This window comes from Schistocerca cancellata, chromosome 7 (assembly GCF_023864275.1).
Source record: "Schistocerca cancellata isolate TAMUIC-IGC-003103 chromosome 7, iqSchCanc2.1, whole genome shotgun sequence".
Classification (NCBI taxonomy): domain Eukaryota; kingdom Metazoa; phylum Arthropoda; class Insecta; order Orthoptera; family Acrididae; genus Schistocerca; species Schistocerca cancellata.
Window position 1 is genome coordinate 149,576,389 of NC_064632.1, and position 72,089 is coordinate 149,648,477.

The following is a 72,089-nucleotide window of genomic DNA, read 5'->3' on the forward strand; positions in this document are numbered from 1 at the left end:
AGTATGAGAAAATAAAAGTTTTGGGAATCGAGCGACAAAGATTGGATTAACTTTTTATTGCATTCCAGGTCCATAGGATGGATTATCTTCTTCCTCTGCAAACTCCTCCTCCAGCTTCCTCTTGTTCCTCCTCCTGCTTACTCTTGCTTGTATTTCTAGACTCTTTACAACCCTGTCTGCAGCCCGAAGGCGTTCCTTGTCTAAAGCAGGCATCGCTCGTACCATGTTAGAACCTATCTTCATTCCCATATTTCTAAATACCTTGCACCTTACAATGTTGCCATCATTGAAAGTCGCAACAGCAACTTTACTTTTACTCATTATTATACTTCAACAAAACAGAGACTCTAGAAACAGAATTAATTACGAATATTTTCGAGATAACGACAGAGTAAATAAACATGAAACAATCGACAATCACACCAGCGATATATATTGAACCATCACAGATTAGCCACAACACATACTTTATCTCACATCACTAAAATGTACCTGATGAACACGGACGTTAATAATAACACCATTTGACAGCAGTTTAACAGTGCCACAGTGGGTCACGCCCATGTAGAACACATTTCAAAAAAAATTTAAAAATAGTTGTAGTCTTCGGAATTGAATAAATTATATATCTATTAAACGGTTACAGTCTGCAGATTCAGAAAACGCAAAAAAGTAAAAATTGAACTTTTCATGATTTTGAGCCTTTCCGGAGCCCCTTAATAAAAACAAGTCCTGGCTGTATATGAATTAGGTTCCTTTGAGAGTATGCTGATGCAATATCTCCATACTTAACAATGATATACAACCGGCCGCTTGATGAAAGATCCCTACCGAAAGACTGGAAAGTTGCACAGGTCACTCCAATATTCAAGAAGGGTAGCAGCAGTAATGCACTAAATTACAGGACCATATCTTTAGCGTCGATATACAACAGGATTTTGGAACGTATATTGTGTCCGAACACTATGAATTACCTCGAAGGGAAGGTCTATTGACACATAGTCAATATGGATTTAGAAAACTTCGTTATTGTTAAACACAACTAGTTCTTTATGCACACGAGGTGTTGAGTTCTATTGACAAGGAATATCACATTGATTCCTTAACTGTAGACATCCAAAAGGCTTCTGACACTTTGTCTCATAAGGGAATTGTAGTCAAATTGCTTGCTTTTGGAATATCGTCTGAGCTAAGTAACTGGATTCGTGATTTCCTGTGAGATAAGTTACAGTTAGTAGTAACTGACGTTAAGTCATCGATTAAAAACAGAACTGCTTTCTGGCGATCCCCACGGTGGTTGTCTAGGTTCTCTGCCGTTTCTTACGTATATAAACGATAATGAAGAAAATCTGAGAAGCTGTCTTAGGATGTTTGCAGATGATGCTGTCGTTTATCGTTCAGAAAAGTCATCGGAAGATCAAAATAAATTGCTAAATGATTTAGTGAGGGTATCTGTATGGTGCGAAAATTGGCAATTGATCCTAAATAATTAAAAAAATGTGAAGTCGTCCATGTGAGGACTGAAAGGAATGCGTTAAACTTCGATTGCACGATACATCCCTCAAATCTTAAGGTCGTAATTCAACTAAATGCCTAGGCATTACAGTTACGAACAACTTAAATTCATAAGAACATGTCGCAAATGTTGTGGAGAGGGCAAACAAAAGACTGCGTTTTATTGGCAGAATACTTAGAATGTTCAACAGATCTACTAAAGAGACTGCCTACACTATGCTTGTCCGTTCTCTTTTGGAATACTCCTGCACGGAGTGGGATCATTACTGGAGAGGATTAACGGAGTATATCGAGAAAATTCAAAGAATCGAGAAATAGGGGAGAGAGTGTCACTGACACGAGACAGGATTTGGAATGGACACCATTAAAAAAGTGGCGTTTTCCGTTGCGGCAGGACCTTCTCACGAAATATCAATGAAGAACTTTCTCCTCCGAATGCTAAATATTTCGTTGGCGCCGACCTGCATAGGGAGAAACAATCATCATAATAAAATGAAAGACATCAGTGCTCGGTCGGAAAGATACAGGTGTTCGTTTTTTCCCCGTGCTGTTCGAGCTTGGAATAATACTGAGTTATGGTGAAGGTGTTTATGCACCGAAGTGTGATTTGCAGAGTATCCACGTAGATGTAGATGTAAGTAATTTCATTAGGACAAATTTTTTTATAATCGCCACTCACTCAAGGATTGTGCCGTCGAAAAATTTAACGTCAAGATAAATATACCAAAATTTTACGGTATGGCGATTGGATAGATATTTGAAAAAAGTCAATCAAACTGCACCAAAATTCCTTACAAATGAAGCATAGATTCAAGTTAAAGAAGCAAGTTAAACAATAAGCAAATCTTCAACTTTCGTAGTCCTGTCTTCGACAGTTGCGTGTAATGTCACGGTATATTGATAATTTTTACTTATGGAGCGCCTGACAGCAACTGAATAAAACACTATTTTAGTGTCATACGCGTTTCGCCTTTATTTTCTGCAAGGCATCATCAAGTATGGCACTAAAATAGTGTTTTATTCAGTTGCTGTCAGACGGTCCATAAGCAAAAATTATCAATATACCGGAATAAGCAAATCTTTCATTTAGTTCCAAGAGCTGGCCAGAAGGGCCTCCACCAACTAATATGCTGTACATATATTAATAAACGACAGAAATTTATCACAAGAATTTAGATCAGCTTAATAAATCATAAGGTCTGATTTCATTTGCGCAGAGAACACTTACTTTAGAATTTTATGTATTGCACCCAATTCGGACTGAAGGCCCGAAAAAACAAACATTTAATAATTTTTAATAGAAACCAACACAGTATCTTTCCAATTATTTAAAAAACAACACGAATAAAATAACACAAAGCACTAAAGACTTTATGGTGGTATACGCCTTACAGTGCTCCTTCCAAATGGAAGGAGGCCCTCACGACTGTTCTCGTGGCAACAAAGCAAGCCACAGTATCATATAGACACGCCAAATCAGATTTACTCTGCAACATAAAGAACAGGTATGAATTAGTCGCCAAAAAATTTGACACTATTAAGCTGCTATAGTTATGAAAGGAAAGTAAATAATGTTACGCCAGATTATCTTGGTGGAATGCAACTTTAGCTCCTTAATAGTGACAGTTAGCTTTACTGACTGCATGACCATACAAGCGAAACTACTTTGAACCTCCATGACAGTATGTACTCGTGACATTAAAAAAAACGGGTTAATCAGGTTTATAAATTAAAACCAGTGTTTCTACAAAATGGTTCAAATGGCTCTAAGCACTGCGGGACTTAACATCTGAGGTCATCAGTCCCATGGACTTATAACTACTTAAACCTAACGAACCTAAGGACATCACACACATTAATTCCTGAGGCAGGATTCGAACCTACGACCGTAGAAGCAGCGCGGTAGTGTTTCTACAAATCTAAATACAGAAATGCATTTATCTGCAGCTTAGTGCAGCACGTAACAGACTCTGCAGTCTTAGTATTCGTAATCAGACAGTGACAACTGTAATTTTCATCAGAAATAGGATTTAATATACAGCAGTGAAGTTATAGCTTGAGTTTCTTGAAACACTTTCAGTATATACATGCCTTTCCTAAAGGAACACATCCACACTCTAAGAGAGACATTACTATGAGGGTTCGCGTCTGACACACCTGAGCCAAATGACACACTGCAAACAGTCAGACGTGAATAAGCAGTCACCGGTGCACTAACACCATTTAGCAGTCTTAGAGTTGCAGTACAAGCTCGAGATGCACACCGTTCGATTAACCTCAACGGCTACAGCTGCTACGATGGGGTCAGACACGGTGTACGTTTGTGGGCGACGTATCTGCATGTACCAGCACCGATCGCCCACGGACGCACGCCTCCCATCACGGCCACTGTTAAAACCCAGTGCCCCAGTGACAGACGGTTCCCTTGCGTCCTCTGTCCTAACAGCTGACCTCCAGGCTACACTGCGGCGAGCGCGCCCCACCTGCCTGTTCCACTTGACAGCACTATTCATCAGCGACTTCCCAACCCGGATGCGGCGACACAGCCCTCTCGCAGATAGCACCGCCACGCACTCAACCACGCGACTCTCCGCAGAAGTCCGCTCTCCGTAAGCGGCAAGTTGCTCCATAAAGAGCAAGTGTTAACCAATAACGAGCCGTCGAAGAAGGCTTAGCCGGAATCAGCGGTCACACAGTCGACGCAAACGATGTTCTACGGCTCCATCACATTATGTTCGCTTTTAACTTTCCAGTACGTAGCGATTACAAACATCGAATGTCACGGTGTTGTTCCTCAGGAAAAATTTAAATATCTTGACCGTTAGTGAAGCCTGGATCTGAGGAGTACCTGTTCCGCTGAGTACCAACGCAAGGAACACACACAAAGAAACTCAAAGACGTTAATGATTGGGTAAAAGTTTGGGCTAAAGAAGGAACGAAATGAGCTGTACCCTTTCAGGTAACCATCCTGGAATTTCCCTTAAACGGTTTACGGAACCATGGGAAAGCTAATGGATGAGTTCGAGGAGGATTCAAACCGTTGTCTTCTCGAATGTCAGTCTGGTGTCTTACCACAACATCACCTCCCAAAGTTCACTGAAAGTGTGTGTGGAGCCTCAAGCTGTCACCTCTGACAGCCGGCAACTGTAGACACATAATTAAAATGGAGCCTTTTCCATTTCTTATGCCTAGCGAGTCGTCCTATTGCTTCATAGTATTAAGCCACCTTAAATCTTGTGCGTGCGTCCCGCTGAAGTTCAGAGTTTGATTAAACAAGAGTACCGACTAGAATGCACTACCTGTGCAGATGTATTTATTTCAGTACTACTAATAAAGTAAATATATCATTATATGATGTGCCATATTATTAATTTCTGACGCAAGGAATTTTAAAAAATCGTAGTATTTACCTATTTATAAATTTAGGTTTGTAGTGAATTTTATGTGCGATGATACATAGTCAGGAGCGTGGAAGTATTCTTTTATTTTGCACGTAATAAAAATTCACTGCACTCGACGTGTCTATTCTGCTGCAAGTATTTTATGGTATTAACCAGAAGTACGGGAGCCTATGGACACTAAATTTCGTTGGTAGCCTTAGAGGAACTGTAGTAACAAGTGCTGGGAGGCTTCCTCTCTTGGTATATGGGCACTGAATCCTATCCTGAGCTGCATTTTATGGGACCCGTGAATCCGCTGAAATTCCCAAATATCACTCGCAGTGACTAGGATATATTGTTGAAGGTTTCGGTTCACCTTTCTTGTTGGTTGAGCGGTTGAAAGCTTAGTTGGTTGGATGGATTGGGTGGAGTGAAGATGGTAACGATCGCCACGACCTCTACACACTCAGTTTCATCTTCCTGACGCCATAACATTAGGTAACAGCTTCTTAAAATTTCCCATATAGCTGCAATACTTGACCATCCGGCATCATCTCCCGCATCTCTACTACACGATACTTTAACACACCATTAAAAATGTTAGCTGAAAGAACGTCACTCCTCAGTATACTGCTGAGAGACAACTGTGTGTAAGTGAGGTCAATCAGTGATCACAGAAGCTGGGAACACCTCTAGAACTTTCTGGTACCAACCAGTACTAATAATTTACTAATTCCTATGCAGTAGATCTACAGTGAACGAAACATTGCTGGGTAAAGTAAGGTCAAGGACCTATCTTGACAAAATATGGGGAGAAATCATTCCGATGCAACTGGTTTCCCTAAAAACGTACATGAAATTGCGTATGAAATTTTGTCTCAATCTCACTGAAAATGATTAGAAAGAAACTGAAAGAAGCGTGTGTACGCACAAAAACGTCGCTTTACGCTGCTCATGCATGGTTGTTTACATCTTTGGTCGGGTTTAGTGACATTTCTGAACATTCAAAGGGTGTGTGTCCGTGATACAATATCCACAGTCAGTATGTGTGTGTGTGTGTGTGTGCGCGTGTGATCTCCGTTCTTTCGCATATGTCCGGAAGAACAGACGCCATGTTTAGTCCAGCAGTCATTACGAGTTAAGACAAAAGATTTACAGGAATTATATGATTTCGAACCTACTAAGGAATTCCAACACATAGTGATGATAGCTTATTACAGAAACACGGTAAGTTAATTATAATTAATTTTTTTAGATCTGGTGATATCAAAATTATACCAAGAAGGCGTAATGTAGCATGTCGTGTAATTAATAATGTGTCTCAGAGTGAAAAAAAAAATGTTTGCATGTAGAACACAAGAAATTCAAATGATTATGGTCAAACTTTTAAAGTGTTGGACACTACAGTAGACTCTGAAAAATATTAGTTGAGGCAACATTAACAAAAGCGTCAGATCCCGCAAAATCAATCGAGAAAAGAAACGAGCGTAACAGATATAATTAAAGGTCCAAAACAGGATCTGTGAAACAAGAATATAAAAGGAAAAGATTGCCAGGAAAACAAATGAAGAATCGTGGAGTAACTTGGTAAGCAGATTTGGGCATGATGTCATCTATGGAAGTCAGTGCTTAGCTTAATACACTCCTGGAAATTGAAATAAGAACACCGTTAATTCATTGTCCCAGGAAGGCGAAACTTTATTGACACATTCCTGGGGTCAGATACATCACATGATCACACTGACAGAACCACAGGCACATAGACACAGGCAACAGAGCATGCACAATGTCGGCACTAGTACAGTGTATATCCACCTTTCGCAGCAATGCAGGCTGCTATTCTCCCATGGAGACGATCGTAGAGATGCTGGATGTAGTCCTGTGGAACGGCTTGCCATGCCATTTCCACCTGGCGCCTCAGTTGGACCAGCGTTCGTGCTGGACGTGCAGACCGCGTGAGACGACGCTTCATCCAGTCCCAAACATGCTCAATGGGGGACAGATCCGGAGATCTTGCTGGCCAGGGTAGTTGACTTACACCTTCTAGAGCACGTTGGGTGGCACGGGATACATGCGGACGTGCATTGTCCTGTTGGAACAGCAAGTTCCCTTGCCGGTCTAGGAATGGTAGAACGATGGGTTCTATGACGGTTTGGATGTACCGTGCACTATTCAGTGTCCCCTCGACGATCACCAGTGGTGTACGGCCAGTGTAGGAGATCGCTCCCCACACCATGATGCCGGGTGTTGGCCCTGTGTGCCTCGCTCGTATGCAGTCCTGATTGTGGCGCTCACCTGCACGGCGCCAAACACGCATACGACCATCATTGGCACCAAGGCAGAAGCGACTCTCATCGCTGAAGACGACACGTCTCCATTCGTCCCTCCATTCACGCCTGTCGCGACACCACTGGAGGCGGGCTGCACGATGTTGGGGCGTGAGCGGAAGACGGCCTAACGGTGTGCGGGACCGTAGCCCAGCTTCATGGAGACGGTTGCGAATGGTCCTCGCCGATACCCCAGGAGCAACAGTGTCCCTAATTTGCTGGGAAGTGGCGGTGCGGTCCCCTACGGCACTGCGTAGGATCCTACGGTCTTGGCGTGCATCCGTGCGTCGCTGCGGTCCGATCCCAGGTCGACGGGCACGTGCACCTTCCGCCGACCACTGGCGACAACATCGATGTACTGTGGAGACCTCACGCCCCACGTGTTGAGCAATTCGGCGGTACGTCCACCCGGCCTCCCGTATACCCACTATACGCCCTCGCTCAAAGTCCGTCAACTGCACATACGGTTCACGTCCACGCTGTCGCGGCATGCTACCAGTGTTAAAGACTGCGATGGAGCTCCGTATGCCACGGCAAACTGGCTGACACTGATGGCGGCGGTGCACAAATGCTGCGCAGCTAGCGCCATTCGACGGCCAACACCGCGGTTCCTGGTGTGTCCGCTGTGCCGTGCGTGTGATCATTGCTTGTACAGCCCTCTCGCAGTGTCAGGAGGAAGTATGGTGGGTCTGACACACCAGTGTCAATGTGTTCTTTTTTCCATTTCCAGGAGTGTAGATGGTAACGCATTAAAATAAAACTGAAAAAGAGACAACAAACGTAAACATAACTCTTGACACAATGTGCGTATTGATCCTGCCTGGAAATGGATTCAAGCAAACGATCAAAACTTAAGAATCGCTCGAACGAGGGTTTTGAAAAAAATTGTTCAAATGGCTCTGAGCACTATGTGACTTAACTTCTGAGGTCATCAGTCGCCTAGAACTTAGAACTAATTAAACCTAACTAACCTAAGGACATTACACACATCCATGCCCGAGGCAGGATTCTAACCTGCGACCGAAGCGGTCGCTCGGTTCCAGACTGTAGCGCCACTCAGGCTGGCGAGGGTTTTGAAAGATGTTTCTGAGTGAACTGAATTTCCTTAGAATTCTTCCACAAAACTGCAGCCAAACGACGTGTCGCGCTGTGTGATTCGATAAACTTACAACGGCAGGTGTTCTCAACAAAGTACTATTTTGGAATCGCACTTAATCGTACTCAAAACCCAACAGTTTGTGGAAAGAGGCACTCACACCGCGGCAGCTCAAAATCTACATAGACGCACCTCCTTTGTAGACGCACCTTCTTTGGTCAACACCGGGCACTTTCTGGGGGGTGACGCCGAAGGACGTAGGGCCGCGGTTCGTGTCCCGACCTCACCAGTGGAGTGCTGCTCTGACACTGCAGGCCCCCGCCCTGTGAAGGACAGTTGGACGGAAGGGCGGGGGGGGGGGGGTATGGTGGAGGAGCTATATAACGACAGCTGCGATGTAGCTGTCTTATTTCGCATTACGATTTTCAGGAAGTGTTGACCCTAAATGTAAAGGAAGTGGTGGGTTTGATAAATGTACTCATGCTCTGTAGCATCGACATAATCACATTCAATATAAGTCTGGTTTTGAGACCACAGATTTTAGAGAGGTTACTTCTTTTGAGGAGAGTAGCAAGCAGTGTGTGTTGGACAGTCTGGCTATGTACTTGGTTTTAAAAGGATGGAAGCTGTCCTGCCGCTTAGTGAAGGCAGCATTATTAAAATAAATTTTGTAATAACATATATTGAGGAAAAAGTTTGAGGACATGAGGTGGTATCAATGCAAGAATGACAAAGACAATTTTTAAGACAAACCAGCCTCTTTATATTGATAACTGAGTAATTTCGTATTGTTAGGACATTGAACATGGTTAGTGTTTATTTCATGGTGAAACACATGACTTGTCTGATGGTTGAAACAAGTTTCAAGGACAGCTGTACACAAGAGAGTTATTAAGAAATATGTTTGGTAACTTGTCTGGGGGTGACAATCTTATGAAAAGGTGTATTGTTGCTATGGATTAATGAAGCATAGCTATACTTGGAGTCTTTGCTCTAAGTTTAGTTAGGCTTAGTTAAGTTTCATTCTTTAATTTCATGACCACGTTTCCATACTTGCGTTGCGCATCGCGAGTTGTGTACTGATAAGCATCTTTAATGAAAGATTGGTATGATATCGTCTTGCATTGTACATAGCAAATACGGCCCATGAAATTTCGTGTCAGTCAGATCAATATTCCTAATTGTGGCAGGTTGCAGAGCAGATGGGCGTTCCGTGCGCACATTTATGCCAAACACTCGTCAGAGTGTTTTGGAGAAAACCAGTATCAGTTCTGAGGCTTAATATCAATAAAGGATTTCAGCAAAGTGCTGTCTTGTGAATTTTCGAGCAGTTTTACCTCGAAGTCAGATCAGTTAATTTTTATGTTCATTTACTCAGTAATTACAACAACAGTTGTGGTAGAGTGATTACTTAGAAGACTAAGATGAAGATTTGGTATATTCAGGGTCAACTTTTTAATCTGAGTTATTTGTTTTGCAGCCAGGTAGCAAATAAAAGTTTCACTGAAAACGGTTTGTTTCTCGCAGGCGAATTGTTTCACATACCGTCTAGTCTCGATGTTGCAGCGTGTAGCTTGAGCCCCACATATCTCCGTTCAAAATTAAATTTTCTTGTTGTTTGTTGTGTAAACTGAAATTTACATAATTCCATATCGAAATAAGTTTTCACATTTCTCAGATACCAACCTGACGCTTACTAACACGAGTTGAAGTATTACATTAAACTTTTCTGCTCCCAGCTGAATCAGTAATGAGAACCGCCTGTGGATGACAGCTCAACAGCCAAATACCCGACAGGCGTACAAAACGAACATACACCGCGACAACCTCAAATTAAAGATTTGCAGTAGTTCAAGAAACGCTTTAGAAAATTGTTACGAAATCAAACAGAGCCTGATCAGAGATCAAGGCCATCGGAAAAACAATGCGAGAAGAGTTTGAAAGTGTTGTTAATAAAAATTCTCTATTTAAACTAGACTGAACTGCTTGTGACTGCTTTAGTCTTTAATAAAACTTGCATCTGACTGCGTATTTAACTGAACTGAACTTCATTTGACGGAATGAAAATATTGTTGGAAAATTAATACTCAAAATATACATCTGACTGTATGAAGTTTTAGTGGTAAAAACAAGTGAAAGTCACCAACCTGCATCTGACTGCGTCTGTGGACTTAGCTCGTACACTCCTTCCCGTTTAGCCGATAATAGATCATATATTCAACTAAGCCGTAGTGCAATGGCATAAAATTGTCATTCTAGATAACTTTACTCATTTTGGCCCTGTTTGTTACTTAATAAAAATTCTGTCCCGATCTGAATAATTTGCCAACTGTGCAATGGCATATAGATTATTTTACTCTGATAAATGAAATTATTAGCTTTACTCATGGGAACTTTAATGTACCTTTTGGTTCAATGCAAGCACAGGATGTGGAGAACGACATAAGGTGTGAGACGAAAATCTAATTGCATCAACAAATATTTATTGTTGAAACTTTTAAGGCACATGTGAAAAACTAAAAAAGAATTTCTATAACATGGATTTACGAGAAAGTTTCACAAAACGCTTATTGCATCAACAATGGGATTTCTATCTAGCTTTTAGACATTATTTAACCAAATAAAACCTATTTTATTAATTATTCTTTCTAGTTTCCCCAGGTATGTGCCGAGTTTCGCTCAATATATAGCTTATTATGTGCGTAGCGCCAATTCTTACTTCGATGCTGTCACGACCCGGCTGCCTCCTGCAGGCATCTAGCTCCGACTCGAAACACGTCTGCTGTCTCTGCGCATCTCCTCACCACTACTCAAACTTTTACCGCGTGCAGCTAGCTCTGTTAGCTGTCAAAGATCTTACTACTCGAAAATGTACTACTCGTCCAACCTTGCGGTTGGGAACTATCGACATTTTTCACTGCCTCTATCCTGATCGAATCTCAGCACATACCTTTCAAGTTCAATGGACTCGAATGTGGATTTTAGCCAACGGATGAAGGAAATGTAATAAGACGTATTAGTCTTAAGTCAGCGAAAGGATGGAAATCATCTACTCAGTCGCTCAGTGACCACAATAGCACCTAAACGAAAGATGACTTGTGGCAAAAGTACTGAACTCATTCGGCCGAAATTGTTTCACAGATGAGTGCAATATGATTCCTTCTTTCAGATACTGTTCAAACTAGGAAACGCCAGATATTCAGGTAAACCGTCGTGGAATGGGAAATCGTTTAACCGAGCAAATGTAACTGATGAGATACATGAGGGATACTTTACCGATCGTGCTACAGAACTTTCTCCCGTTCTAGAAGCAGCTTATCATAGTTCTCTGAAGCACAGAGTCCTCCGAAGTGTTTGATGGAAGACACAGGTCTTTACCATTTACGGATATAATTTGTTATAGGCCTATATCACCGAACATCAGTCTGTTCAGGAGCTATGGCGGCTATTATAGGCTCTCATAATATGTGTAATCTGGGGAGCGAATTACTCGGCAGATATCAACATAGGTTCGTTAAACAGCAATCATCTCTTCGTTCATTACATCCAGTTGGCGTAAGATAAGAGTGCTGAGTTTGCTGTGTTAGAGACTGAGAAAACAATTAGTTCAGTCCCGCACTGTCAGATATTGAACAGAATACCAACATACTGGAAGTCATACTAACTTTGTCACCAAGTTCAAAATCCTATATACTGCTGGTAATGAGGCAAAAATCATCAGAAGAAACTTTAATTTTGGTTTGCCACCTTGTTCTGTAAATGAAGTGTGACATTATAACATAGCCATCCACGGTTAGACTGTCTGGACGCGTCCGTCGTAGAGGTTTAAAATTATTGACGATTATATAATTTTTTGGAACTGGATGCCACATTATTGAGGTAAAATTTGCTAAATACATTGTTTGGTGTGCAACAAAATCCATCCTTTGCTAATCACATTCTTATTAGTAGTTAGAGCCTACAGTAGTTAGAATATTATTTAGCTGGCAGTATTGGTGCTTGCTGTATCACTGTAGCTCGTGTAATGAAGATAGGTAAGTGACTTATGAAATGTATGGGTTATTGTTAGGATTTCTTCTAATTCAGGGCCATTATTTTGTGTTAACTATTTGCAGGCAGACTTCGTTGCGTTTGTATATTGTGGGTAATAAATGAATAGGTTTAGCTTGTCAGAGAAACTTCTGTAGTCCAGAAATGAAATGATGAAGACAAGCAAAGAGACTGTACTTCAGTTTTACTCAGTAGTTTCAGAATTAAGTAACAGAGCTTACACCTTCTCAGTTATTTCTGTGGAAGTAAAAATTTATTAAAGAAGTTTCAGCTATTTCATGGAGACAGACGAATTTGATGGTAATGTAACAGAACGTCAAATGAAGAACAATATCGGATCAAAATTGTTTTGGATTTCCTATATCCGCATAAAAAGCCGTAAGGTCCATGAGACTCTTGGCAGATGATGCTGTTGTATATAGGAAAACTGCAATCCAGAAAATTGTTGAAAGTTCCAGGTAGAGATAGAAGGCATCGTTGCTTTGTGCTCAGACTGGCGGTTAACTGTCAACATTAATGAACTAACATAAAGTACTGCTGATAAATAGGCGTTCACACCCAGTGTTGTTCTATTATAGTTTTCCTTCAGGCCTTTACCCCGTGGTCAGACTTACAGTACCATTCGCTTTCGCGGGTCCGATACGAGGTCACGCAAGTTAAGAAACCGCTAATTTTACGCTCGCTGATTGAAAGTTCGACGCAGTAAGATACCATCTGTAAGCAAACAGGCCAAAATGCAGTATAGAGAGGCTACAAATCGGCAGGCACGGCAGAGTTCCATCCTGTCGCAGTGTTAGTCCCCGACATCCACCGAAAGCAGCGCCTGGTATGATCAACTGTAGACAGCAGTAACCATGTGAGTAATAATTGTACTCAGCTAAGCTTGTAGACTAAAAAGGACTCACAAAACTTTCATGTCTGTACTTCTGAACTGTGGCTGATTATTCCCTTTTTAGGTTTGCATTTATCTGCTAGTCAGTTCCATTTTGACGTGTAACTGAACCTAAGGGTCCGCTTAGAGCAATAGAAACTGGCTTCTTCGGCAATTCGTGGTCAGAAGTTCGTTACTGTATGCACCCTATTCAGAATGGAGTGTTAGGCTGATGTGGTCGTGTATTCCAGTAATCAGTTAACAATAGTGAGAGGTTAAAAGCCTCGTCTATGTTTTACAAGTTCGTTAGGTGGGTCTTATGATTCAAGTGATAACCCAGTGTCTGTGCTCTTCGGCATGTCCATGTAAACACAAGAGGAGGCATTAAAATCAGACCGAAAACCAACCGACAGTCTCATTTACTTACTGAAACCGCTTCTACGTCTATGGCGTAATGAAATGGTGGTAATTACGGCCTCTTCATACAGCCAGGAAGGAAAACCGTGAAGGACTGGACTAGTGGGGATTTTACACATTTTAATCACTGGTAGAACACCAATTTACTTTACACAGTTTCAATCACACAGCAGCAAATAAGCCTTTCTAAATTAATTATGAGGTCAAAAGTGAAAACTTATTTAAAACTCTATGCCAATTTAAATAATTTATAGCAGAATTTGAAGTTAATTTTAACCCAAAAAAACCTTAATGTTCTACGAGGCAACGACTCGCCCTGTATAAGGCAGACGTAAATCTAAACAATACTGCCAGAGCGGATCAGAGCGACTTTAGTTATAAAACGGTGAGAGTAAAACATGGCAAACTTGACTAATTAAAAAATCTAAAACCGTACAATGAAAAGTAATTTAACACCAACAGCTAGACGAGGTAAATTTAAACACTGGAAGACATATCAGTTCAAAATTTAACACACATTTTTCTGTAGCACAAGAATAATTAAGTTACAACAGATTTAGGTGTATGGTGGGATCCCAATACACATTAAAATTTGCTTAAGGTGAAGGCCACAAGCTAACGGATAAAAATTCAGAATTATTCCAAGTATAAACTTAACAGGAACATCAAGTAGTGCGGCTGTGGTTGGAGGAAACAGTGCGAAAGACAGACAGCAGCAAGAGCTGAAGAGCGTACGCACTGCATATGACGTGAACAACCGGCTAAACAACCCGGCCAGACGCGAGTAAGTGGGGCCTCATCCCAGATAACACGTACCAGCAATGGAGAACAAGAGATTATTAACGACACTTTCCGGCAGCACAAATAATTTAAACTGGACAGAATTCCAACACACAGCCGAGCATGAAATAAATACTCTTAGGGTAGATATAATTAATCTGAAGTCTTATCAAAACCGTGACAACTGTCTCTAAGAAGTTAACCAAAGTGGTTAAGAAACCAGCTAGAAATGTCTTTTAAAATATAGTTTCAGCAACTAGATAATATCAGAAAAATTTCTCCTTCTGCCAAGCCATTAAAGCAGTCGTAAGGACACTCGTATGACATTCAAAACACATCAGTACACACATTAGTTCATAGCAGTTCGGAGAAATAGAATTCGTCTTGGAATAAGGTAAAATTTGTCTGAGCACCTTAAATAGTAGAGACGCACTTAAATAATTTCTTAGACAACGTCGGCCTTTGGCATTAGCTTCAAAGAGACCAGAACACAAAAGCAAATAATAAATCGGCCAATAAAACAGCAAAACGGATACACATTCCGACACGAACTATTGATTATCGTAGTAACTGGTAGTACTAAATATTACACTTTGCCATTGTGCCTTCAATTGAAAATTACACGACCAATCATTTACTTTAAGAATGAGAAGAATTAAGGTTGGTTGGTTTATTTGGGAGAGGGTACCAAACAGCGAGGTCATCTGTCCCATCGGGTTATGGGAGGATAGGGAAGCATGTCGGCCTTGCCTTTTCGAAGGAACTATTCCTACATTTGCCTGAAGCAATTTAGTGAAATCACGAAAAACCTAAGTCAGAATTTGAACCGTCGCTCTTCCATGAATCCAGTGTGCTAACCACTGCGCCGTTTCGCTCGCTAAGAACTAAGGGAATGCGGACAACAAAAGGTCATGCATTTACTGATGCAACATTCAAAATAAGCTTTCTTCTGGAACACGGCACTTAACACTGGCTGAAGGTTCACAAGCACCACGGATACGTAAGGTCAACATATAAAACAAATTATATTGAGATATCAGCCAATGAATCAGTTCAAAATGTCTACCAGATCTTGCAATCACATTGCCCTTCGAATAACTTGGAGATACGGGCATCCATACCCAACAAACAGAAGGAAGACAGATCAAAATGACAGTGAACACTGCCCTGACAGCTTGGCACCCTTCTGCTAAATCATAGCATAAATCACATTGGTACTCGATGACTTACACGGGTTAATAATACTCCAGTATTGGTCGCCCGCCAAAGGCTAACACCTAGGCGTAGGGACCCCACGGAAAGCTCGTTACATCTTCGTTCCTCAGCTGAAGCTCCCACCAAACTGTCCATCACACCCGGAGCCGTCACACCGGAGGGCGCTGCACTCCGCCCGCAACATGGTATTGAAAGATCATTGGAACTGTGATATCGATACACTGTGAGAACACCGCCACGATTCACCTGTATATCAGCGTGGTCCTGTACTGTCTCCAACCACGTAGACCTGAAAAATCTCAGCTCGATCCCGTTGCCGCCTCACCGCTGCACGTAATCACTCGATTACCCAAGAGCGATGGCTTCAAATCTCGCCTGACTTACAACCTGTGACTTTTAAAGTAGGTATGTTACGATCCATACGATCCATACCACGTCACGAAAGCTTGAGAGAAACCTCGGAAATTCGAAATGTGGCCGGATAGGGAATTTAACCACCGTCCCCTCTAATACTACTCGACTGCGTCACGACCTTTGTTCGGGGTTACCTAGAAAAACTGCAAGGAAATGTAACTCACCCCCGATAGCAGTACCCTACAAAACTATTGTTCAACGGATTGTGGACATGTCTGAAATCATTACCTAACAGTGTTAGTAAATAAGGTTGCAATGTCTTTCTCATGACATATTCCTTGAGTAAATTAGTGAGATTAGGGAGGATGCTCATCATATTACAGTTGACTAATAAATTACTGATGACGTGCAATCCAAGAACGGTCATGTAACATCTTACGTTTTTCCGCATATGCCTGGTGAAATTACCTTGACCAGAGAATCAAATAAATTTAAAGTTTTACCTACAACTGACATTTTTTTTCAGGTATCAGACGTGACTGGAACCGGTTAGGGAGGGAGATAACAGTGTTACCAGTAATACTAGTCGACACTCACCTGTGGGTTATATGCGGTCCACAGATACACGTTATTTATATGTCAGTCGAAGATAGCATCTTCTAAAACATAAGCGTTTAGGAAAATTGTGTAATGATGCCAAATTATGAATTGTAAACTGAATCTTCGACATCAATTTTGGAAACTATAAAAAACCTCTATTGGTTCTAAGATCGAGGAAACGTGGCGGCTGTTATTATCTTCGTTGTCTACCTCCCGCCCTGAGGGAAACGCTTAAAATAACATCTTTTGTTATTCACACGAATGTCAATGGTCTTGGTTTGAAAACCAGTCTCGCACATTGTATCTATCAGTAAATGGCACAAAATCAATAAGCTGCCCATCATACTATACGCAATACGCTTCATTTCTATTGTTTTCTAATCAGAACACTAAGAAAATAAAAAACAAAAACAAAAAAGATGTTACCATATAATTATTGAACCAAAAGTACAAAATTTTCTAGGTTATTGACATTCACAACTCGCTATGCATACAGGTACACGACAGATTCTATGAATTTCGATATATTTAAATTGCTGCATTTAAATGTGCATAAATTGCGATATCTTTTTGTAGATACAACATGGAAACGCTGTCAGGAGACAGCATTGATACGTGTGTAAAAGGAATTAGAATATGACATGTAACTCAGTGCTCCATGTTGTTATAAGGCAGACAATATGAATTGTCAATAAAAATTTAATGTAAACACCAATACCAGAATCATCCATGAAGCGGAAGTTATAAATAATTCACAGACAACTAATGACTTAGTAATAATCTATGCAGTGACGCCACACGATCAGAAGCTACTGCTCTGTGTTATACGATATGTGCTCCACTGCTTCCCTCTAAGTGTAGTTATGTACATGCCATCTGACGAAAATGTCAGAAACAGGAAGGTGGAATAATTTAAGCTAAATAAACAAAAATAATCTTATATAGTAAATGCCAGATTAACTAAGTTATTATTGATTAAGCAGATCAGACGTTATTTATTTTCATAGGTCGTTCTTAATTCAGTGAACTTATTACTACAACTAGAGGTTAAATAAAGGCTTGTCAAGTGAAACAGGTTGTAACCAAGGAGCAGAGGTGGTCAGAGGTGTTATTGACACAAACGCGAAATTATCTAAAACAAGAACTCCTAATGGAAAGCATTATCTAACTGTGACTCAGTTTACGTAAAATTCCTAAAGGATGCAGGAACTAAGAGGTAGTATCATCATCCGTAAAAACAGCTTAGCCGGAAGCTCTTAGAGCATCAACGCGCCAGTCGAGAGCACTGTACGTTTGGCGTGCATTACGCGAGTACCAATCTTCAGGATATTTTGTGCATCAACTTTCGGAAATTCAGATTTTGTTTCATAACTTTCTTAGTTTGTCTTTGGTTAATAGTTAAGTATTATATAGAGGACTTGAAAAACAGTAGATACAAAACCGTTAAGATCTCAGACATTCATGTTTGTGCGCCAATTGACCAGTAATATGAATATTGGCAAGAATTACTGCTCTCGACACCTACAACTGATGTCATCTTCATGGTTGGAGGCTGGCTATAGGCTGAGGCATTGCAAATTGCAGAAGAACCAAAGAAAGCAAAAATCAACGGGGATAGATTAGCAAAGTTTAAATTAAATAGAGTTTCAGAAATTAGTTAGAAGATATAAAAATATGTTCTTAAGCGAACAGTGCAAAGAAGAAGAAGATAGTAACAGAAAGGGGAAGACAAGGGATCTTAACAGGCGAAAATTGGAATGATGAAAGGCAGAAATGGGAAAGATCTAACAGAAGCACAGGATGTTACGGAAAGATGGGCAGAATATGTAAGAGATCTATATAAGAAACAAGTGCATACTGACAATGCTGACGATGATGAAGTTAATCTTATTTTAGATCTAGAGGCAGATATTTTGGAGAGTGAATTCAAATGGGCTCTCTAAAACATGGCTAAAACCAAAACTAGTGGACATGATGGAATTTCTGAAGAATTCTTTAAATTCATTGAAAAGAATGCAGTGAAAGTGCTGCATTCAATATGTCAGAAAATATGGAACACGCAATAGTGGCCAGAAGACTGGAAAAGAACAATATTCTTCCAGATCCCAGAGAAGGTAATTTCTAAATAATGCTCATATCTCCGAAGAATCTCACTCATCTCACACGCTAGCAAAGTCATACTGTAAATCTTACAAGACAGACTTCGTCAGTATCTAAAGAAGAACAAGCTGGATTTCGTAAAGGAAGATGAACCAGAGATCAAACTACCAACATTCGGTGGATTATGGAAAAGACAAGACAATTCCAGAAAGACGTGAACTTCTGCTATATTGACTATGCCAAAGGCTTTGACTCTGTCGATCACAATAGATTCTGGAAAGAACTAAATATTTGGGAGTACCAGATCACCTCATTCATCTCATACGAAGTTTATACTCTGACCAGGAAGCCCCAGCGAGATATATGGAACAACTAAATGGATCAAGATTCAGAAACTGATACGGCAACGGTGCATATTATCACCTTACTTATTCTGTCTGTATGCAGAGCACGTTATGAGGAATGTAGGAGTAGAAGTAGAAGAAACCGGGATTAAAGTAGCTTGGATAAATATAAACACCCATAGATATCCAGATGGCACTATACTGTTGGCAGATAGCGAAGAACAGTTAAAGGTGAAAGGAGAAAGTGAAAAACCTGTCTTAGGCTGAATGTTAAGAAAACGAAAATTGTGGCAACTACGCCTATCACTTCATGGCATATAGAAGGAGAAACAACGCAGGTAATGTCTACGTTCAATTATCTCGATTCCCAGATTTCTGCTGATGGTGCCTGCAGCCACGAAATCAGGAAAAGCTTGCTGCTTGATTGAAAGGCAATGTCAGACCCTTAGCATGTCTTAAGGAGTAGAGATATAACTTTAGCAACCAAGATCCGTTTCTTAAGGGCTATGATCTTCCTGCTTGTGATATATGGATGTGAGAACTGGACCATTAGGACTATTAGAAAGGTGTAACGGTGAAGATTAGACTATTTTAAATTTTGGTGTTGGAGGAAACTAGTTAGAAACCCATGGACTGCAAAGAGAACGAATAGGGCAATATTAGAGAAAATAAAACCAGAGTGCTCCCTGGATGGCCTGTTACTAAAATAAAAGCTGACCTACTTTAGAAACATTATGAGAAGACATTTTCATTCGAAAAAACACTAATGCCGGGAAAGATCGAAGGCACTAGGAGAAGAAGAGGTCAGAGGATGAGATGTATCGATGATATGAAAGAAGTAATGTATTCCACTCAGAAAAGCCTACAGGTTAAAGAGAAGGACAGAAGAAATTGGCGTGCTTTGGTTCATTGGGTCACGGAGAGTCAGAAGAGAATAAACGAATAGATAGAGAGAGAGTAACAGACAGACAGACACAGAGAAATGACCGCAGTTTATCTTGTAATACCATTACTAACTGCCCAAAAATCTTACATTTTATGCACTTCTTTGGATGTTTTACCAAATAATTAGGGGATTCAAAATAAAAAATATTAAAGGCACAAACATAGATTCTCAATATATTATATTTAGCGTCAGGAAGAAATGTTTTTAGTTTTTAGTTAATCTGGTATTATTCTTTACTCAGATAGGTATTACTTTTTTTAAAATTTCGGTTATAATTTCTGGAGGCTTATTTTCCAAGTATGTGCTTTATATTTTTTTGTATTTAACTGGAACCTCGTGGACACATTAAAAAAATGTGCCCTGCCGCGAACTAAACCTAGTACCTTCGCCTTTTCGCAGGTAAGTGTCCTGCCGAATGTGCTATAGAACCATGACTTGCGACCAGATATACAGTCTTACGGCTGCCAGTTTTCTCCTACCTTTCCAAACTCCACAAACATTCTCTTTTGCACGTTCGAGGAAAATACAAAGGCTAAAGTCACATGTAGTAGGGGTCAATGAAATGAAATGGAAAAATAAACCAGGATTTCTGATCATATGAATTAGGCTAATCTCAACAGCAGCAGAAAACGGTATAACGGGAGTAGGATTTGTTACGAATAGGAATGGAGGACAGAGAGTGCTACTGTGAGTAGTTCAGTGACAGGGTTATCCTTACCAGAACTGACAGCAAACCAACACCGACAACAGTAGTTCAGATATACATGCCGACGTCGCAAGCTGAAGATAAATGGATAGAGAAAGTATGTGAGGATATTGAAAGGGTAATACCGTAAATAAAAGGAGATAAAAATACAACAGTCATGGACGACTGGAATGCAGTCTTACGGGAGGCAGTAAAAGAAAAAATTACAGGAGAATATGGGCTTGGGACAAGGAATGGGAGGGGAGAAAGTCTAATTGAGTACTGTAATAAACGTCGGGTATTAAAATCAGACACTCGATTCAAGAATCACAAGAGGAGGAGGTGTACCTGGAAAAGGCTGGGTGATACGGGAATATTTCAGTTAGGTTGCATTATGATCAGACAAAGATTCCAAAATCAGATACTGGATTGTAAGGCGTACCCAGGAGCAGTGGGTGCAGAAGTGGTTTTATCAAGTAAAAACAGGTTAGGTAATGAACGTGAGATTAATTTTTCTCCTGATGGTAAACCAGATGAACAGGAAAAGTCACAGATCTTAAAAACTGTGTTCAGAGATTGGAAAAAAGACGATCTGCGTAGTGTTAGTTCTGTATTTACTGAGAGTGATTATAGTCAATACAGAAACTTGTCTCCAGTTCAGTGCTTCGAGTTATTTTGGAACGACGAAGTAATTGAATTTCTTCTCACTGAATCGACGACGTACGCTTTGTTCAAGAACTGCTCAGAGCCAAAAATAACACATGAAGAGATAAAAGGTTTTCTAGGAATTCTAATTCTTTCTGTCTATAATCCTTTACCTAGCAGAATATATTATTAGGATTCTGTATTGGACATGTTTGAAACAATTATGAGATTCATTCAGTCGTGTTACAACACAAAAATAGATGCTAATGATAGAATGTGGAAACTTCGTCCATTAATAAATATGCTAAGAAAAAAGTTTGCTCTCCACTTTCAGCCTGAGCAAGATTTGTCTTACGATGAGAGCATGATAAAGTATTTTGGCAGACATGGATGCAAACAGTTTCTGAAAGGTAAGCCCATTAGATTTGGGTACTAAGCGTGGTGTCTAAACACAACCATGGGTTATCTAGTGGACTTTCAGATATACCAAGGAGCTGATCCTCAGAGGAATGAAAACAATGAGAAAGCATTTGGAAAATGTGCTGCTCCTTCGATTCAAATGATCGAGTCTCTTCCTGAAAAGAACAAACATCTTCCCTACAGGTTTTATTTTAACAACCTGTTTTCCATCAGAAACATTGTTGATTTACCTGAAGCAACGAGGTTTTGGTGCAACTGGCACTATTCGTCTGCCTAAAGAGTGTCATCTCATACCTTCTAACACTTGTCCAAAAGGAATAAGAGAGGAGATTTTGATTACAAGAGCAGCAAGGAAAGTGGAATAATCGTTGCCAGATGGCTAGATAATTCTACAGTAACAATTGCTTCCACAAGGCATGGTATCAGTCCAGTCAGCACCACTGCCCGATACTCTAGACAAGAGAAGAAAAGAATACTTGTACCTCGACCTAATGTAATAGGAGAATACACCAAAAATATGGATGAAAATGTAGCGTTATATAGAGTGAGTGTCAGCGGAAAGAAATGGTGGTGGCCAATTTTTACATGGCTTCTAGATATCTCTATGTCTAATGGGTGGCTTATTCATAGAAAGACTGGTATAAATATGCTGCATTTCTGGCACTTCTGCACTTCTGGCGCTACATTGTGAAATGTTACCTGACTTTCAATGCTGTAATACCAAGACGTCCTGGACGCCCTGCAGGTAAGTAAAACGAAGGCAGTGTGCTGCATGATATTAGATTGATGAAACAAATCATCTGGTAGTCATGGTGCTACAGAAAAAAAGAAGACGCTGTGCGACAGAAAACTTCAAAGGAACCCCAAGAACAATCTGCTACCAATGTGATGTTGGTTTGTGCATAGAATGTTTTGTGTCATATCACAGAAAGTGAGTACTGTCGCCTGAATTTGTTGTAAATCAGATACAGTGTATTATTTTACTTGCTGTCATATATTCTGCCTAAAATGTATGTTATGCCTAACGTGACATATATGTTACGCCCTTTTTTGTTTCAGTTACTGATTATTTTTTTGTTTTAATTCTTGTATTGTTTTTCTTTCATAACAATAAACACATAAATATCTAATTTGTAGAAATCAGAAGAAAAAAATAATTCAGGCAGAAATGAGTTAAGTTCTCTAAGGCTACAGACACAACAATAAGGAGTAGCTCAGTAGGCGGTGCAGTTGAAGAGGAATGGGCATTTTTAAAAAGAGGAAGCATAGAATAAAGAAAGGAAACAAAGATTCAAAGACGGTAACCGCGAAGAAACCGTTGGTAACAGAAGAAATACTTCAGCTGTTGATGAAAGAAGGTACTACAAAAATGGTTAGGGAAAATCAGGAATACAGACATACAAGTCACTGAGGAATGAAATAAATAGGAAGTGCACGAAGATAAAAGGAAATGGCTGCATAAAAAATGAGAAGAAATCGGAAAAGAAACGATTGTCGGAAGGAGTGACTCAGCATACAGAGAAGTCAAAACAACATACAGTGAAATTAAGAGCAAGGGTAATAACATTAAGATTGCAATAGGAATTCTATGATAATTACAGAGGAGGGAGGGCATAGGTGGAAAGAGTACACTGAAGGCCTCTATGAGGGGGAAGATTTGTCTGATGTGCTAGAAGAAGAAACAAGAGTCGATCTGGAAGAGATGGGGGATCCAGTATTAGAATCAGAATTTAAGAGAGCTTTGCAGGACTTAAGAAAACATAAGGCAGAAAGTATGGATAACATCCCATGAGATTTCAGTGGAGGAAGTGCCAAGGAAAGGACTATTCACGTTGGTGTGTAGAATGTGTGAGTCCGACGAATGCCATCTGCCTTTCGGAAAAGTATCATCCACACAATTCCGAAGACTGCAAGTGCTGAAAGGTGTTAGAATTATCGCACATTCTGCTTAACAGTTCACGCATCCAAGTTGTTGACAGGAATGATATACAGAAGAATGGTAAGGAAAACTGGCGATGTACTAGATGACGAACAGTTTGGCTTTAGGAAAGGTGAAGGCTCCAGAGAGCCAACTCTGACTTTGCGGTTGATAACGGAAGCAAGACGGAAAAATATGAGACACGTTCATAAGATTTTTCAACCAGGAAAAAGGTTCGAAAATGAAAAATGGTGAAAGACCTTCAAAATTCTGAGACAAATGGAGTAAGCAATAGGAAGGGACGCGTAATTTACACTATGTAAAAGAGCCAATAGGTAATTATAAGAGTGGGCGATGAAGAACGAAATGCTCGGTTAAGACAGGGCTGTAGTCTTTCTCCCCTAATGTTCAATCTGAACATCGAAGAAGCAATGATGGAAATAAAAAAAAGGTTCAGGAATGGGATTAAAATTCAAGGTGAAATGATATAAATAGTACAATTCGCTGATGACATTGCCATCGTGAGTAAAAGTGAAGAAGAATTACATGATCTATTGAATGCAATAATTGGCTAATAGGTACAGAACATAGATTGAGAGAAAGACGAAAGTAATGAGAAGTGGCAGAAATGAGAACAGCGAGAATCTTAACATCACGACTGATGATCACGAATTAGATGAAGTAAGGAATTCTGGTATCTAGGCAGCAAAATAACCAGTGACGGACGAAGGAAGGAGGGCGTAGAAAGCAGCCTACCATTGGCCAAGAGAAGTATATTGGTATAAAATTTAGACCTTTATTTGAGGAAGATATTTCTGAGAATGTATGTCTGGAGCACAACATCATATAGTAGTGAAACAAGGACTGTTGGTGTGGTATCGATAGCTAGAATGCCAAGGTGCAGGTACAAGTGTTGAGATATAGTAAAACCTCATCTGCTCCTATTCGCTTCCTACATTCAGTCTACCTTTCAGTTTACAGGAGGAGACCCACGCTCCCCCTACCAGAGGGGATACAAAAATTGGAACACTGGAGCAGAAGAGAATCGAAGCGTTTGACATGTGGTGCTACAGATGAATGTTGAAAATTAGGTCGACTGATAAGCTAAGGAATGAGGTGGTTCTGTGCAGAATCGCAGAGGAAAGGAATATGTGCTAAACAATGACAAGGGGAAGGGCTAGGATGATAGGACATGTCTTAAGACATCAAAGAATAACTTCCATGGTACTAGAGGGAGCTGTAGGGGGCAAAACCTTTGGAGGGCGACAGAGACTGGAATGCATCCAGCAAATAATTGAGGACATAGGTTGTAAGTGCTACTCTGAGATGAGAGAAGATCGTGGAGGGCTGCATCAAACCAGTCATGAGACTGATGACTCAAAAAGAAAGAAAGAAAAAAAAACGTTCCAGGAAAACTTCTCTGAAGCTTGGGCGATATGAGAAAAGGTAGTGGTGAATGTAGTGCTGTGGAGTGAGTCGTGAATCTTGTTTGGATATCTCAGTTGGTAGAACAGTTGTCCGCGTTTGACGAAGTTTTCAAGACGAATTCTGATCAAGTAAAAGTTTTAATCAGACAGGAAGTTTCAGATCAGCGCAGACTCCGGTTTGAAGTGAAAATTCATTTCCGCATTTCATTTTTATGTGTTAATTATTTAAAATATCTTTATGTTAAGTGTAATTAATCTAATCTAGAGGAGAATAAATATACAACCGAACGATGTCGAAACTAGTTAAAAGAAACTCTTATCATGACGTCCAAGTTCTCTTTCAAGACCTTGCGCTGCCAAATCGTCAGCCCTTGACTATAAAGTGAATAAAGCGCAACAGACAACTACTCAGGGTCTGCACCTGCACTGCAGCACTAGAATTTGATAATGTCCTTATTTTCTGCAGGCATGAAAATAAACTTAAGGGATTTCTATCGCTTTCAAATACAGCATACACAACGTAGAGATTTGTCCTGCAGCTAGGTTTCCAGTGGTGGAAGGATTGGCCACTATCTTTGTAGATGACGTTTCCAGGTGACCCCGGCAATCTATGCTCTATTTTCTGTTTTCTCACGTGGAGAACGCTCTCTTGGAGGCTCCTTTCTTGTCGTACAGATGCACCCTCGGTGAAATGTGGCTGATCAAGAAAGGCGCTCTGGATGTCGCTCAATACTAGGCTCAATATCTATGATTGGTTTCCGGACACGGAAAAGTAAAGTAAAGTACTGCAGAGAGATGTAAATAATAGGCTCCTTGCCATGTATTTAGAGATTTTTCGTTATGGCCTAAGATTGAAGCAAGAACGTAGAACTGTAAATGTAGATTTACATGGATCTGTGGCCATAATGGCTGGTAGTCTAGTTCGATGGTGAAGCACAGTGTGTTTCAGTGTTTCCTTACCTGTATCTGAGGTTTCATCATTTTGCAACGTACGAGCTAAGACCCTGTGCCGTATTCAGAGTGCGAAATGCAGCCAGCCGGACCAGCATTTCACCGAACCGACAGCTTCCTCAGTAGAGACCCAGTTCTCCCGGCATTGACGAGCATTCAAGAAGTTTCGATGGTACTCATGTGTACGTTAGTGCCTTTGATTTTGCTGTACATAAACCCTCAAGCCAGGGTACGAATAATGGCCTACGATGTGTCGATGCTTTCTTCACATTGTATCAACGCAGTCATGTTACGAACCAACGACCGCTGCTGGACGGCCTTCACCATCTGGCCGTCTACACTCCACCGCCGTGTCCACGTGATCTGCTGCAAGACATCTTGCCTGCCGTCCGAGGCACGAACTGAGGGCCCCTCGGCTCTCAGCCTCAAAGGTCTCTAAGGCCAACAGACACTTAAGTATTCTGGTGTGTATTTGTGTATTTCAGAATCAAGAAAAACAAAATTAAATGTCATGTGACTGTGTTGCATTCGATAAAGCAGTATATGTCCAAATATCGGATAAAAAACCTTCGAGAAACACCACTAAAGAACAATACTATTCATAACGAACGAACGCACTGGTGACAACATACATCTACATAGAAACGGACCAGCAGAAATCCTCTACGACAAATAAAGGACTGCCATTCTTTATTAAATACATTCTAAAATTTTATTTTTGAGGGGGTCCACAGCCTCAACGAGTTTTGAGAATGAAAACATAGTACAACTAGGCACTATTTCTTTTATTACCTGTGCAATTGGCCAATTTCAACCGTAGGTCTTTTCAGTCACCTGTAATACGTTCAAAATTTGTGACATTACTTAATCCACCAGTTGTCTACAAGTTCTCGCATATAAATAAAACTTATAACCCATGTTACTTATAAATCTTATGCTTCCAGATTCGTTTCACATTCTGATACATCGCTGGTACATGTGGACTGATATAAATCGTACGTCTGTGCGTATGTGGCACGAAAACAACGGGCGTAATCATGTATAATGTTGTATTTTTTGTGCCAAATACGATGTGTACCACCTGTCCACATGCACCAGCGATGTGTTAAAATGTGAACTGAAGCTGGAAGTTTAAAACGTGTAAGTAACTTGGGTTATAAAGTGTACTTACATGCGAGAGCTTGTAGACAATTTCTGTATAGATCAATGACACCGTTTTTGAAAACGGCCCACGGTTGAAACTGACTTGTTGCATAGACAATAAAAATAATACAGCTGACTTGGAAAATGCTTTCATTATCGATACACTGTGCTGAAGCGATGCCACAGACTAATAACGGGTACGAGATCTATTCTCCAAACTAGGTGGCAGACATTGAAATTCGAAACTTCCGCACTCAGCGGAAATATAAAAGGATCAGGGATCCAGCAGTAGATAAAGCCAATATCGTCACTTCTGTAAAAGTTCTCTTTTAAAGGTAAAGGGCCTATTCAGAAGGGTAAATTTGGACGCCTAAAAGTCTCCACAATTAACAGCATCGTTCCAACTTAAGAGGATAATATGTACGGCATAAAACTGCGATACTGAGGCACGTATCACGAATAATCCTACACTAGACTCTGTTACTGGAATAAGAAAGACAGCGAATTATTTATATTCACACAAACTTCCGTATGCAATCTGCGCAAATATCTGTTCCTAGCACTCTATAGTTTGTTTTCTTATCGACGTTGTTCTCTTGTGTTTCGTGACCATAGACTGTCTAGATAAGCACTGATTATGTGACACCGTTATGACTTACTTCTTTGCCTAGCTCACACCCTCCGCTCTCCTCTCTCAACATACACTCAGAAGGAGGGCCAACATGAATTCATACAACTGAAAACTGTAGGGTCTCAAGTAGTCTCAAGGATGCCATTATCTAGCAGAGTATGTCAAATCAGTGATGACATTGATATACCTTCCTTAGAAATCTGCCTACTATTTTATTTTATTTATGATAGTCCAATTCACTGTCCTGCTCCCTCTTGAAGCATTTACAGTCGATGTCAGACACGTCAACGTCAATGAGGTGCTTCCTATTTCAATATTTCTGAACCATGTTTCAGATACAGTAGTTCGCTATATTCTTAGGCGATCACACGGGTAGCAATTACTTCGTCATTCCTAGCACCAATGGTCTGTTGCTGTTAAACCCTTTTATGTTGAAAGCTGTGTTATAACACAATTTAATTTGAGAATGAGCCGGGGTGCAGGAAGCATGCATACATGGGAAAGTTACCTCGGCTTAGAGTCCACGCAGAATAAGGTGGCCGATGCACAATGACCAGTATTCGTTCACATGGCTGGGAGAGTTTATTCGTTTGTCCTGAAGGGGACAGTGTTTGCAAACCTTTCGACCGGTCAGCGACGACAGAATCGAGGCGCACGTCCTACAATCTTTCTCAAACGATTTTATAGAAACTGTTCGGCAAAAGAATCCGTTTTTTCGTTACTTATAGCTTTATTATATCAGGTTCATGATGATGTGCCAGTCATTTTGCAGTGATCATAATTATGCAGGAGAATCTGCAGCGAATTGACGCATGGTGCAGGGAATGGCAATTGAATCTCAATGTAGATAAGTGTAATGTGCTGCGAATACATAGAAAGAAAGATCCATATCATTTAGCTACAATATAGTAGGTCAGCAACTGGAAGCAATTAATTCCATAATTATTGTGGAATTACGCATTAGGAGTGATTTAAAATGGAATGATCATATAAAGTTGATCGTCGGTAAAGCAGATGCCAGACTGAGATTCACTGGAAGAATTCTATGGAAATGCAATCCGAAAAATAACGGAAGTAGGTTACAGTACGCTTGTTCGCCCATTGCTTGAATACTGCTCATCAGTGTGGGATCCGTACCAGATAGGGTTGATAGAAGAGATAGAAAAGATCCAACGGAGAGCAGCGCGCTTCGTTACAGGATCATTTAGTAATCGCGAAAGCGTTACGGAGATGATAGATAAACTACAGTGGAAGATTCTGCAGGAGAGACGCGCAGTAGCTCGGTACGGGCTTTTGTTGAAGTTTCGTCAAGCAGTATATTGCTCCCTCTTACGTATATCTCGCGAAGAGACAATGAGGATAAAATCAGAGAGATTAGAGCCCACACAGAGGCATACCGACAATCCTTATTTCCACGAACAATACGAGACTGGAATAGAAGGGAGAACCGATAGAGGTACTTATGGTACACACCGTCAGGTGGCTTGCGGAGTATGGATGTAGATGTAGATGAGATGTATTGTGATTTTACATGAAGGTAACACACTGCGCGAAATTCGAAAATGTGTGCAGTGAAACATTGAGGTCGCTCTGATTTCACGTTTGCTGCAAATTACGTAATATGTCGCTGCACCCGTCACCAACCTCAAGATAACTGATACGATGTACAATACTCATTTGCGATTGCTTCGCGGCAGCGATAAAGAATGAACTATACACTAAATTTCTCATATTTCATAAACGGTTGGAGACAACGAAATGAGATTTTGGCAAATGATAACACATACAGACGAGAGTCTTTTATCATATGGTTTCTATGCAAAACTTCATTATCTACTGTGATAGTACACTAATTACAGATTTTTTCGAAGAAGGGATATAATTTTTAGGGGCCATCGACAACTGTTGAAAAGAGAAATGCCATGCGTATTAGAACAGCATGACATTACACGTTTATTTTCTACCGACGATATGCTTCTTTAATAAACTACTGACCTTATCTTTCCCACTCAATACAGTTCATAAATCACAGTTTCAAAATTCTCTGGCAGTTTCACCTGCGCAACTTGTTAGAGAGGCGACAATCTGCACACTCCTCTGCGTTTTGGCAAAAGAAGCAAATTTTAATATGGCAACAGGAGAAATGTGTGGGTTTTACACAAAATTCGCCACTCATGACGCTTCTCTGAGAGTTAAAAATGGCTAAAAGCCAAGAGAAAATAAATCGCTTCATTTCCAGTAGAATTCTTTTTAGATACTAATCAAAGCAAAGGTGAAAGATCTTGCTGAATTGTCACCACGCAAGTTTTGGCCTAGACCGGCTCCAGTTATTATTTGCAAAAAATATGAGCGTAGGCTTCAGTTCAGAGCACAACTTTCCCTCCAGCGCTCGGCGTTTCCACTACAGTGACTGCCTCAACCCCCCACCTCCTCTCAACTACCAATCTGACTACTGGCCGCGGTATTCTCCGTGGACTCCTCTATTGCCCGCGGGCAAAGTTTGTGACATGTTCTGGCACTACAATAGATGTGCACGACACTTGGCCGTTGTATTTACCAGAAGAAAGTAACATCGCAAAATAGTGGTAATTCTGATAGCAATTTTAATCCCATTCACTCGTACGACACACCTGTTGGTCCATTTGTTAACAGGTTCTTAAACGACATGTGACAGAACATGACCTTTCTACAGCATCAGAAAACAACAGAAAAATTAGTGAAATACCTTTCAGATCCAGCCAGTAAAATTTATCTGTGATACTGAATACAGGGCGAAGAAACGAATTAAAGTTAGTACCAAGGGCACAATTCGAACCCAGGTCTCCTACTAACTAGGCGGACACGCTCACCACTGCACCACGTTTGTTTCTGGGGGCAAAGTGGGCAGGCGTTATTTTACTAGGCCTGGCCACAATGTCTCCGTTGCCAAACAGGAAGAAATTTAAGTTATTCATTACTGACAAAAAATTAATCGGACTTTCCCATGACGCGTCTCTGTTGCTAAGACGAAAGTATACGTACTAATTAAGTGAAAAACGGAATCGAATTACGTAATGAAAAACTGCTGGAACTGAAAAGAACGAAAAAATCAGCACAGTAGATGCAAAACAAAGGTTTCTTAGCCCTTAACTTAGGTTTCGATATTTCGAAAAATTTCTTCTTCAGGAGGAATGGAATTTGTTACATTGGTACGTTACATGATGGTACATTGGTACATCACATGATGGTACATTAGATTACATGAAACCTAGCAGCTCTGCTGGAATTCGCACATGCCGCGTCGATATTCAGAGAACGCTGCTGCTCGACCTTCACGCCATGTCTTCTCGTAAAGTAATGTAGTTAGCTTTACTTATTCATTCATCTACGTGTGAATGTATCAAATTCATCTCCTGCCATGAATGATCGAGCTGTGGAGGGAGTAACAGAAGACGCTCCGCAAGAAGTTCGTAAAGTATTGGCTGTACTTATGATTCGAAAAGATTGAAGAACCAACAAAAGCATAACGTTACACGAGTCGGGACGTAGAATGTCAGAAGTTTGAACGTGATCAGATAAGGGATTGTAAAGCGTATCCAGGAGCAGTTATAGACTCAGATGACAGCGTAGAAGTGATGAAGAGCAAACTGAAGTTTATGAGAATAGTCAGGAAAAATCAGTACTCAAAGAAGTAGGATGTAGAAGTACTGATGAATGACGAGATACGCTGAAGTTATCTAAGGCTATAGATACAACAATAAGAAACAGCTCACTAGGCATTACAGCTGAAGAGGAGCGGACATTTTTAAGAAACGGAATAACAAAATTTGGAAGGATAAACGTAAGTACGAAGAAGTTAACTGCGGAAAAACCGTGGGTAACAGAAGAAATACTTCAGCTGATCGATGAAAGAAGGGAGTACAAAAACGTTCAGGGAAATTCAGGAATGTAGACATACAAGCCGCTGAGTAGTAAAGTAAATAGGAAGTTCGGACAAGATATGAGGAAATGGTTGCATAAAAAAATGCGAAGGAATCGAAAAAGAAACGACTGTAGGAAGGACTGACTCAGCATACAGAAAAGTCAAAACAACATTCAGTGAAATTAAAAGTTATGGAAATGCTAACGATAATTCCAGAGGAGAGAGCGGATAGGTGGGAAGTGTACAATGAAGGGCTCTATGAGGGGGAAGACATGACATGAAACATGAAGGAACAAGACAAAAGGGATCCTGCATTAGATTCAGAATTTAAAAGAGCTTTGGAAGACTAAAAAATTGGATAAGGCAGAAGGGATGGATAATATTCTATCAGAATATCTAAACTCATTACGGGAAATGGAAACAAAACGACTATTCGCGTTGGTGTGTGGAATGTATGACTGTGGCGATAAACCAAATTATCGCACTATCAGCTGAACAGCTTATGCATCTAAGTTGCTGACAAGAATAATATACAGGAGAGTGGAAAAGAAAATTGAGAATCTGTTAGATGACGAGTAATTTGGGTTTAGGAAAGGTGAAGGCACCAGAGTGACAGTTCTAAAGCTGCGTTGATAATGGAAACAAGGCTAAAGAAAAATCAAGACATTTTGTTTGCTGATGATACAAACATTGCAATAAGTAGCAAAACAAGTGTAGTCTTAGAAAGATCAGCTAATAAAATATTTGTGGATATTAATCACTGGTTTCTAGCCAATTCTTTGTCACTTAACATCGAAAAAACACACTACATGCAGTTAAGAACTTGTAAGGGGTGTCCCACGAGTATATGTCTGACATACGATGACAAGAAGATAGAAGAAGTAGACAGTATTAAATTCTTGGGATTACAGCTAGATAATAAATTCAACTTGGAGGAGCACACCACAGAACTTCTGAAGGGTCTTAACAAATCTCTGTTTGCAATGCGAATTTTGTCAGACGTAGGGGATATAATAATGAAAAAGCTGGCATACTATGCTTACTTTCATTCCATAATGTCATATGGGATTAGTTTTTGGGTTAATTCATCAAGCCAAGCTAAAGTTTTCCCTGCCCAAAAACGTGCAGTAAGAGTTATATGTGGTGTGAAATCGAGAACATCCTGCAGAAGCCTGTTTAGGGAACTAGGGATACTTACAACTGCTTCCCAATATATTTATTCGTTAATGAAATTTGTTATTAAAAATATATCACTTTTTCAAACCAACTGCTCAATTCATGGAATCAATACTAGAAATAAGAATAATCTTCACAAGGATTTAAAGTCACTTAGTATTGTACAAAAAGGTGTGAATTGTTCAGGAACACACATTTTCAATAACTTGCCAGCAGCCATAAAAAGCTTAACAACGAATGAAATTCAGTTTAAGAGAAGCCAAAGGTTTTATTGGTGGCCAACTCCTTCTTCCCATTGATGAATTCCTCAGTACAACCAACTGATTTGTGTTCTTTGTGAACGTGTGTGTGTGTGTGTGTGTGTGTGTGTGTGTGTGAATGTGTGTGAGTGTGTAAGTACAATCTAACTTCTGCACCGTTTCAGTGCAGTAATGCGCTCATTGTAAATAAGTATTATAGCAGTTGTATTACATGTTTATCACCTTATAAATAAATAAAAAAACTTTTTAATTTTAAATTCTGTGCATTAGTATTTGTAAAATCACTCTTTCATATAGTTTTCATTAAAAAATGACGATCATTCCACTTGGGACCTGTGGAATGGTATCTATCTGTTTTAGTTGTAAATGTTTGTCAGGTATTGTTGTTTTTCTGACATGTTCCACATCCTGGAGGACCTCCACACTACGGATCAGTTGGAATGAAAGTAAATCTAATCTAATCTAATCTAATCTAATAGGATATTTCGACGTGAAAGTATCGATCGACAATGTCAAACATTGGAATATGTTCGAAATTCTTAAAAAATAGGGGTAAGCTATAGGGAAAGATGGGTAATACATAATATGTACAAAGACCAAGATGGTGAAGTAAGAGTAGAACATGCAGAACGAAGTGCTCCGATTAAAAAGGATGTACCATAGGGATGTAATATTTCGCCCCTATTGTTCACTTTTTTCATCGAAGAAGCAATGACGTAAAGAAAAGAAAGGTTAAAGAGTGGAATTAATATTCAAGGTGAAAGTATATCAGTGATATGCTTCACTGATGATATTGCTACCCTTAGTGAATGTGAATAGGTCAGTACGCAGTACAGTTGAAGAGGAATTGACGTTTTTAAAAAGCGGAATAACAGAATTTGGAAATAAAAACATAGGTACAAAGAAGCTAACTGCGAAGAAACCAACGGAAATAGAAGAAATGCTTCAGCTGATCGGTGAAATACGAAGTACAAAAATGTTCAGGGAAATTCAGGAATACAGGCATACAAGTCGCTGAGGAATGAAATAAATAGGAAGCGCAGGGAAGATGCAAAGAAACCGAAAAAGAAACGATCTGACGAATGGAATGAACAGTCTAATGATTATAGAATATGGATTGAGAGGAAATCGAAGACTGGAGAAAGTAATGAGAAGTAGCAGAAATGACAACAGCAAGAAACAACATTAACACTGGTGATCACGAAGTAGATGAAGTTAAGGAATTCCCCTAGCCAGGCACGAAAATAGCCCACGACGGACGCTGCAAGGAGGAGTCTACTAGTATCAAATATAGACACTAAGTTTGTGGAATAAATTTCTGAGAAAGTATGTTTGGAGCACAGCATTTTACGGCAGTTAAACATGTACTGCTGGGAATCGGGAGCGTATGATAATCCAACTATTTGAGATGTAGTGTTACAGAAGAATGTTGAAAATTAGGTGGACTGATAACGTAAGGAATGAGGAGGTTCTGTGCAGAATCAGGGAGGAAAGGAATGTCTGGAAAATGCTGACAAGGATTAGGGAAGAGGTGACACGACATCTGTTAAGGCGTCAGGGTATAACTTCCATGGTACAAGAGGGAGCTGTAGAGCGTAAAAGATGTAAAGGTAGACAGGGATTATAATACACCCAGCAAATAACTGAGATCGTAGATTGTAAGTGCTCCTCTGACGTCAAGAGATTGGCACATGAGAATAATTCGTGACGGGCCGTATGAAATTCGTTAGAAGACCGATCATCCAAAAGCAAAGAAGGGATTCTTCACATTAGCACAATGATGATCACTTAAGGGGTTCCAAAACTCTATAAGGCGAAATTCACCACCTCCAAACACATAATGAGTCACAAGACCTCTGATTCACGTGATGGGGTTGTGTTTCGTCCTGGGGTAACAAACAGCGTCTGGGTAGTGGCGAGTGCGTGAATCGACTTAAGCTGGCGACACCTGTAAAAACAGAGCCAAAATTTGAGGTAGAAAATATCATATCTCTTCCACAGGCCTACAGTGTAGTCGGTGTTCGTCTGTATCTTGAACTTTGCAGTTTTCACATAAAGGCGAATTGGCAAGATGGATTCTATGGAGTGCGTATCAAGTAATTTGTGTTTTGTCCACCGTCACGTAGGAGATCGAACATGCATCTGGATCTAATGTTACCGCGTCCGTAGTGCGTCATACTACCTTCCAATGCTCGTTAGGACATGCCAGTTCAAAATTAGGCGACCAGCGGCAGAGTACGGTACGACAGATGTTACTGGCCGCAGGTAAGCCAGAGACAAGGAGAAAGTCCTGTAGATATCCATAGTCCAGATAAAATCTCCCAAACAGGAAAAACCACCCGTATCTCTAAGCGCCACCGTAGGGAGGGGGGGGGGGGGGGTCAAGGAGAGACGGTGACAGAACCTCCATCAGTTAGCCTTTGAGACAGGTCAGTCGTCGCCGCCAAAACATGAGGTACATAACAACATATAGAGACACTGCTCGAGCCCGGACTTCGACAAGGCCGAGTCCGCAGAGTCCCAGAGTAACCGTGGCGTGCGTCAAACCAGGATCTCTGGATTGGGTTCCTTCTCCGCATCAATGGGTAAAGTGTGAATTCCTTATGTCTCCTTGTGTGACGTGGCGTACGCCATCTTCTGTCGTCACCTCATGGATCGAAGTTCCGTGCCTGCGCTTTTGTTCCATGGGTATGTGGTACATGGAGAGCAATTCGTTTGCTTTTTCGACTGTTTGACGCAAACGAATGATCGTCCGTCCCAACTGCTGAAGCGTCGAGGTGTAAATCTTCGTTTTCGCTCGGTTGACAATCATGTGGTGGTCCGCCGATGGGGCCGTTCGAACACTCCCTGAGAGCAGCGTAGCGAAACTCCGTTGCACTCCATGCCTCAGATTCCCTACTAAACGTCTTCAAGGTGCGGCGAAGGCTTGACTTAGCATAGTCCGGCCACCACCGTAAAGCTGACGTGTACGCTTGTCACCGTCGTAGGCACAGTCTCCACGTCTAGCCCACCGCCGGCCGGGGTGGCCGAGAGGTTCTAGGCGCTACAGTCTGGAACCGCACGACGACTACGGTCGCAGGTTCGAATCCTGCATCGGGCATGGATGTGTGTGATGTCCTTAGGTTAGTTATGTTTAAGTAGTTCTAAGCTCTAGGGGGACTGATGACCCCAGACGTTAAGTCCCACAGTGGTCAGAGCCATTTGAACCATTTCTAGCCCACCGCTTCCAGGCATCCTCGTCAGGTCAGATGGGCTGCGGCTCCACCACACTCATTGTCATCCAAGCTTGATGTTACAGATTGGTCAGTAAATGCTGCTGGCCACGACTGGGGTGTCGTGGCTGCATCTATGATAGAGCGGGAGTTTTATGTCCTGTGAATTCTGCAAAGACGAATGTCTCGTTAAGTCCTTGAAACCCGATGTATATCTACACTTATACACCGGGTTACACACATAAGTGGCTACCAAGGCCAGCCCGCGAATCACAGCACCGAGTGTTGAGCATAGTGAAACCGCCCCTGATTGCCATTTCTAGCCTGCCTTGACATAATTTCGTTAATTCCTCGGCAAATAATAACGAACGTTCAAGTCTTTTGCTAGTACCAGACGGTGGGTAAATACGGACGAGGAGTGTCCTTTGGACCACAAGTGCCACGCTCCTGGAAACTTTTTTTGAGAAGAACTGCCCGGATCCGACGCATGAGATAGGCATTTCGTATATCGAGAGATGGCCAACAAGCCAAGAATGAATACCATTTCCAATAGGGCCAAGTCAGTGTTGGCAGCATGACGAGTGTCGCGTCACAATGAAAGCTTCGCGCGTGAGCAGGTGGTGGCGATGTCGATATCCGCGAAACAATATGTCGTTCGCCGTTTAAGGCATGGCAGTAGTTAGTGTGAGCAGCTACGGTAGGTTATGTCAGCCCAACACCATCCTGTCGTCTGCATTTCCCTGTCGTCAGTGGGAGATGGGGTGGTCACTGTTGTTGCTGTTGTGGTCTTCAGTCCTGAGCCTGGTTTGATGCAGCTCTCCGTAATAATCTATCCTGTGCAAGCTTATTCATCTCCCAGTAACTACTGCAACCTATATCCTTCTGAATCTGCTTAGTGTATTCATCTCTTGGTCTCCCTTTTCGATTTTTACCCTCCACGCTTCCCTCCAACACTAAATTGGTGATCGTTTGATGCCTCAGAACATGTCCTACCAACCGATCCCTTCTTCTAGTCAAGTTGTGCCACAAACTTCTCTTCTCCCCAATCCTATTCAGTACCTCCTCATTAGTTATGTGATCTACCCATCTAATCTTCAGCATTCTTCTGTAGCACCACATCTATAAAGCTTCTATTCTCTTCTTGTCCAAACTATTTATCGTCTATGTTTCACTTCCATACATGGCTACACTCCATACAAATATTTTCAGGAACGACTTCCTGACACTTAAAAGTCTATACTCGATGTTAACAAATTTCTCTTCTTCAGAAACGCCTTTCTTGCCATTGCCAGTCTACATTTTATATCCTCTCTACTTCGACCATCATCAGTTATTTTGCTCCCCAAGTAGCAAAACTCCTTTACTACTTTAAGTGTCTCATTTCCTAATCTAATTCCCTGAGCATCACCCGACTTAATTAGGCTACATTCCATTATCCTCGTTTTGCTTTTGTTGATGTTCATCTTATATCCTCCTTTCGAGACACTATCCATTCCGTTCAACTGTTCTTCCAAGTCCATTGCTGTCTCTAACAAAATTACAGTGTCATCGGCGAACCTAAAAGTGAGTGTAGCTCCCCGTTTATACAAGTGCTGTGTCCGCCCAAGAGTCGTCTTTCACGTCGTCAACCAACGAGTCACTGGAGAGATGCTGCCGAAGCATTGAAGTGGCTACAAAGAGTTTCTTGTCGTATTTCCTCGCGGCGCCCCTCCATCCCCGAATGGATGCACAGGAGTGGAAAACTCTATCGTCAAAGTTCCGAAAGGGAGAGCAGTGTCAGTCGACGCCTTCGTAGCTGGTGCGTTCACGATACAACCGAGGTTAGTATGATCGCGTGTATCGTGACTATCATCAGACGGCATTCGTCTGCTTGAGAGGTAAACGCTGTTTACGGACGCTTGTCTCCGTGTCGGAATGTGTGTGTGGAGATCCAACTCCTCTGCGCCTTCCGAGAGGAAGAGTTGGGCTGTCAGGATTCGTGGATCAACATCTATTCGCTCGTTGTGTTCGGAGCTATCTTCCTGCATTGGCTATACTATCGATTCCATCTATGGCGCGCGGGTGGTATTTGGCTTGTCAATAACGTGCCCGTCTGTCTTTGGTGGTAACCTATCCCGATCCCCACCTCCAGACGTTGTAGCTTTCGTCACTCGTGCATAAGTATCGGAGGAGGAACATGGTGTACCGCTTCGCCTGACAGCATGTGGATGATCCGACATTGCAAACAAAGGTAACAAAGGTGACTCTCCAGTCCACATCTTCAACATGTGCGCAGTCGTCCATCGTACATGATAACAGCACCGGTAATGTTTAAGTATGAAGGAGAATGCTTCGTGAATTGGAGAAGGACCTGCCATACCCCAATCAGTACGGCTTAAGAGCGGAGAAAACGGAAATGGGCGAGTATCTCAAAAGGTAGTTCTAAAACATGGAGGGTCCTCTTGCATAGGCCTGAATGCGGTAACAGTGCCGTTATGTCCATTTGAGCGCCTGAACTGGAGCTTGCCTGAAGCGCCAGTAGCAACCGTATTGCACGCTTTTTCGTTTATCATCTTAACGCTCACGATTCTGCCCGTGATCGAAAGGCGAATACCAATGATCTGTGAATCTAGATGTCGTTCTTTATACATGTAGATCATCATACTCGGAGTCGTAGATATTCGACTTGGGACATAATCTTAACAGTGTTATTAATACAAGAGTGCGCCATGTTGTCGCGCCCACAGGAGGTAAAGAAACTCGTGCACGCCACTATACAGGCGGGACGCTAAGCACGCGTATTCGTCGCTTCGTCGCCGATTAAAAAACTATTCACTAGCACTGTCGTTAGAACAGCTGTATGGATTACCCCTATACGTCTCTCTCCCCAATTCAAACTCCAATTTACATCTCAGCCCATCTTGACGATCCCTTTCTTAACTTACATCAGTACTACAGAGACTGAAACAGCATCTTACCACTGATTCATATCAGGACCTGCTCAGGCTTAGATAAAAACCTTAATTGATTGCTTCGTCTGTATTCATTATGCTCCTCCTGGTAACGCACTAAGTACTGACAATAGGCTACAATATGTCATCGGGTCATTGTCTAGATGGGGCACCTTCTGTTTGTAATCTAAACATCGTATGTCCCACATTCGAACCCAGCCACTACTTAAACTCTGAATAAAAATTATAAGCAATTAGGGCCAAATTCTTCTCTTGCAACGAATCACAATGGTTCTGTCAAGTGGCATGTCAAAGAGGGAGGGGTGTACAGAGGTTTGGGGTACCTTCTCGCTATTCACGTGGGAAAGTACTCCTAAAAACGGAAGAATCAGAATGGATCAACAGCATGTGAATGCAGAAGATGACGGAGTGCACTGTGTAAGTAGCCCGTTTGCATCTTGGCAGCACTATAGACTGCATTAACATCACTGGCAGCGCTCTGGGTCCTCGCTAAGAGACCCTGCGGTTGGACGGACTCGCAGTTGGAAGTTAAATAGTCAGCAGTGTTGGAGGTTTGAAGTGTTAGGCGGGTATACTGTTAGGACGAGTATCCGACATAGAGATTTAGTGTTGGTTGGAAATGGGTTGTGTGGTGTCACCGCCAGACACCACACTTGCTAGGTGGTAGCTTTAAATCGGCCGCGGTCCATTAGTACATGTCGGACCCGCGTGTCGCCACTGTCAGTAATTGCAGACCGAGCGCCACCACACGGCAGGTCTTGAGAGACGTACTAGCACTCGCCCCAGTTGTACGGACGACTTTGCTAGCGACTACACTGACGAAGCCTTTCTGTCATTTGCCGAGAGATAGTTAGAATAGCCTTCAGCTAAGTCCATGGCTACGACCTAGCAAGGCACCATTAACCATTTCTAGAGAGAGTCTCACTTGTATCATCAAGAATGCTGTATACAAATGATGGATTAAAGTTAAGTATTCCAGCAGCTACTTACTTTTCTTTATAGCATTCATTACGTATCCTGTTTCAGACCTAACGCCAGCCGGCGTGTGTAAACGCGTGCCTTTCGGTTACCCGTCACTGTGGACTGGCTGTCTTGTCAGTCCACTACAGGTTGTATAATGATAACTGATGTATCTGCTAGTGTTTGGATAATGGAATTATTGATGATTATATAATTTTTGGAATTGGATGTCTCGTGATTAAGGTAAAATCTGCTAAATATCCTGTTTGTTCTGCAACAAAATCTTTCCTTCGCTAACCACATGGCTGTTAGTGTTTAGAGCCCATAGTAGTTAAAATCTATTTATTTAGCTGGGTGTATGCTTCCTGTATTTGCTGTAGACCATGTCATGAAGATTTTCTGTGAGGTAAGTGAATAATAAACACTTACTCGAACTACAATTTTGGATACGAACTCTAAACAACCATATAAAATTGAATCTATACTTCTGTCTTTTTTCCTAAGTAGTTTCCTTTTCCTAATATTTCTTTAGACGACTGCCAACATTTTAGAACATACATTCTACACAGCTAGAAATACATACTGATTAGATGTAGTAACAGGGACCGCTTCCTTTATTAATGGCAGTAGTAAGACACAGCAGAACTATCGATAAGTATGCATTTGAATCTGGGGATATGAATTAATCGCTAAGTTTCTCAACAAACTTACCATCAGAATGACCGAGAATGAGGCGAATCGACGACATTTTCACAGGTGAGTATATAATTGATGAATGTCACGAATATAGTGTAGCCGGCCGAAGTGGCTGAGCGGTTAAAGGCGCTACAGTCTGGAACCGCACGACCGCTACGGTCGCAGGTTCGAATCCTGCCTCGGGCATGGATGTGTGTGATGTCTTAGGTTAGTTAGGTTTAAGTAGTTCTAGGTTCTAGGGGACTTATGACCACAGCAGTTGAGTCCCATAGTGCTCAGAGCCATTTCATTTCAATATAGTGTAGAACCACAAATAGCATTCCTTCATAGTGAAAAAACATTGAAATATATTAACCAATAAATATTATGGAAAGTATACGGCATGCGTAAACTGTCGATTCTATCACGAAAAGTCACAGTGTAACGAAATTCCCTTTAGCATGGTTCTACATCAGCTATAAAATTTTATAAGTTTAAAATTAAAATTGTTTTGACCTTCAATGCAAGTAAAATCCTGAAAAACCCATTTCAAATAAAGTTACTAAACAGGAATGCAGTCAATGCCCAATCTCGATCAGTAATAATGGCGTGAAACAATAAAAACTTTGAAGAAAGAAAAAAAAGAAACTGAATGACATCGTCCTTAGCGTTGGAATGTGTGGTGTGAAGTATCTTCAGTATAAGAAAATTTTACTTAGCAAATGTTAGCAAATTTGAGGCTTTTCATGTGACCTCACATAAAGGGATGCAAGCAAGAAAGATCGTAAATAAAGGTGGCAAAATGTCTCGTCTTAAGATATGTAAAAGTTAGTTAAGGATTAGACAAACATACATTTCAGTTATGTATCGTTACTAAGGACAAAGCATAATCAGTACCTATTAGCAACAGGTATTATGAGGGACAATGGATTCAGTGCACTGAAGGAAAGCTAGGCATACACTAGCAGAGCTTAAATATATAAGCTGCGATTCATTGGACCTTTACAAGGCTGCACAACTTACTGCAAAGGGAACGGACTTGCAGCTGAGGAAAAAAAAATTATGACTATACCATCAACCCCAATTTCACGGATTGGGTGTGGTCAGTGGTATTCACGTCGCTCTTTTCGAATCTTCCAATACTTCTTTTCCTATAGGCTATATGTTTCATGGCTTGTAGTGATAATAGTACCTTTGGAAGTTTCTCACATCACCCTTCCACTTATCTTTCTTGCTTCAAATTTTTACGTTTTTCTAATGTTATCTTGTCTGATTTTCTACAACTTATGCTTATCATTCCCGCCGCCTGAATCATATTTCTTCCAGTAAGCAGTTTCCGATGTCAACTATAAGGAAAAAGCTTCTTAAATCTGAAGCGTATGTGTATATTTGGACGGAAGTAAGGAATAACAACTGTAAGTTTAAGATTTTAGGTGACTGTATGTTGTATTACAGGCAATAAATTTTTAATTTCTTGTCTTTTGTTTCATAAGAGTACAAGAATCGCCATATTTTAATAAAATTTAACTTTCCCTCATAATATGTATTAAAATATTTAATGCCGCATCTTAAATATGTCGAAACTCTACAAGTGGCACTTGGATCAGTGACAAAACGGGCCTCCATGCGCTGTTGCCATTTTTCGGGGTGCACTCAGCCTCGTCATGTCGATTGAGGAGCTACTCGACAGAATAGTAGCGGCTCCGAACAAAGAAAACCATCATAACGACCGGGAGAGCGGTGTGCTGACCACACGCTCCCCCTATCCACATCCTCACCTAAGGATGACACGGCGGTCGGTTGGTCCCGATGGGCCCCTTGTGGCCTGAAGACAGAATGCTTTTTTTTTAACTTTTTAACTTCCAAATTACTTAAAGGATGTACTTGTTAACCTTATAATAATTCTGATGTGAAAGCTCTTCTGTCCACACTTGCTTACAAAATTTGTTTTTGTATGGGAATCATCTTAAGAAAACACAGAAGTTGCAGCATCATCAGTGAGCTTTTATTTTCTTTCTACTGAACAGGAAAGACAATTTTTACTACCTATACGCATACAAATTTTAAGGCAGTATTTGCAAAACTGAAAAACAGAGATTTTGTATACAACTTTTTATTACATGCTGTGGTTTTCCTGGGTTTCTGTGCTTTTTACCGTACTTGTTTTCGTTCTAAGTGTTTCACCTGCCACACTATAGAACATAATGCAGGAAACATATTTATTTCGTAATTTTATGAACGGGAATGTTATGATTAGGCCTAAAATTAACTCTTCTTTGTGGAAGATAGCATGTGTGCGCGTGTGTGTGCGGTTGTGTGTGTGTGTGTGTGTGTGTGTGTGTGTGTGTGTGTAAGTAGCTGAGGAATTTTTGGGTTTTGTTTAATTATTTAGTTTTGTCTGTGTGGGGCGCAGGGAGGGGGGTGTTTCTATGTATGTGTTGATTTCGTCTGATAGTTTTTTGAATGCAGAGAACAGAGTTCTGTTGCAGAGAACTGTATTTCAATTTATTGTTTGTTTAGCTTAAACTATGGCTTTTTGTATTTCATAATTTCCTTTAATTATTACTTTTTGTGGTTAAATTTGAATATTTTCAAGTCATTGTTGATGTCTGTTGTTCATATCGATAGGGCATTCAGAAAATTTAGAACGACAGCTGTTGCTTTTTAATGCTCTTCTGTGTATCTGGTATTAAAGTTTCTATAAATTGAATGGCAGTCCTGGCATGTCAGTCAGTGGATACCAGACGTGTTGTGTTTGGGAATGTAGGTATTAGTTGCCTTTCCGTTTTCTCTCTGTCCTGTACGCTATTTCTATCTATTGTTTTTTTTTTTAACTATGTGGCCCATTCTGTGGGCAGCTGTGCTGTTGTTGTAAGTGAGAGTGTACTATTTGCATGTCTTTATGGCCGTTTCTTGTCCATTTCTGCTCTTAAGCGTGTGTCCTGTGTGTTTTTGTCTCTATGTCTGCGTTTATAAGTTGGCGACGAGCTGTTTGTTTTTGTGCACTAGATGTCCCTTTATTATCGGTTTTTGGTGATTCAATTTCTTTGTAATGTTTGTATCATATCCATTTTCTACATCTATTCGTTTGATTATCTGTAATTCATTTTCGTTGTTGTTTTGGGTGAGTGGCGTTTAGTTCAGTCTGTGAAGCATATATTGGAAACCGGCTAGTCTGTGTGCATTTGGATAATTATAGTACTTGTGTATGGCTGTGCTGATAGTCTTCCCTGAAGATGGATATTTGGTCGGTTGTTGTATCTGCGTTATAAGGTGAACGATATTTGGCTATTTGCCATTCTGTGTTCCTACAGTGAATTTCATTCTTGGGTGAACTTTGTGTCATTGTCGAGTTGCGGGATGCGAATGAGTGTTCCGAGATGACGCTGACTCGAAAACTTTCAAATGCAGCATCAGCTCCTGACAAAAACTAGTAACTGAAGAAAATTATTAAATACAAAAATCGGGAGTTGAAGGAAAACAAATAATAAGTGCATACACAGCTCTCTGCCACGGAACTCTGTTCTTTCCCCTCAAAGAACTATCAGACAACACTAACACATAAATACACCACCTGAAAACCCCATTTCCCCTCAAAACACACACACAAAACTAAATAACTAAACAAAACCCACAAACCTTCAGTTACATGTATAGACAAACGCAAACACACGCACACACATACACATACACGCGCTACCCACTTACACACACACAATGACCGATACACATCACAAAAATTCATATTCAACTGTCCCCGATCATGCTTTCCTGGCCTGCAAACAGTGGCAGTGAAAGTTAGGCTGTGCAAGGCTTCACAGTGAAGATAATGAGAAACAACAAAAAGTCGTGAAAAGTTTTGAAAACACACACACAAATGCAATTTCATCCACATCGAATTAGTTAATTTCAAGCCTAACCCTAACATTCTCAGTAGTAAAATTTCAAAGTAAATAACTCTTCTACATGATGTTCTACATAGTTTCATGTGACAAACTGTGAAAGAAAAGAAGAGCAATAAAAAATATAAAAACCCAGGAAAACCACAGCATGTGATAACAATGCATATGCAAAAAGCTTTGTTTATTAGATTTATAAATACTGTCTTAATAATTCAAAATTGTATGTGTACAAGTAGTAATGAGTTATTATTTCTGTTGAATAGAAAGAAAATTAAAGTGGACAGAAAATGCTGAAATTTCTGCGAAACATGCCTGCAAAATACGAGAAAAGATAAAAAATTGTGTTTTACTCAAGGCGACTTCTCAGAAAAACAAAACTATTGTTTTATTATACATTCATAAATGACAATTTCTTGATATGTGTTCAGAAAGTGCACTTACCTCTGTATTTGGCGCACATATATCTCTTGCAGTAACCATTATCACATCTTCAGTATCGATAATTATTAGTCCACTTAGGCACATATCATAAGACCTGTCTGCACGTTTCTCAACTCTTACTGGTGCATTTTAAAGGTGATGAATGGACTATCTACTTGTGTTATCAGGGCGGGTCAATAGCAGCGCGACCTGCAGCTGACGACTGCTCTCAATGCGGGAACAGATTCACAGCGCCTGTGAGATAGGCCGCTGTGCGTAGCAGCGCTGCGCTGTGCCGTCCGCTATCTTGCTTCCTCAGGGCGATAGAACGGCAGGCGACAAAACCAGCAGACCTATCGGCACAGTACCTTTTGTACCACGTGATTCCAATCGCGGTACGTGCTTGTCTTGCCTTAAAGTAGAAATATTCCAAGCAATACAACTGCTGCATTATGCTACAGTTAATTTTTACCACGGATGAGACAGTGATTCGAAGCTAGAATTTGGTCTTCACAAATGGCACCAGAACATACTTACTGCAGGCCTCAAAATGCTCATGGGAAACTATTCAGTGCACGAAATGGGATAAGAAAAAGAAAACCTAAATTGTGGAAAATATATGAGAATTTACAAACCTAAGCTGCTTAATATTAAGAAATGTTGCTGTGGTCTTCAGTTGAAGGCTGTGTATGCCTCTTCAAGTGCTACTAAGGTTATTGCATCTCATTTTGCTTGCATGCAATACATAAAGCGGTGCTAAATAAATGAATAGGTATAACAGAACAATAGGAATGGGAATCTCGTTCCCAAGGGCCGCAGCTCATGTAGGATTGATTTATAAAGCCAACTGCTGGAGGTAAGCAGTGTTTCTGGTCCTATACTGAATAACACTTTCCCATGCTCAGATTTCAAGCTATGAATACGGAAGTAAGCCGAGGAAGAATCGGGAGAGGATAGGTACATTTCAATAGGCCAAAAAGGTCAATACTACGCTGCGATCTTATCTGTACGTAAAATAAAAAAAATCTCTTGGTTTCAAAAATTTCGTGTGAATCTTACGTCTGTCCTGGTAAGAACGCATACCAAGAATGGTTCAACTTCATCCTATGTACATCTGGTAGGCGTCAAGAATAATCGTTTATGGTACGACAAGAAGAAAGAAGAACTACATCTAAACTTGCTGTTTTCGTGCAGTTTCATGGAGCACAGCAACACCACTTGCAGTGCAACCTTTAAACAATAACTCTTGTTTCACTATATCATGATGTTACTCAAATACACGAAGCTCTTTTTGATTTTATACGAGACAGAAAAGTGTGTTTATGAAATATGATGTATTATAATTGTTAACTAAGTATTTCAGTCTCCAGATTTATGCTCTCCAGACTCTGATAGCTTGTATTTAATATTCTATTTCTTTCTACATTTAGTATCATATCGAGATTCTTTAGTGACACGTATTGTGCCTATCTCGGTAGCGTAAAATAAACTTAAATTATTGTTCAACTCTTTATATTGTGATTCCTCTGCATAAATGTCTTACATAACTACCATAGTGTTGGTAGTATGGTTCAATAAAGTGAAACAAAATAAACAGAAACTGCACCTTGTGTTACGTTGCATATTGAGACAACTGTTTCGGTAGTAACCACGCCTCACTAATTATTCTGCCTGAAGAGAGTCTCAAATGTATGTCACCCTTCCTTCCATAGGACAATCATCATTCGATAAACCAGGAACTCCCTAATATTAATTACGAACAACTTGATGACACGCTCAGGTTAGCAACTATTTCGACTTTGAATAGTGTTCTTACGATATGTAAAGCTCCGCCGCAAATGATTAAGCCAGTGCCGTTGGAGGAGACAGAATCACTAAAGCCAAGTTATTGTTCTCCATTTAAAAGCGAAAATGGTGGTCCTTGTACGCTGTTTAACAACAACACGACAAGTATGTCAGTGGTAGGAACCACCGTGTGTGAACTGAGAAAGATTCTCATTTGAAGAAGACTGCATGTAATGTAAAATGTTTTGTAAGTTCACAAGTTCACTGCCTCTGGGTCGGTTCGTTAGTATCAAATATCATTCCTGTTTTCCGTCGCAGCCGAGGAACATTTCCTGTGTGAACTGCTCTTTCACTTTCACTGAACTTCTCTTTATAAATACGTCATGGCGTAAGGACATAAATTCGAGTGAAGAAAACAGTTGCATGCTAAAACGCCACTAACAGCTTCCAGTAGTGTTGGTTTTCAGTCACTCAGTCACTAAACACCATCACCAACCTTTTAGCTAATTCGATATAAGAAAGGTACAATTAAAAAATTATCGTTTTTTGTTACGACAAGGAAATCATTCTTTTACGCTTCTCACCAGTAGATCACCATAACTAAGTTTCTACAGACTGCGAACAGATCGCAAATCCAGTCACTGTTGTGTCTGAACAGGCGACACGATAAATTACCGGCAACCCTCAGTCATTGTTTTCCACATTTTCTGAAGATTGTCCTCTTCTTGTTTAAGGTATTATTACACGAAATTTAAGTGCTAATTTGGTTTCCATTTTGTTTCCTTTTGTTTAGTCAAAAATTCGTTATTTAACAGTCAGAGATATTCTGTCTCAAATAAAGCTAAAGATATCTCACCAAACACGCTCTTCAGTGATTTGTAATCGGTTTTGTCTTTTTGGCATTGTGATAATGTAATAATAATCTCACAGTGGTATATCTACGCTCAAAGTACATTCGCTCTCTCACTCTCAGTAATATTTCATGGGGAAATTATACGCTTAAATCAACAAAATGCGTCTTCCCTCAACAGAAACCACGTGCATAGTGTATAACATTGGTGAAATTATTTCAGTATGTACACTGTATATATTTCACTTAATACATCACAGAGAGTTGCAGGTTAAAGATGCATCAGTTAGTGTGATTAGGGTGATTAAAATGTAAATCACTTCCAAAGAAATGGTGAAAATCGAGAATTTCTTAATTAGAAAATGAAAATTACTCCCATTTATGAAATAATTTATGTATTTTCTTTATTTTAGCATATTTTTCTAGATTGTTATTGAATCTGACGTTTTGTAACGCCTCAGACCGTGACAATAAATGCGACAGAAATAAAACTACTGTTACTTTCTTATTAAACGAAGTGAATACAAAGATATGTAATTAGTTTCTCTGTTACAACATGTGAAATGGGGAAAGTTTAATTATAACCAGCCGGTATTCTGCTCCATTGGAAGTAAAATTACCTACGACGGGAGTAGCAAGGAGGGCTTAAAAAGCAAACTATCACAGGCAAAGAGGGCACTCGTAGCCAAGAGAAGTCTACTAGTATCGTAGTCCTTAATTCGAAGAAAAAAATTCTGTAAACGTACATTTGCAGCACTGCATTGTACAGTATTATATCGTGGACCGTAGGAGAAGCAGAAAGTAAGAGAATTAAAGCTTTGAAGGTATTGTTGCAAAAGAATGTTGAAAATTTGACGCACTGACGAGGTATGGAGTGAGGAGGCTCTCCACATCATCGGCGATCAAATGGAAAAAGTGGCAAGAAGAAGGGACAGGGCGATAGGACCTTTGTTCAGACATCTGGAACTAACTTCCACGGTGCCATAGGGATCTGTACAGGGTAAAACTCTGGAGAAAGACAGAGACCGGAATAAATACAGCAAATACTTGAGACGTAGGTTGCAAGTGTTACTCAGAGGTGAAAAGGTTGGAACAGGTGAGGAATTCGAGACGGGCCGTATGAAAGCAGTCAGGAGAACGATGAGAAATAAAATATGACGTTACCCTACACCACTATTAGTGCGTCACTTACTACCACAGTCCAACGTGTCTACATTCCTTCTCCATTATTTTAAACATTTCTCCCCAAACCCTGAGTTTGAAATGCAACTTAAATACATTTTGCTGACTCCCTAAATATAAGAGCTACTTGCTGCACATTTAATAAGTGATCTTATAAACATAAATTTTAGCTAATGATAAAGACAGTTAACCAATCTAAACTGATCTGTATAACAAAATTTCCTTGCACGCACCCTCTATTAAGACAGCGTATTCAGTTACCATTTCGGTGATTGGCTGTACATTTTGCAACAATCAGCCGGTCAGTTTACTTAGAAATCATCACAGTAGGCACACATAATCACTGTCGAGTGAAGTATTTATCAGAGGGAAACGGGAGTACAACAGCCAGGTTTGACAATCGACACCCGAGAAGGACTGGCGCTGGCTGCATGCATGAGATGAAAGATCGTGTAATTCGTTAGTATTAATGAGAAGTTTTTTCCTTAAATTTTAATGTCCTCCCACGGGCAATCAGGTTTCAAAATACAAAGGATGTACTTTCGTACGTATCACATACGCAACCACAAGCGAGTTGAAGAGTAACTCTAAACTGTGGCGTGTACGGGTTTTCAGGGACTATTGACAGTGACGTACTGTCGATTGTAGCGGTGAGTGATGGGTGGCATGTAGCGCGAATGGTGCTGAAGTACATGCATCATTAACTCGGCCGCAAAGTTCAGCGTCGGTGGGGACTATAAAAAATCAGTGTCGATTCCACTCCACCACCTGTGTCCGACCAATTGTGGCAATTAGTTGCAGCTGAATTTTAAACTGAACTGTGCTGGCGTCCTAGCATGTTTGTACCACACCCTGCTAACAGAATTGTATCATCTCAAAGAACAGTCGACTAAAGTACCCATACAAACGTGGAAACCAAAATGCGTTCCAATGATTCTGACACTGAAAAGCCTGTCAACGCCATTAAGAGCAGATTTAACGGTTGTTTGTACGTTTACGCCGTTCCAAGAGATGCGATTCCTGCTGTTGTTAATACAATCTGAAAGTAGCGCCACCTATCCACGGACGAAGAGACTGAAACTAGGTTCATCTGGTCCATGATGCAAACAGTCTAATCGTGGCTTTAAATGAACTAATTGTAATAGCTTGAATGTTTCACTATGCGAGATTTTGCTTTTGAAGGACGCTCAACATACTTCATTCAGTGCTTTGTGAGGGATTCCACTGGTGCTACTTAATGGGCAAACCATGATGTATGCCACCACTTCTTCCATAATACAGGGACCAGATGTTGCTTTACATGCCCGTGTCATTGCCCGTTCGCTGTAAACAGCTCGGTCTTACACAACTATGTTTCGATAGAAGATATCCGATGACCTGACTGATAAGTGTTTGAAAAAGCTTGCTGATCCGTGATGCGAACATCTGAGCAATAGCTACTACTCAGCCAAACAGAATAACTACACATAACGCAGTCGTAAAGAACACACGTTGCGCAACATACTGTTTAAGTTTTTAAGTAATTCCTCCGGTATCAAGCGGAACGCTATAACTGTCTCTCGGCTGACTTTCCATTTTCTGAAGCCAAAAACGATATTCATATAACTGATCCTCAACTTTCTTTTACGTTATTCTTTTATCGTTCTAATTACAAAGTTGCTTTAATTATCAGTCTTCTACAAGTTTTCTCCTGTGCCAACTTCAACATGCATCAACATTTGCAACCTTCGCCATCAATTATTTGCTGTATGTGTTCCAATCTCTGTAGTCCTCCATAGTTATTACCGTCTACAGTTCCCTCTAGTACCGTGGAAGCTGTCATGTCCTTTCTTGATGTCACTGCTTTCCTCCGTTTCTTTCTTCCCCGGTTTTGAGGAGAATCTCCTGATTCCTTACTTTACCAGTACACGTAATTTTCGACATTTTTCTGTAGCACCGCATCTCAAACGCTTCGATTCTCTTCTCTTCCAGCTTTCCCGCAGTCATGCTTCACCAGCATGAAACGCTGTGCTCCACATTTACATTCTCAGATATATCTTCCTAATATTGACGCCTGTGTTTGATACCAATATCTTCCTCAAATTGAGGCCTGTGTTTGATATCAATAGATGTCTTGTGGCCAGGAATGACCCCTTTGCTACTCTTCAACACTGTTATGTTCGTGCTTCTTCAGTCGTGGATTATTTTGCTTCGAAAGCAGAATTCCTCAATTCCATCTACTTCGCAATCTCCAGTTTTTATGTTAAGCTGTTAGCTTTTCATTTCTGCTACTTGTTTTATTTTCGTCTTTTGTCGATTTACTCTCAAGTCCGGATTGTGATCTCACTACACTATTCGTTCCATTCAACAGATCCTGTTTCTCCCTCACCTTCACTGGCGATAGCAGTGTCATCAGCGAATCGTATCACTGAAATTCTTTCAGCATGAATGTTTATCTCACTTTTCAATCTTTCTTTTATTACCTTCACTGCTTTTTCGGTATGGAATCTGAACAGTGTGGCCGAAAATCTGCATCCCAGTCTACCCTCGTTTGAATACGAGCACTTCGCTCTTGGTTTTCCAGTCTTGGTGTTCCCTCTTGAATCTTGTACATATTGTATATTACCCGTCGTTCTCTATAGCTTACTCCTATTTTTCAAGGAATTTCGAATATCTTGCACCATTTTACATTGACGATCGCTTTTCCTAGGTCGACTAATCCTATGACCGAGTGCTGATTACCATATAGTCTCGCTTTCGTTATCAAGCGCTACGTTGGGCTGCATCTGTTGTGCCATTATCTTTCGCAAAGCCGAAGTGGTCAGCATGTAACAGATTCTTAATTTTCCATTCTTCTGTATATGGTTCTGGTCAGTAATCTGTATGGATTAACAGGCAGCTTGATTGTCCGATAGTTCTTACATCTGAAAGCTCTGGTTGTACGTCACGAATTTGAAACCATTTGAATAATCGTTTGGTTTCCACCTCCACCAATTTCACAACTTCCGATGGAATGTGATTAATCCCCTCTCCCTTATTTGATCTCAAGTCATCGGAAGTTTTTTCAAATTGGGTCATTACAAACGCTAAAATCTATGAGTTATAGATATACGTAGAATTAAATGAAATTGCTAAAAATTTAGTTTTATGCTATTATTTATATTTTCTGCTGAAAGCTGTTCCCTAAAAGCAATATTCATCTAATACAAAAGGTTTATACGTTCCTAATATTTACGAAATAGGTACCATATCATTGATAACTAGCTACATAAAATCAAGGCCAGCTACAGCGACCGGAAAATCACTGTATTGCCATTTCACTGCAATAATTGGTTCGTGTGTGTGTGTGTCCTGTCTTGTGCTACTGTGTAAGTAAAACCGATATCGGTGAGCTTATTACTATTTTGAAAAGCCACCAATAGTCCTTGGAGCTTTTTGTTTATTTCAATTATTTCTCTCATGCGCTTTTCTTGTTCTCATTTCTCTGGAACTTGTTCTCAGAAAACTACGTAGTTCTATGCGACTGACCAGCCATTGAAGCTTCGCAGTGCCTCCCTTCCGTCGATGACAGCATAGCAAAACTCGTTTTAGCGTTAATGATTAGGCAAGCAGTGCTGAACTAACGTGTGTTCAGTTTATTGAGCGGGCGCCAATTCTTCACACTACACGAATTCTCAACGATTCTTGTTGCTTCTCAAACCAGGACATACGTCGGTAAAACACATGGGCCCCCTCTCGCAGCCACACGCTTCAACCTCTCAGCCCCAGGAGAAAAAGTGGGTGGGGCACTTCATCAGCGTCCACACACTCAATTTGAGGGATATGATGTGAGCGTACTATTACCTATCTCTTGACGTATGTCATTCACTGCAGATTCCTTACATACCTACAGTGAAGTCAACAGACTAAGCGTGATTTTTCCGCATCTGGACGAACAAAGGCTCCTGACGAAAGTATGTCCACTTTGCATTTACCCAAATAGTCTTACTGAAAACGAAGCACTTACCACAGTAAATATATCGTATACACGAATAATTTATGCTACGTAGGGACTCGAACCCAGACCTTCTACTTTTCGAGAGCAGATATCAGTCACGACGTCTACATTATACTGTGGATTCAGCATTTCTCAGTAAATTTCGCCTGCATCGTTCCACGTCACCCTATTTTCGTTTCTGACATATCCAACAATAGATCTATTTTATTTCAGTGCCTTGAGTTCACTACACATTCATTCAGCTGAATAATTATGGTAAGTGATGCACAGCAATTCTGAGCTAAGTAGGATGGAATCCATCTGTCGTATTTCGGAAGTGAAATATTATGTCAAAGATATTTGTGATATTATCGTCATTGAGACAGTTATGTAGGTAACGGAGAGATTTGTGGCGAATCACATTTGAGATGCACTTTAGCACTTTCTTCGCAGGTGTGGAACAAAATTAATGGATGTTTTTGTAACGAATCGTTACAAGAGCCTGTATTTCATTTTACGGGTAAGTAAGTATGTGAATAAATCAACGGAGGCCAATCAACTATCCAAGCTTCAAAAAAAGGGAAAAAAAAACCTTCACGTTGTCAAATAGTAATTACCGAGGTAGCAATTCACATGTCATGAATCGTTTGCCGGCCGGTGTGGCCGAGCGGTTCTAGGCGCTTCAGTCTGGAACCGCGCGACCGCTAAGGTCGCAGGTTCGAATCCTGCCTCTGGCATGGAAGAGTGTGATGTCCTTATGTTAGTTAGGTTTAAGTAGTTCGAAGCTCTAGGGGACTGATGACCCCAGATGTTAAGTCCCATAGTTCTCAGAGCCATTTGAACCAACTAATGGTTTTATTTTTGCTGTCTAGTGTTTAATAGGAACTCTAGTTAGAGGGTGGTGTGATCCTGACCTGGAGTTCTTTATACCTGGGATTATCAGATGAATGTTCTTGCACATTTACCGGAGTTATCATTAGCAACAATCTGTTCTGTTTATTAATATCTTTGTCTAACTTTAAAATTTTTAACAAATCTTATTACTAACAATGTAAAATGACGGAATAGCGCATATGCCATCAAACATACTTCTTCCTCGCAAAGACCTTCTTCAGACATTTTTCATCATTTTTTCCGTGTAATGTTTCATTAATTTGTGTCTAAACGATCATTAAAGTAACCTATCTGTTGAATCACATAATTTTACCGGTTCTTTCATTTCCAATTTTCTGAGCATCTGTGATTCGCCTACACACAGTGTGTTAAAGGTTTTACTTCCGGTGACTCCAACCTATATTTTTTGATGTGCAAGACTTCTTATCTTCACCTTTTATTCGTATCTGCTAGACTTACATATTGTTTCCCTTCTTGACGTATCTCGTTCAGCTTCTTTTCTAGTGTACGAAAGCTATAACTATTTTCTAGCCATGGCTCTCTCTTTAGTGACATCACTTTCTGTTATTCTTAATTTAGCTGTCGGCAATGAGAGGCATTTTTGTTGTTATTCCCAAATCCAGATTGTCATATAGTCCACCCATTCCAGAGATTTTCTTTGAAACAGAAGCATAGATTCATATCTTAACTTAAATCAGTACACTATTTTGCATTTTAACTCTAAACTTCTTCGAAACACTTAACAAGGAATGGGACACTGTCTGAAGCATGTCTTTTCTAATTTTCACTTTCACTCACTCCGTCTGGTAGAAGAAGTTTCGCTGTATCATTATTCACCACGTCTAAATTTCAACGTCATAACCAAGTACGTCTACAACCTATGTTAAGTCATGCTGGGTACACTCCCCTGTGTATTTTCGTTACAATCTTTCTGTAGCGATTTTTCATTGCTGGTCTCCAGTTAGAATCAATTTTATGGGGTTTATGAAATACGTTCAGAAGAACACAACAGACACAACAGAGGTATATAAGCATTCAATCTTCATCCGATCCGCCAGTGAGTAATCCGAGAGAAATGTCTGAGTGGAATGCAATAAAGAGTTACAAACGCTAGCGGATCCTATAGTTAATGAAAACACTTCTCGAGTGACGAAGAGACCTCATGAAAATAGACATGAACATCTAACTTCCTTAAATCGGCTTCCTGACCTACCTTTCTCTTGGTGTTCACAACAAGCAGACTCTTTCGAAGCGTGGGATGAAAGTTACTGATGCATGGTTAACGAAAAAATCGGTTTAAGAGCGCTTCCAACCAAAGACTAATGAAATTTTCTACTTCGATAGGAACTGCTTTTGTCCTCCTTGATGAGATAGTAAGGTGATGCAATTATCTGTCGGGCAGTCTTCGTCGTCGTTCCACGCCGGTAAAACTTTAGTTATCTGTTAATATTTTATTACACTAAGATTACAATCGTGATTAACAATGATTTTGGGTAGGATGGTGCGAATTTGGCTTACTGAAGGGAATTTTATTATTCATCTTAAGGTTGTACTTTAAAATCATGATATTTGTTCCTAACCTTTCTTTCAAGTGTTTATAGGTCCAGAGCTAATATAACAAGACTTCTGGACGAATAATTTCTGTATGACAGCAACTATATCCTAATTTTAGCATTGTGTCATTTTACCCAAACGTGGTGGAAGAAATAAGGTACCAAGTCGTGTTAAATAATACAAAGATCTTTAATTGTCTCATTTAAGCTGTACCTTTTACGATTTCATTTTGTTTTAGCGTGCTAAATAAGTCAAATTTGGGTTCATATAGAAACAGAACGACAATATAAACAGTAGAAATTAAGTCCGTTATTGACCAAGTACAAGCAAACTGGAGAAATTCACTGTTAGCATGAACATAAATCATATAAATAATTCCACAGACGTTCCTTCCGTGATAGTCTGAATGAGTTTAATACGATCACGATACACATCTTTATCAAACTTCTCCGTCGGTTTGAAACTCGTCACAGACTAAACAATTATCTTGTTTCGAATGAGAACCGAAATCATTTAGGCCCTTGTCGCCACACAGGTTGGTCAGATCTACCTGCGTCTGAGACGATGAAAATTTAATATTTCTTTAAAAATGTTTAGTTTTATTCAGCAGGAACAGTTGTCTTCTTTGCAATTTTCTCTCGCTTTCACATCTTTGATCCTCCGTTTCTCTTCTTTCGTTTCCAACACCTCATTGTAAGACGTAAACATCAACGCTGTGGAACTATGCTTTTCTCTGTATTATTTCTATACCTGTTACTATATTTGTAACCGTTTGGGTATAATAAAAAGTAAACATATAATGCTGTTTCGTTATATGACGCATCGAGTCATTATGCGTCCTATTACCGCAGCAGAGACTGATCCACTAAATACGTTGAAAAATATGTAAACAATGCAGTCTGCTAAATATTTTACCTATGGTCGTAGAAAAATATGTAGATTATTCCTGTTATTCTTGCAATTAATAATAAATTATTCAGTTGGTCTCATCTCAAAATTCTAAGTTAAATTATTGCAATAAATAGTAGAAAAACATTAATCATTTCGCTGTGTATTACACTGGCCCTTACCTTAGTTCATATGAGTTTCATTAACTTCAGTGTTTCTCATTATCTTTACCAACATTACTAACAACTTCTTTCTAGTATCTTCTAGTTTCCCAGCTGCTCTCCAACTACTCTAGGCCCGAGAGTTGCGATTACTAAATGTTTTTAACAGTAATAGGATATGATGGAAGCTCGGTATTTGTCGTGATAGTATCCTGTAACGTTTATTCCACGTATTTGTCTATTTTCAATACGACTCTTCTGTCGTAAATATAGCTGCCAGTAGAATATTATCCAGTCTGTCTGTTTATTGCATTCATGTAAGTATATAAGCACTTCCGATCGCTTGTTCAGTTTTTTATCCGCCCGCAAATTTTAATATCAATTATGCGGACCTGTTCGCGAGCACATATACAATGGCTCTGTCTTAGCGGATGCAATCATAAATTTCAGAGTCATAGGTGTTACCTATTATAATAATTATGTATGACTCAAGGTCTGGTGTAAGTCTTTCAACTGTACGCCACTTCCTTCGGTGTCTGTAATCAACCACAGTTATAAAAACGGGGAAAGGGGACCTGCAATTTAACTAGGAATCCGAACCATGTGTCGTTTTCGCGTCAACACACGTTGTTGAGGGGTGAAGACTGAAAAATTCGAGATCCGATGGGGATTCAATTCCATTATTTCTCTCTTTTCTGGAATTCGCGTTACCGATAGATCACCACTTCCAACACTCTGCGTGGTGTCTGTTGTTCTATATCGTGTCTCCCTACCACTTTCGCGCAACGACACTCTGAGCGTGTTTTTTAGGGAAATGACTAGTTTGAACCTGGGACCTGTTGCTGGTAAGGAGACGTCAGACCACACATGACATGCAGAGTTCAGAAGAGTTCAGTGAGACTAGCGATGATATAACCAAATACTTAATGATTTCAGCGTCAGCTCCACTGCACTCCCTGTAAATGAATCTTAATACTAACTAAATTTAGTGGAAGGGGTTCAAGGCTTTCCTATTTTTAGTTAGCTGTTAAAATAACGTCGAAAAAGCAGTTAAGTTTACCATTGGAAATTTTATTCTACTCACAAAACATTGTATATAAATTGCACTATTGATAAAAGGAAATGTATTAATACAGGATGGTAAAAACCAACTGCGTTCAACAAAAATGTGAACGAATATTTCCTGAATGGGTTTCCGAGTTCTACAATGGAGTGAAGGATGACCTATGCCATATCACATCTATAATCTAGGTTTAAATTAGGTTTCACAAAAGAGAAAACTATCAAAATGGTCTACAGTGACCCTCAATTGTCTTTAATTACTTATCTAACTTGTCGTAAATTACAGTGGCTGATGTGGCTTCTCAATAACTATATAACAGAAAAATCATCGCGTTTCAGATTTTTACTTCAAGTGGCAAATGTGAACACCATGAGCTTTAATTGACGATCGACACTAGTATTACGCAAAAAGGGGGTGTAACAGATGAGTCTTCTGCAGTTTTGAGTGAAGCTTTATGCGCTGTTATGCGGCATCGCGTGCATTCATTACGTTGTCTGTGTTCGTCAGGGGCTGCGGGCAGCACAGCTCCGCTCACCTCGCCGTCTCGGAAGCAACTCTCTCCTAACTTCTCCTTACTATAATTTACCGAAGTTGGTTAAAAAAAAAACAATCTGGCTGTGTTTTCATCTGACCAATCAGGGTCTCAATGTTAACCTTAAGCTCTGCCTACAAAAATTCTGTCTATCCAATGAGAAACATTATACTTTTCGTGGTGGGGCAATGTTTTTAAAGTCTGCAACGTAACAGAGACGCGAAAAAGTCTCACGCTAAAACTTGCTGCTGGGGTAGCCCTTTTAGTGTTATCGTAAGATCTATACTGTTCTTCTGGAGGGCTCTATCTTTTAACATGGGCTGGGGGGTGGTCCTAGCAGTTAGCTGGCGACGTGGGTGTCCGTCCTTTATCGTAGTTCCTTCTAGCTTAACACGGTTCTGCTCTCGGCTTCTGTTCTCGTTTCTCCCCTCGGAACTGCATCCGTCTCATGGTGGGAAGGTATGATATGCATTTAGGCATTCTTATGTTGGTCTGTGGTATTCCATTTGATCACTCGTTACTGGTATTACTTTGGTTAATTTAATGTCACGATTTATCCGGAGCTATGTGACATACTACTGGATTTGCTTATCATGTCAGGGTTTTCATGGAAGGTGTTGGATTTGCCTGACACCTTACATATCACCACCCTTCGAATTTAATTTTTGCACTGAAGTTAGGCAATGATTGAACTGTAGCCTAAGTCAGTCAAAAATTATTCCGTTATCTAATTTTTGTTGCCTACTGTTCAGCCACGTTATTCTGGTTCTATACTAGTCTATATTAGGAATTTATATTTTTATATTCTTGCACATTATTATCAAAAATATGTTTATATTGACAAGGGAAGAATAATTTTATTCTATTATAATAATTATTTTTTAATTATTTTCTTTCTTTATTTAATTGTGAAGTTTGTTTTTTAAGAAGTTTGTTATCGAAAGTGAGGAGTCTTTCACATCGATTTTGTTAGAAATATTGTTTTTATAAATGTAGTAATTAAGTAAAATCTATTGCTAATACATTTTCTAAATATCATGTACAAGTAAAATGTTTTTGTTTCTAGACACTCAGTTCAACATTGTTACACTAACAAAGAAGAATTATTTCCAAGAATTGCTTTGACAAAGAAATATACATACACAAGTATTGAGATATTATCCTAACAAATGGTGCAAATGTAAAAAAAATGGGAAAACATCCAAGAAGATAATTTCTTTTCTTTGTTTTTATAAGGAGAAAATAAGTAAAATATAGTTATTCTTTTATTTTTATGAGGAGAAAATAAGTGGCATATAGTTGTAGTGTTTATTATGCCTTACTTTTGTTCTTTATATACTGCCCATTTCAGAACTAATGACTTATTTTTATTGATAGTCTATTTTTTATCTAAGTCCATAGACAATGACTGATATTTTGTAGTTTATTAGCCATCTGGTTGCTTAACTTATTTATTTTTTCACACGTTTCTTTTGCACAATTCCTACATCACATAATTTGATTTCACACATTCACACAATCCTATGAATGTTTAAGCATGAGGTTGGCGAATGTTTTTTGCACGAAGGTGATGGACTGGAGCGAGATGGATGTGGGCAAGTATTTGATGTACAGCTTCGTTCATCATTCCTTGTTGGCTTTGCAAGTGTGTGTTGCTGTTGTGGAGGTCCCATAATGGAATGGAGCTGTGAGTGCAGAATCTCGTGGTTTACTGGCTTTGTATGTGTGAAAGTCATCGTTATGTGTCGCTGAAAGCGGTCGTTATCCGTTGTAATACTTCGCAGATGACTAGTTTACAGTTGGATAGGGATTTGGGAAGGTATGCCGTCTATTCTTCACCCATCTTCTTCCTTGGTCTCAATCTTGCGAATCTTCAACTTCTGTTCTTCCTGCTTTTTCTCTGCTTGTTACTTGCTTCTTGGTTCTTCTCTGGGCAGCAGGATATGGAAATATTTATTGATAACTAGTCGCTTTGAAGTTCTCCTCTTAGTAACAGTTTGATAAATTGTTTGGGCGTGTCATTTTTACTTTGTGGAAATTTTCTTCAGTTTCGTGCATCAGTGTGCTGTTTAATAGCAGTAGTGTGACTTTTACACATATTTTTTTGCCGGTGGTGGCTTGCCCAAGCGGTCTTTTCGTCGGGCCGTTTTTTGCTCGCTCCGCTGAGTCGGGGAATTCGGAGACCCTTCTGGCGTTCGGTGTCCTGTCGTGTCTCTGCAGGGTTCCACCACTGTGTGGTTCCATGTTCTGTCCCAGCAGGGTTCCGCCACCCTGTGGTTCAGCTTGGCAGCAGATTTATTTACTGCCCACTTCAGCTACAAGGGCCTTCTGTTGGTCTCACTGTCCTTTCCCTTCTCTCAACGCTTCTGCCTTGTAGGAATTGTGTCTTGCTAATTACGTCCTTTCTTTTCTTAATACTTCTCGCATTGCAACTTGTGGGTCGTTGCATCTCGTCCTTGCTGGAGTTTTTACAATGGTTCAAATGGTTCAAACGGCTCTGAGCACTATGGAAATCAACTGCTGTGGTCATAAGTCCCCTAGAACTTAGAATTACTTAAACCTAACTAACCTAAAGACACCACACACATCCATGCCCGAGGCAGGATTCGAACCAGCGACCGTAGCGGTCGCACGGTTCCAGACTGGAGTGCCCAGAACCGCTCGGCCACTCCGGCCGGCTTTTTACAATGGTTCTTACAAAAAGTTTTACTTATAATCATCTAACATATGTCTAGTACCTACATTGTTTTACGCCTTCTTAAAAGCTTCACAAATTTCGGCACCCTTTCCATGTTACAATTCTAAGATATTTTGAGTCTTGACATCTACAAGAATCTTCAAATTCGTTTTTTATTTTTGTGTAGTGTCGTGGTGTATAGCATTTTAGTATTTCATGCTGTTAGACTATCTACGCTTTATCCCTTCACCTTAATCTATGGTACTATTGGTGTTATTTTTGTTTTTGTTTTTATTGAAACTACTTTCTTTTTCCCACCTTCCTCTCTCTTCATTCTTCTTTCTCCAGACAATCTTATCTGCAACATAAAAATATTGTGCTGATTATTCACCAGTAATAAAATTAATCTTCAAACTTTTTGATATGGCTCACATGGTGAAGTCCTAAGGTTTTGCCTGTTTTTGGGTTCATTAGTTCCACAGCATTATCATGAGCAATTCGGCTAATTATGACAGGTCCTTTGTATGCAGCGTAAAACGTATGTATTTTGTCTTTCTTTTTGCTGGAGAGATGATGTGTTTTTACAAATTCTTTCTGGCCTACTGAGAACGTTCTTTTAATTGCGTTCTATCTCCCCTTTCTTTTCTTTTAATGGCTGCCTTTCTGATGTAGGAGAGTGCTGTTGCTATGACTTTTTTGTGCTGTCTACGTGGTACAGTAGCAAATCTAACATTTTCTCTGGTTATGTTTGGGGGTTCAATATATTTAAGTACAGTAACTGGAGGTAGTAGTGTAGGGCTATGTGGCATTTCATTTATTACTTCTTGAAAATCTTTAAGGTATATATCCCAAGTTTTGTGTGTTTTGCCTGCATATAATCAGCATAAAGTGTCTATGTCCTTCATAGATCGTACTGCTGGATTTACGCTAGGTTTGTACTTAGATATGTAGATGGGTTTTATTTTGTGTTGTTTTAACATGTTCTTCCATTGCACTGATTTGTATTGTGGGCCATTATCCGAAATTATTCGTTTCACTCGAACTACTTGTCTAAATGCTTTACTTATAGTAAGACCTGTTGCCCGTTTTAATGGTGTCAAGCTAACATATTTAGATGTAAGTTCCAAAACGAGAAATATGAAAATATATCCATTTTTGTGCGTGGGAGGGGCCCCATCAAATCAGTTGCAGCTATTGGTTTTAATCTTTTAGGGATTATTGGAAACATAGGTGGCTTGGTTTGGAAAGTGACGTGTTTAGCCCTCATACGCTTTTTGCATTTGACTAATACTGTTCTAATTCATGTTTCCATATTAGGAAAATGGCTTGTTGGTTTCATTTTTAAAAAGCGTTTCTTTGGTCTAAAGTGGCCATTACTTAAATGTGTATACCATATGTACTTATTAATTAGTTCAGCTTGGATATAAATTAACCATTCATTCGTTGCAACATTTCGTCTAAAAAATAAAACATTGTTTTTTACGAGATAGTGCTGTCGATGGCTGGAAAATCCTTACTTCTCCACTTGTGTTTGATTCCTAGTATTTCGGGATCCTTGTCCTGTTCTTTGCCTATGTTTTTCAATGCTGTCGTAATGTAGTTTTCGAAAGGTACTTGTTTCATATAGTACATTGTAAACTGGTCTTCTGTTGCTTCCAAACCTATGTTATTGGATGTACCCTGTGGACTTTGTGATAAAGCAACTGCTAATACGAGGTGCATTCAAGTTCTAAGGCCTCCGATTTTTTTTCTAATTAACTACTCACCCGAAATCGATGAAACTGGCGTTACTTCTCGACGTAATCGCCCTGCAGGCGTACACATTTTTCACAACGCTGACGCCATGATTCCATGGCAGCGGCGAAGGCTTCTTTAGGAGTCTGTTTTGACCACTGGAAAATCGCTGAGGCAATAGCAGCACGGCTGGTGAATGTGCGGCCACGGAGAGTGTCTTTCATTGTTGAAAAAAGCCAAAAGTCACTAGGAGCCAGGTCAGGTGAGTAGGGAGCATGAGGAATCACTTCAAAGTTGTTATCACGAAGAAACTGTTGCGTAACGTTAGCTCGATGTGCGGGTGCGTTGTCTTGGTGAAACAGCACATGCGCAGCCCTTCCCGGACGTTTTTGTTGCAGTGCAGGAAGGAATTTCTTCTTCAAAACATTTTCTTAGGATGCACCTTTTACCGTAGTGCCCTTTGGAACGCAATGGGTAAGGATTACGCCCTCGCTGTCCCAGAACATGGACACCATCATTTTTTCAGCACTGGCGGTTACCCGAAATTTTTTTTGTGGCGGTGAATCTGTGTGCTTCCATTGAGCTGACTGGCGCTTTGTTTCTGGATTGAAAAATGGCATCCACGTCTCATCCATTGTCACAACCGACGAAAAGAAAGTCCCATTCATGCTGTCGTTGCGCGTCAACATTGCTTGGCAACATGCCACATGGGCAGCCATGTGGTCGTCCGTCAGCATTCGTGGCACCCACCTGGATGACACTTTTCGCATTTTCAGGTCGTCATGCAGGATTGTGTGCACAGAACCCACAGAAATGCCAACTCTGGAGGCGATCTGTTCAACAGTCATTTGGCGATCTCCCAAAACAATTCTCTCCACTTTCTCGATCATGTCGTCAGACCGGCTTGTGCGAGCCCGAGGTTGTTTCGGTTTGTTGTCACACGATGTTCTGCCTTCATTAAACTGTCGCACCCATGAACGCACTTTCAACACATCCATAATTCCATCACCACATGTCTCCTTCAACTGCCGATGAATTTCAATTGGTTTCACACCACGTAAATTCAGAAAACGAATGCTTGCACGCTGTTCAAGTAAGGAAAACGTCGCCATTTTAAGTATTTAAAACAGTTCTCATTCTCGCCGCTGGCGGTAAAATTCCATCTGCCGTACGGTGCTGCCATCTCTGGGACGTATTGACAATGAATGCGGCCTAATTTTAAAACAATGCGCATGTTTCTATCTCTTTCTAGTCCAGAGAAAAAAAATCGGAGGCCTTAGAACTTGAATGCACCTCGTACATTCGCTGGTCCTGGTATGTGTGTAATAGTGAAGTCAAATTCTTGAAGTATTAACATCCATCTGGCTAACCTCCCATGAGTTAGTTTGGCGGATAACAGAAATTCTAATGCTTTGTGGTCAGTGTATAGTTTTGTTTTTCTTCCAAATAGGAGGTATCGAAAACTTTGGAAGACCCATAAAATGGCCAATGCTTCCAGCTCCGTGACTGAATAGTTTTTCTCGCTTTTTGTGAGTACCCGACTGGCAAATTCAATTGTTCTATATGATCTCAGCCCTGCCTGATCGTATTCTTGGAATGAAACAACTCCTAAACCTGTTTTCGCGCTATCAGTGGCCATATAAAAATTTATTATTATCCGGGCTGTTATGCCGTGGTCGGTTGATGAATGCTGTGGTGATTCCCAACGTTTCGTCTCCGACTGCGGGAGACATCTTCAAGGGGGTCCGTAGCTTGATGGAAGGTCCAACACACACACTGGCTCGCTACTGACTTTTTATTATTATTATCCGGGCTGTTATGCCGTGGTCGGTTGATGAATGCTGTGGTGATTCCCAACGTTTCGTCTCCGACTGCGGGAGACATCTTCAAGGGGGTCCGTAGCTTGATGGAAGGTCCAACACACACACTGGCTCGCTACTCCGGCCGTGAAAGTTTACATTTTAGTATCATATAAAAATTTGTTAGATCAGGATGTGCTAAAATCGGTACTGTTGTAAGTGCGTTTTTCACTTTTAAAAATTCTTCATTGGCTTGTTGATCCCATACCCATGGCGTGTTTTTTCCAGTCAATGCACATAGGCGTGGTGTTGCGAGAGAGTAGATCCAAATATATTTTTTATAGAATCCGGTGAGACCTAGAAATCCTCTGAGAGTTTTCTTATAGTATGGAGTACAGAATTCTTTGATTGCCGTTAGTTTTTCTGGGTCAGGCATTACCCCTTTCTTGGAATTTATGTGTCCTAGAAATTTGACCTCTCGCCTTCCAAATTTGGATTTTGTTATATTTACTGTGACCCCATGCTCTTTCATGCTCTGTAAAAACTGATTTAATGTGTCGTTGTGATGTTCCCAAGAGGGTTCTGCTATAATCACATCATCAACATAACAAGTAATTTTTTTGTATAATTTCAGGACTGAGTATAGTATTAAATCCCCTAATAAACGCTGCTGATGATATGTTTAAACCAAATGGCAATCGTTTAAACTGGTAGCATCTAACGAATTCGATGAATGATGTAAATTTTCTACATTCTAGGGCCAATTCTATTTGCCAGAAACTACTCCGTAAATCAGTTGATGAAAATATCTGAGCACCGTGGAAGTTTTGTATCAATTCCTCTAATTTTTCTGGGCGATCTGTCTCAGTGATTATGATTGTGTTGATCTGTCTGGAATCAAGCACTAACCTGATGCTCCCATCTCGTTTTCGTACAATATGGAGCGGGCTGTTATATGTGGAGGTAGCTGGTTCAATAATATTGTCATCTAACATTTTAGATATCTCCTGGAATACTTTATTCCTGTAGCTTAATGGGATTGTATAGGGTGGCACTCTAAATGATTTGTGCTGTTTTACTTCAAACTTGTACTGAAAGTGTTTAATACTGCCAGTCTTAGGTAAAAATGCCTCTGTTTTATCTCGTAAAATACCCTCTAATTCTCTTTTACTGTGTTCCGAAATACCTTGAACTTCTTGCAATTTTTCGTCGATTTATTTATGGACTTCTAACATGAGTTGAGGCGATTCCCCCTTTTGTGCATACCATTCTAATTCTTCATCCTCTTTATCTCGCATCATTCTTAATTGTTTGTTTATAACTGTTATTTTTTCTAATTTTAGCTTTTGCTCAAAGAGAAGTGTGACATTCCTGAATGTTACGCTACCTTTCCCCATATCTATTATCGCTCGTCTCTCATTTAAAAAATCTGCATCTATATTCAAATCTACAGTTAGTTTATGTATAATCACGAAGTTGGCTTTGATCTTTTGACCTTGACACGAAAGACTTAACCTTGTTTGTCTCGTAACTTCCGCAGCATGGTTTCTAATAGAACCTCTTACTTTAATCTTACGTGTTTTACGCACTGGCAATTCCTCATTGGCATTACACTGCATGAATAAATTTTCTGAGATCACAGTCACTTCACTTCCGCTATCAATTACAATATTGACTGGGATATGCTTTACCATGGCCTTCACAATTGGTTGAATTTGAAAGAGTTGGTTCTGTTAATCTTCTTCTTGCATCAACGAATCCTCCACTGAATCATACATGAGTCTCTTTAGGAATTTCCCTTGTGAATTCGAACTTTCTGTAGGATAAGCTTCGACTGCTACTTCTCTCTCTTTTATTTCCTATTTTCTATTTCTTCCTTCATTTACGCTTTCTTCAACATCCTCTACCTTTTCCTCATCCTTGTCTATCTTCTTCTTCTTCGTCGCTACTTCCATATAATCGCATCTAAATGCTCTAATTATCGCTTCATAACTTCCTTCATTATACACATTGGGTTGTTTGCCCACTAGTAACTTATTTTCAACTTCTGTCGACTGAGCATTATCCTCATTGAATTCGCTTTCCCTGGTTTCCATCTCAAATAGCTCTGCAATTCTCATTACTTCGTCCTTTCCTCCTACATTAGTTGTGCATGCCTCTGGTAATTCATCTTCCTCGTCAGTATTCTCCCAATTAATTTCGTCCCAAAACGATATTGTTATTTTCCTGTCTTCGTTTTCATCTGGTCCCTGCGGATTTGTTTCTTCCTTCTTCTCTTCTCCTGATAAGGTATTTACTTCTCTGTTCAAGGTGCTGCAATTATCCTGGGTCGGTGTGTCATTCCCTTTGGCATGGGCGCTTAGCTGTCAATTCGAACGTTTTTCAGGGTTTGGTGGTCTTACCTCCACCTCTTCTACCTGTATTCTCTTTTCTTGCTCCGCTTGTTGATATTGGTTTCTTTGTTGATAATTTGTCGGTCTATTGGTTCTCTATTACCCATTCCGGTTGTCGTTATTCCCTCTGTAATAGTTGTTGCCGTTCCTGGGTGAATTATAGTTATTGCCATATTCTCTTCTAAATCCATAACCGGTTTTTTTGTTGAAATCTATTGTCGTTTCTTCGTGCGAAGTTATCACGTGGTTCGTAATTATTGTTTCTTCGTACTGTGTCTTGTGGATTCCACTGCTTTTTGCTTTCGTTTTCACGTGCGCTTCGTCTTTTTCTTGCGTCATCTTCCGAAAATATGACCTCTAGTTCCCTTAGAATACCTTTAAATGCTTCGACGTCATTGCCTGCGTGACATACTAATGATTGCTGGTATTTCAATGGTAGCTTCATCGCGCATAATTTAATCAACTCTCCGTCACTGTATGGTACATCTAAGCATTGATTTTTCTTTGCCATTAATTCGAAAAATTTCACGGGACTCTTCTCTCCTGAATTTTCAAAATATGGGTTCTGTAATAATTCGTACTTCACTCTGTTCTGTGCTTCGCTGGACCAATATCGTGAGAGAAACTTCTCTCTGAAATCTTCGTACGATCGGCATGTCGCTGCAACATTTTACATGATTTCTGCGACTGTTCCTGACATGTGTGCACATATAAAGTCTAATTTGTGTGCTAGCGTCCAGTGTTCTGGTAATCCCACTCGGAATTGATCAATAAAAGTTCGTGGACGTAATAAGTTTCCTTCTCGAAAGTGTTGAAATTTTCTGACTGTGAGGAAATGATCGTTGTCGTACTTCGTCATAGTTCCATATGAAATTCGCGATTCTTCGCCACTTTTGTTTCTGATAATTTCTCTCGTCGTTCTTTCCGGTTGTGGTAGAGCCGTTGGATATTGTCCACTGTAACTTTCGCCTACCCTTGCGTAGTATCGTTGGAGTGGTACGCAACAATTTTCTTCCATCGGTTGTGAACGTGTAGCTGAATGCATTGCACTGTACTCTTCGCGACCTGGCTTTCCATTGTCAGGTATTGGTTCGGTATCTTGTCTGGCTAATTTTGCTGCTTCATTGCACGATCCAAACTGTCTTGAAACATACATTTGTGGTTCCGCATGTGTTTGTGATGACGTTGATTTCGAATTGTGTTTGTTGCTGTGCAAGCTGTCTGATTTCACATATGTTACTTTCCGCCTGTGATAGGAATCGCAAATGCGTAATATCTTCGTTATTTGCTTGTTTTCCGGGGCTGTTACAGATACGGATGTGGTTGCAGACTCTGTGCTTGTTCGATCCTGTCCACTACGCTCTTCAATGGTTTGCAACAACTCTGTTCGCAATTTTTGAAATTGTCGCTTCGTTTGCGCTTCTATTTTGACTATGCGGTTATCATATCTTTTCAGCGCTGCTTTTGTGATACGTATGTGTAACACACTGTTTTCAGCAACTTCACGCGCTGTATCTGCTGCTTGTCTAGTAATTTCGTTTATCTGTTTCTCTAGTTTCTTGACTTCTCTCTGGGTGTTGTTACGTAATATTTTGATCTCGTCCTGAATGTCATTACGCAATGTTTGTACGTCCGCTTGTACCTTGTCAATGTCTGTTCTCAATTGATTGTGACCTGTTATTAAGTTTCCTATCACTTCTCGAGATTCTTTTGCCTCGTCTTCAGTATGACTTAGGTGTAACTGAATTTTTTCGTTTTGTTCTTTAATCTCACGCATTTGTCTCGTGGTTTCTACATTCTGAATTTGAATTTGGTTCGCTATGTCTTTATTTTGCCTTGTCGTGGTTTTCGTAATTTGTTGTAATAATTCTGCCAGATTGGTGGGTCCTGTTGCGTTTTCTTCCGACGTCCTACGCTCTGTGTTTTCGCCCAAGTGTTGGTTCGCAACCGATTGCATTGAACTGTGCTGTGACACGTTTCTGCTCGCATTCCTTGTACTCTGTGGTGAGGGAGCTCTGATTACTTATACTATGGGTTCCACGTATTCAAGACGCAAGTTAGAATTCTCATCGACTCTCTCTCTACTTTCCTGCTCCTCTGTCGTTTGCTGACTTACGTTTTCTACGCCTTGACGTACATTATCCTCGTTATGGTGCGTTATATGTCCTATTTCTCGCGATACTGCATCGTCTGTTGTACTGTCCTCCATTCCCTGTCCATTTTCATGCTGGGTCTCTACCTCAATTTGGTCAAGGTCTCTATCTGCCATTGCTAATCTTTCCGAATCCCTTATTTTCTGTTTTAAAAGCAACTCACGCGCCCTACTTCGAGTCAACATGGGCTCATACGATCTCACGCGTTTCATAAACTTTTTGTTCACACGACTTGACACTTATTATACCCAAGACTGACAATCCATTCACTTACTTGTTGGGTCAGAACCAACTTGTCAACGATGTATCCGCCACATGTGCACTTGCATTGAGGAGAAAACTTAACTCTAACAAATTATAAAATTCATAACTTAATTATGCTATTGTCTCTGCTCGAATGGCTCACTATCTATCGCTGCAGCTACTGTTTTCAACTATTTATGCCTTTAAAAAAATTTTTTTTTATTACGAAAATTATTTAACAGGATATTTTTCTAACCTAGTTAGGCATGTGGTCGACCTTCAATCATGGTATTTTACCATCCTGGCAGGGTCGCCATATTCTAACATTCTGCATGGTGTCTGTTGTTCTATATTGTGTCTCCCTACCACTTTCGTGCAACGACGCTCTGAGCGTATTTTGTAGGGAATTCACTAGTTTGAACCAGGGTCCTGTTGCTGGTAAGGAGACGTCAGACCACACATGACATGTAGAGTTCAGAAGAGTTCAGTGAGACTAGCGATGATATAATCAAATACTTAATGATTTCAGCGTCAGCTCCACTGCACTCGCTGTAAAAGAATCTTAATACTAACTAAATTTAGTGGAAGGGGTTCAAGGCTTTCCTATTTTTAGTTGGCTGTTAAAATAACGTCGAAAATGCAGTTAAGTTTACCATTGGAAATTTTATTCTACTCACAAAACATTGTTTATAAATTGCACTATTGATAAAAGGAAATGTTTTAGTACAGGATGGTAAAAACCAACTGCGTTCAACAAAAATGTGAACGAATATTCCCTGAACGGGTTTCCAAGTTCTACAATGGATCAAAGGATGACCTATGCCATATCACATCTATAATCTAGGTTTAAATTAAGTTTCACAAAAGAGAAAACTATCAAAATGGTCTACAGTGACCCTCAGTTATCTTTGATTACTTATCTAACTTGTCGTAAATTATAGTGTCTGATGTGGCTTCTCAATAACTGAAATAACAGAAAAATCATCGCGTTTCAGATTTTTACTTCAAGTGGCAAATATGAACACCATGAGCTTTAATTGACGATCGACACTAGTATTACGCAAAAAGGGGGTGTAACAAATGAGTCTTCTGCAGTTCTGAGTGAAGCTTTATGCGCTGTTATGTGGCATCGCGTGCGTTCATTACGTTGTCGGTGTTCATCAGGGAGCGGCGGACAGCAGAGCTCCGCTCACCTCGCCGTCTCGGAAGCAACTCTCTCCTAACTTCTCCTTACTACAATTTACCGAAGTTGGTTTTAAAAAAAAAACAATCTGGCTGTGTTTTCATCTGACCAATCAGGGTCTCAATGTTAACCTTAACCTCTGCCTACAAAAATTATGTCTATCCAATGACAAACGTTATACTTTTCGTGGTGGGGCAATGTTTTTAAAGTTTGCAACGTAACAGAGACGCGAAAAAGTCTCACGCTAAAACTTGCTGCTGGGGTAGCCCTTTTAGTGTTATCGTAAGATCTATACTGTTCTTCTGGAGGGCTCCATCTTTTAACATGGGCTTGGGGGTGGTCCTAGCGGTTATCTGGCGACGTGGGTGTCCGTCCCTTATCGTAGGGCCTTCTAGCTTAACACAGTTCTGCTTTAAGCTTCTGTTCTCGTTTATCCCCTCGGAACTGTGTCTGTCTCACGGTGGGAAGGCATGACATGCATTTTGGCATTCTTGTGTTAGTCTATGGTATTCCATTTGCTCACTCGTTACTCGTATTACTTTGGTTAATTTAATGTCACGATTTATCCGGAGTTATGTGACATACTACTGGATTTGCTTATCATGTCATGGTTTTCATGGAGGGTGTTGGATTTGCCTGACACCTTACACACTTAATGAAATATCAGTCACTTAATACCACTCTCAAGAAATATATGGGAATATTTTAGATACTATTTTTGGTTTCATATTTAAATTCAATGCTACTACACACATTTGAGCGAACATGGTACATCATCACAACCTTTTTCCAAAAAACTGCAGTTTTTTGGTCAATAAGTCACTCCAATTTTCATGGTTATTCTTAGCGTACTCAAATTTTCGGATGTACGTTGTATCCCTAAGCTTCAAAAAATGTTAAATTTGGCTCTGCAGGGAAGGGTACGCAGTAATAAGGCATAGAGAAAGTTAAAAAGAAGTTACCCAAACTGCCTCTCTTGTCTGAACGATTGTCTATTTAAGAGAAAATGTTAACCCGCTTACTGCACGTTAGGTGACTCAGTTCTTCAGTTCTCAGCAATGATCACTCAAACGTCGAGGAATAAGTTCCATCCACCATACAGATGTGATGTGTCAGTAACTTCAAGATGCTCTATAAGCAATATAGAGACCCTCGCGTCAACCGCAGCCACATTTTTTTATTATTTACGATAATTCAAATACGTTTGCTGCACTGAAATGTGAACGAGCATGGCAGTACGAATTGTGTGATCTGTGCCTGCCTAACAGGAAATTTAATGCAGCAACTTTCTAAAAGCGCCAAATCAAAGCTGGCGCAGAAGAAAATAACGATTGTGATAGTATGGAGACTTCATTAGACCCGCAAATGGATCTGTATGACAGTGCCTAGGATATCTAACCAACTCGTCTCCCACCCCCAGTCAGCTTTCGCAACTGCAGCCTAACTGGTTTCGCTTTGTCGGAAAATAAAGGCTTCATACGGTTCAAGCTCCATTCAGGCGCACGGAGATACCGTGCATGATGTTACAGAGCTACAGTAGAACACGGAAAAAAGTTTAAATTCCGCTTTGTGCGCTCACTGACGCAAAGTACGATTCGCATAACCTGCAGGTCGATCGCGAACTTTTTTTCGAGTGTTAGCGAGACGATGAATATTATTGATGGCTAGAGTGTGAGGCATTTTATGGGCTAGCATCGTTATTTGGATTGTTACCAATAACAACAAAGCATTAAATATACTGTTGTCTCCTATCCTTAGTGTGTACATGAGA